Genomic DNA, 72089 nt, shown 5'->3' with positions numbered 1-72089 from the left:
CAATACATCAAAAGATTTTGGCATTTGGCCTTATTATACATATTGTAAAATAGAATCAAAATAAGACTCTTAAATTCATATTACATGTCCAAAATGAAGCAAGTCATGCTTCTAAACAAGTTAAACTTTAACAACATCAAAACTAATCAAAGCATGCTAACACTTGCATGTTAAAATTATACAAAAATATCCAAGTGAGTCAAGTCAAGCTATGGATGATGAGTATCCAAGAAAAGTGTTTCCTTGCCTGAAAAAAATAAAAAATAAAAAAATATCAACTAGGGTGAGTAAACAAATTACTCCGTATGATAATGCGTATGCGTATAACCTAAAGTTTCAACGATTTTGCAAGTGTAATATAAATGGTTACGCGTGGTTCATACCACCTAACGTCTATGTTCAATGTGGAGCTATGGGATCATCCTAAAGCTACCTTAGAACATTTTAAACATAAACCACAATAAGTGATGCAATTAAACAACATTGGAATAGCCAATACAAAATAACAAGTTACAATGACTTAATGTTATCAACTTGAAATGAAAATGCGAAATCAAACAAATGTGGATATACTTGGACATCACGCCGGATAAAACCAAACGTATTTAGCTATTTAGGGTTACTAGCCCGCCGGGAACTACCCTAGTGCGCACAATTTGGGAGGAACTCGTACCCTCCGCACTAGAACCTTATTCTAGCATTTCATACAATGGCGCCCCAAGTTTTCAAAATCAACAAATTATACACAATGTATACTAAGTATATAATGCACTTAACCACTTACCATGCACAAACAAGTTGGATTACACACAAATCATGCCCTAAGTCCTCAACTACAATGGCATTTACAACAACAATTTCACAAATTGAACCAAATTAAGCTACCACCTTAATGTCAACATATGAAATCAATTCATGTGAGTATACAACACAATGTCAAATACACAATTAAATCAATGGCAACAATTATATAGAATTTCTATATTTACACAATTAAAATCACTAGATTTTAAAACATCACCAAATGAGATAACATTAACACATTGTAAAGATTATGTATAAGCCTTAAATAATTCAAAGTCCTAAGTTAATTTCATATTATATACATCTATATACAACCTTAAAATCTTTTAAAAAAAAAAAAATTGTATACAATATATATCAACTCTAAGAACACACTAAAACATTAAGGGTATAAACCTAAGAGATTACCTACCTCACTAGAGAATTGAACCTCTAGAATCCAAAGCAAATGAAAGTAAAGGGGAAAATCGAGCAAAGTTGTTATAGAGATGGAAGAGATAGTGCTTTTGTCTTCAAGGTGAAAGACCAAAAGCTCAAACAAATGAGCTTGAAAAGGAGAAAGGCTAGGGTTCCAAGGTCGTCAATGGTGGTTCTTGTGAGGAAGACAACTTTTATCTAACTTTTCCAATAACTAAACCCTTTGATAGTCAAATACACTACACCAACAGTACCTCTCTCACACACACAGACATCCACCCTCCACTTGTCATGATCTTAGGCCTTCACACTGGGCTTAATCCAAGCCTTACACTTGTCACCATCCTAGGCTTCCAAGTGTATCAAATGGAAAGTCAACAAATAGCCAAATGAAAGTGTGACACTTGTCACTTTTTCTCAAATTTACAAGAAGGTCCCTCCTCTAAATATCTAGCAAAAATAATTACAAAGAGGTCCCTAAGACAAAATATCTTAATAACATAATTACGCAAGACACCCCGAAAAATGAAAATATTTCCAAAGAAACTATGCATCCATACTCCCAGAAAATAAAAATAAATGAGCATTTTTTTCAATAAAATTAAATCATGCTTCGACAGTAAAAGCTAAAATAATGTAATGCGAGTGGTGCTGGAAATCAGTTCCAAGCACCGAAGCCTACCTCGAGAGCAACAAAACCCTAAGGCAATGCGGAAAAAGAATAAATAAAATAAAAATGAATGTCGTAAAATTGAAAAAGGAAAAAGAAGACCCAGTCTTCACAGTGGCATCGATCATTGATAATGGTAGATGGTCTTTCCTATCTTCCTTCCTTCATGTGGTATGTAATACCATCCAAAGATTAGGAATGCAGACTGGGACTGATATAATCTCACGGAAACATGGTGTCTTTTCTCTAAAAGTAGGCCTTTACTTTTGTAAATCTACAAAAACGTGGACTGATTTTAACTCCCATTTGTCATAATTGTTTGGCCAATGTAGACACTAATGATCATATTTTATATGGTTGTGGATATGCTACTACTATATGGCAAGATATCTTCTGCCTGATCCACATGGAAATGCCCATCTTCACTTCTATTATGCAGCTTACAGATTGATTTATTCTACATATAACTATCAAATTTGCAAAGTCCAAGATCTTGAGTGCTTTGGTTTCAGTCACTGTATGGAAGATTTGGTCCAATAGAAATTCATCTCTTCACAATGGGATAAAAGACCCTCCTACTTATGCTGTCAAAACCATTATCTGGGCTGTGCTTGCATATCTCAATTTTAGGCTTGAAGATCTATTGATTGTCTTTGGTTCTTGAATGTGTATTTGTTTTGAGGCTTTATTTTGCATTTACTAGAAATAGACTTATTCTAGTCCTTCTTTGTAAAAAGAGTTATATCTCCGTATGATATTGTAATGTACATATTTTATTTTATAAATTACCCCATTCAGCAGAAGAAAAAAAAAAATATATATATATATATATATATATATAGTGTTGTATTGGCTAATTGGTTTTAACCACGTTAATGAGAATTCAAGATAGTGTTATATTAGCTAATTGTGTAGCTTACGTGTTACATACTACTACGTATAATGGACATAAATAAATGGCCAAATCAACTAAGTTGTTAGTGATAGTAATTATTATTGTGTTTTGTTGTGTGCATTATATGGTGTTAAATGGAATGACCATTAAATACAGTCATATTTATATTATATGGATGTGTGGCACAAGATATGGTTTGTGACTATCTTGGTATGAGATTAATGTATGTATGAGTGATGGAATCACGTGGACTGGCTAATAAGTTTAGACTCACTTTTACTTTTTGGATTCATCGCAATAGACATGATTCGTCTCTATCGGGGTATCTGGTTCAATGCTCAGGGATTCGTTGCCCAACATTTGTTATTTATATGACCTGATACGAGTAGATTTGTTACCTCATGATCAATGTTTAGGATAAAGACATATACTATCGAAGATGTGTAGCATGTATAGGAGTTAGATTTCACGGGTAGGACTTGGGACATCTAACCACCTCATGTGAGTATTGAATGGTCGTTATCTATTTCAGTTAAGATTCCCTATACATAGTGACTGTCTATTAGTGTGTGTATATATGTATGACTATATAGCTATTGCATGAGTTTTAGCTAGAGATGGATTGTTTATCGATTCTCTGATTGGGTCGTAGTAGAGATGTAATGACCCGAGTTATATTCAACCCGATGCATTAGCGGTGATACGAACGCAAATCCAATAATGAATCAGAATGCAGATGCAAATGGTAAAACAATGGGTTCTAAGGATACTACATGTCTATAAGACACCAAGGTGACCCTCAACGAGGTCACGAAACCCATAGGAAACAAGTGCGGAAGCGCCGTTTTAAAAATGGATAAGAACAAACCTAGGGATAAAATGGTCATTTCATAGATAAAAGGATGCTACCAAGCATACCATTGGAAAGAAAACAAAAAATAAATGAATTTAGACTCAAGAATCACCTAATTCGGAGTCCGGGTGGCAAAGATATCAAGTCCCGAAGTTGAAGGAAGGGAAACCCTATCCCGGTTCGAACCAAATTCTGATACTACTTCACTAAAACATGAATAACCTGAGCTACAAATGGAATCTAAAGCTCTAATTGGTACCATTGGAAATCTCATTTCGACGTGGTCAGTTTAGACTCAAGAACGGACCAATTCGGAGTTAAAACGAGTGAGATATGGCCCGTTGAAGAAGAGTGTCCAGTGCAGGAACAGTGTCCGCGGGGGCCCGCCAACCAGCTGCGGGGGCTCGCCAAACACGGCAGTAAGCCACAGGCACCCGCCAAATGGCTGCGGGGGCCCGCCGAATGGGACAGTGGCATGGCTTGGAACCTCAAAAATTGCAAGAACAGTGCTTTTAGCAGCAAATGAACTTGGAGTGCGGTTTATGAGGTCAAGATGACATTTTCTGGAAAAATGTTGTGAATAAACTCCCCCTAAAATCACATTTTCTACATGACCATGTTAATATTGGAATTAATTTGTCAAGGTAAAATCCCTAAAATGCCCTCACATCAGATTTGCAATTAAAATGTCAAAAAGTGTCCAAAGGAAGTTCATTTCATGAAATGGTGTGAATTTTGCCCAAGTGAGCATGCACGCAAATGTATTATGATGAAATAGACGTGCTACAATGGCCTACGGCCTCATGGGACATCATATGCAAAATATGACCCTTCAATGGATGAAATCCCTTAAGTTCCACATACAAACTATAAAGATAAAGTAGCATACATGGCATATATGTGTCCTTAGCCATTGGCTTCATTACATACATATTCTAAGAGTGTCAAAAGGTGCACTTAAGTGCACATTACGTAACTTAGACAATAAGTACAAGTTTTATCAAAGTAAGCAAAGTAGGACAAGATATGCTAACATATGCATATTCTATGTCATCAAAAATACTTCAAGAACTCTAGTAATTCTAAGAATGTTGTGCGTCCCACACTAAGGCTTCTTTACTTGCAAAACACCCATTAACTTAGGGGTGAGTAAACAAGTTTACTCGTAGGGAATGCATAGGTTTATCTTTGTACCAAGTTACAATCCAATACCATTTAATTCATGCTATCAAGTGACAATAGAACTTTCAACATAACACAATGAGATGTAATTTCACAAAGTTAACAACTTGGAATTTAAATGCGAAATCAAACCAAAGTGGATACTTGGACGTCACGCCGGATCAAACTGACAATGTGGTTATTTTAGGGTTACTAGCCCATGGGTAACCTCCCTATGTGCGCACTAAACTTGTAGAGGGACTTTCCCCCGTATTAGAACCATGCCCTAGCCATAGTCATAACAACGACATCCCCAAGTTTCCAAAATTAACATTTTTTGCACATTACATATATGTATCAACATAACATATATATATATATACAATGTAAAGCCATCAACATACACAAATCAATTTTGGAAACACAATACATGCCCTAAGTTCTCAACTAAAATGACATGAAGAATATTGAACAATCATTATACAAATAGCCACTAATTACAACAATATCGTTCAACAACAAGAACATAGCCTCCCAAGTATGATATAAGTGTAAAATCATAATTTAAACAATTAAATAAAACAACTAAATTCCCTAGATTTCACTTCTTATCCAAACATGCTCAATTTAATATATGTTGTAGTACATGTCATGGTTATTATATAAATCACTTCAAAACTTGATTTAAGTCATAGGAGCATATAAATAAAAATTAATTAAATTAATTTATTAATCCCTCTAGATTTTAAAACAACTCTAAATGACCTCAAAGTAACATAAGTTATGAGTCAAGCCATGGTCATGTCATTTATCAAGTCTAAAGTGAATTACATTCAAGTTACAATTAATCATTTATTTCTCATTTTAATACAAGACAAACATATAACTTAGATATCACTATAGGAACAAATAAAATCACTTAGAAGATAAATGATAACACCCCCTACCTCACAAGAGGATTGTTCCTCTTGAATCCAAGGCAACCGAGCTTAAAAATGAAAAACCAAACAAGGGTTTTGTAGAGGGGAGTGGGAGGAACCTAAAGTATTCCAAGTTCAAAGTTCTAAGGTGAGTGAAAGGGCTCCAAAAATGAAGTCAAAGCTACTAGTCAAGCTTTTCTCCAATGGTGGCTTCCTTAGGGTTCTTGAGAGGAAAGTGATGAATGAATTAAAATGTGTAAACCCTAAGCTAATTTGGTGGGCTTCTCCACTCACTAGGTGCTCTTGTACTACCTCTCTCACACACACTAATGTAAGACTAAAGGTGAGTCCTACACTTGTCATGAATCCAAGTAAGCTTCCAAGATAAAATATTAACCCTACACTTGTCAACCATCCATGCCAACAAGTGCACCAATCCTAGGACAACAAGTGGGTGAATCTCCACCCTCTATGTGTCATGAGATTAAGCCTCCAAGTGGTTTCACCACAAAATCAACAAGTGGCACCATAGGAATGTGACACTTGTCACATTTTTCAGAAATTGGAAAAAGGTCCTTTTTGAAAATATCTTCCAAATTAATTTGCAAAATGGACCCTAAGACGAAAAATAATTACTTTACTTAATTACCCAAAAACCCCTCAAGTTATGGATAATTACAAAAAGTCTTGTTTTCATGGCTTTTACAAAGAAAGTAAGCATTTAATATGCATTTCTTCAAAAGTAAAAATGTAGATGTCATGGAATTTAAATATCATGGATGTATGCAAAACTGAAATCAAATCCAAGCACAAAAAATGAGGTTATGCAAGTAAAAGTGAAAAATGAGAAGAGGACGAAATAAGGAAAAGACAAAAAAAGATAATTTTCGAAAAAAAGAAAGGACGTAAAATGACCGGGTCATTACAACCTACCCTCCTTAAAGGGATTTTGTCCCCGAAATCGAACCGTACCTGAAAGAGATAACAAATGGGGATACCGAGAGCGAACCTCCTGTTCGAGCTCCCAGGTAGCCTCCTCAATGCCATGGTGTCTCCACAAGACCTTGACCAATGGGATGGTCTTAGTCTGCAAGACCTGCTCCCGTGAATCAAGAATCTGGACTGGACCTTCCTCGTAGATCACGTCCTCATCAACAACCACATCAGTCCACCGCAAAACATGCGATGCGTCCGGCTCGTACTTCCTCAACATAGAGACATAAAAGACGTCGTGAACCCTATCTAGGTCTGGCGGCAATGCCAAATGATAAGCAACTTCACCAACGCGCTCCAAAATCTCAAATGGTCCGATGAACCTAGGTGACAACTTGCCAGTCTATTAAAATCTCAAGAGCCCCTTACGTGGAGAAATCTTAAGAAAGACAAGATCCCCTACCTCAAAAGACAATGATCGCCTCCTCCTGTCTGTGTAACTCTTCTGTTTACTCTATGCGGTAGCCAACCACTGCCAAATCAACTTGATCTTCTCTGTAGTCTCAATAACAATGTCGGGACCCAAGGCAATAGTATCACCGACCTCGGTCCAACAAACTGGAGATCTGCAAGGTCTGCCATACAACGCCTCAAAAGGTGTCATGCCAATACTGGCCTGGTAACTGTTGTTGTAGGCAAACTCAACCAAAGGCATGTAGTCCTCTCAACTACCCCCAAAATCCAAGATACAAGCCCGCAACATATCCTCCAATACCTGAATGGTGCGTTCCGACTGTCCATCAGTCTAATGATGGAATGCCATGCCAAAATGAAGCCCCATGTCAAGAGCCTCCTGAAAACTCTGCCAAAAGTGAGAGGTGAACCACGGATCCCTATCCGAAACAATGGATACAGGAACCCCGTGAAGCTTGACAATCTATCTTACATACAATCCACTCAGTCTCTCTGCACTATTTGTCATTGCCATAGGTAAGAAGTGAGCCGTCTTAGTCAACCTGTCAACTATGACCCAAACGGCATCATTCCCTGCCTGAGACCTCGGAAGTCCCATCACGAAATCCATAGTGATATGCTCCCATTTCCACTCAGCTACTGGTAATGGTTGCAACAGTCCTACCGGTCACTGATGCTCTGCCTTTACTTGTTGACAAGTAAGGCATCGAGCTACAAATTGTGAAACATCCCGTTTCATGCCCTGCCACCAAAACTGTCGTCACAGATTGTGATACATCTTTGTACCACCAGGATGAACTGCGAGCCTAGAGTAGTGGAAATCCCGAAGAACGTCTTCACGACAAGACAATGGAACAAACATCATCCCCTTGTACCTGAGACCACCATCTGAATGTAAGGTCCAACCCTCTACATTCTCGCCACCTAAAATCCGAACATGGATGGCCTTCATCTCCCCATCCTCCAACTGTGCCTCAATAACTCTGCTAACAAGTGCCGGTTGAGCCACAAGGCTAAACAAAATAGCCGGTGAAACATCCTCATAACATTGTAAACCAAGATCTGCAAGCTCTTCTAGCATCTTCCATCTGTGAATGGAAATGCTAGCAAGAGTTCCCCGTGACTTCCTACTCAATGCATCGGCCACCACATTGGCCTTACCTGGGTGATATTGTAATTCAAAATCGTAATCCTCCATGAACTCAACCCATCTGCGCTGTCTCAAGTTCAAATCCTTCTGAGAGAAGAGATACTTGAGACTCTTGTGGTCAGAGAAAACTTCAAACTTCTCCCCGTACAAATAGTGTCTCCACCCCTTCAGGGCAAAGATAACTGCTGCTAACTCTAAGTCATGTGTTGGATAGTTCAACTCGTGAGTCTTCAACTGTCAAGACCCATAAGCAACCACCCGCTCTGTCTGCTTCAAGACAAAACCTAAACCTTCTCGTGAAGCATCACAAAAGATCACATAACCTAAACCACGTTCAGGAATGATCAAAACTGGAGCTGATGTCAACCTAACCTTCAACTCCTGAAAAGCAAACTCACATGCCTCGTTCCATACTAACTTGACCCCCTTGCGGGTAAGTCGAGTCATAGGTGCTGCTAAACGAGAGAAATCCCGAACAAGTCTCCGGTAATAGCCAGCTAGGCCAAGAAAACTCCGAATCTCAAACACTGTCTTCGGACGCTCCCAATCCATCACTGACTCAATCTTCATTGGATCCACTGCAACACCGCCCCTTGACACAACATGTCCAAGGAACTTCACTTCTGGTAGCCAAAATTTGCATTTCTCGAATTTAGCGTATAACCGAATATCCCTAAGGATCTGCAACACTGTCCTCAAATGATACTCATGCTCCTCCACCGAAGCTGAGTATACAAGAATGTCATCAACAGAGACTACAATGAACTGATCAAGATGGTCACTAAATACACGGTTCATCAAGTCCATAAAAGCTGCTGGAGCATTGGTCAAACCAAATGGCATCACTAGAAACTCATAATGGCCATACTATGTGTGGAAAGCGGTCTTGGATCATCCTCATCCTTAACCCTCAACTGATAGTAACCCGATTTTAGATCAATCTTCGAAAAGCATGTCGCTCCTTTCAACTGATCAAACAAGTCATCAATCCTAGGCAAAGGATACATATTCTTGATTGTGACATGGTTCAGCTTGCGATAATCGATGCAAAGTCTCAAAGACCCATCTTTCTTCTTCACAAAAAGAACCAGTGCTCCTCAGGGTGAAGCACTAGGACGAATAAAGCCCTTAGCTTTCAAATCATCCAATTGAGCTTTCAGCTCATCAAGCTCTACCGGTGCCATATGGTATGGTGCCATAGAAATAGGCGCAGTACTGGGAATGACATCGATGGCAAAGATAACCTCCCGAAGAGGAGGGAGTTCTGTCAACTCCTCCGGGAAGACATCCAGAAACTCGTCTACAACTGTTGGAAAAACGCAGCCCAGACTGCTACCCTCGTCAACTAACAGGCTAGCCAAGTAGGACCTGTGGCGACTCCAGTCACCGATACTGAAAATCATCGTCCGGTGGGAATCGCTCTGATCTCTCACGAAGTGAAAACAATCCCCCGCGGGAGTGCAAACAGACACTCGCCCACAGAAGCAATCAATCGTGGAACGAAAGAAAGACAACCAGTCTATCCCAAGAATGACGTCAAAACCCGTCATGTCAAAAACAACAAAATCAAACTCCAACGTCCGTCCAGCTATCTCGATAGCAGAACCCCGACAAACACAGTCCAAAAACACTATATCACCAACTGGTGTGTCAACACAAAGGAAACCATCCCGCTGTATGACCTCCAGACCCAAAAACTGTGCAAATGATGCAGATATGAATGAATGTGATGCACCTATGTCAACAAGAACTCTAGCCCAAGAACTGAAAACTGCAAAGATACCTCGAACTGTAGAAGTCCCTACGGAGGTATCGGCCTGTGGCAGTGCGTAAGCTCGTCCCTGAGCCCCTGACTGTTGTAAACTGCCCTGCTGAGCTGAATGATGTCCGAAAGTAGTAGGTGTAGGGTTCCTACCCAGATACGAACTGACTGGTGCAACTGGCTGTGGTGCTTGAGGCACCCTGAAACCTGACTGTGCAACTGTCGACTGTGCCAGTGTGGCCTGTGGGCCTGTGCCACTCTGTGCCCTGTTCTGTAGGCACAGACACTCCCTCTTGAAATGTCCAGGCTGCTTGCAGTAATTGCAAACCCCCTGAAGTCCCTGCGTCGAAGCTGAAGACTTACTAGTCTAAGAACGACTGCCCTAAGACTGCAACTGTGGGCAACGAGGCTTGATGTGCCTCGGCTGCTGACAGTGGTGACAAATGACTCCCCGGGCTGACCCCGAAGATACTAGACCTGCAGATACAGACCAAGCCTGCTGTGACTATCCTTGAGTGCGTGAACTGTCCCAGGCCTTAGCCTTCTTCCACTGACCCCCAACGGATACTGACGAAGCCTCTCCACGTGGCTGCTTATATGAACCCTTGATCCTAAGTTGATCTCGGTCCTCTGCCTCAACTAGCATAGCCTTCTGTACTACCTCCCCATAAGTCCTCAGATCCAACAATGAAATTCGTGGCCTAATATCAAGATGTAACCCATCTTGAAACTTTTCGCCCTGAGCTCATCGGTGGCTACCATCTCTGGTGCATAGCGGGAAAGAGAAGTAAAGCGTGTCTCATACTCAATGACACTCATCCTGCCCTGATAGAGACCTGTAAACTGCACTCTCACATCATGCCTCATAGCCCTTGGAAAGAAGCGGTCAAAGAACAATGTCCTGAACTCCTCCCAAGTCATCACCTCCACATTGTGGATATTGGTCATGGACCTCCACCAGATATCGGTATCTCCCATGAACATAGAGGCTGTCAAGGAGATCCTCAATCGGTCTGTAGGTACTGCCATGCTATCGAGCTTGCGTACCATGAGATCAAACCATGCCTCTGAAGCAAGCGGATCCATACTCCCTGCAAACTGGTCGATCTTAACCCTCTGTAACTTTATGAAGTAGTCCAATGCCTCATTAGCAACTGGTGCCGGTACCGGAATCTGTATCCCCGCCATTTGCTGGCGAAACATCGCCTGAATGGACTCTGACATCCCCAGAGCCACTCCCTATGCAATCTGCTCCTCGTAAGTCGGAGCTCGTGGTGGATTTGGACCCGTGCCACGAACTGGAATCCTAGGCCTCCCTGGACCCCTCGTAAACTCGGTGTCATCCACCTGCTCCTCAACGCCCTGACGCAAAGACTTCCCACGTGTGACAACCATGATGCTAAGCATATGCAATAAAAGAGGTCAACAATAACACAAGTTATTATGACCAAATCCAACTCGTACTATGAAAGTAAGAAATACGAAGCAAGATGAGGTATGTAGCATACAGTCATGATAAAGCAGGCAAGGAAGGCTATTTAAACAGTTAAACACTTAAGCAATATGTCAAACAAGGATGCTTCTTAAACATATAAGCATACAAACATAGAGACATATCATAATAATAAGTATGTCACAAAGAAACATGTAATCATGTTATAATGCCAAAAATATGTTATCAAAGGTATGCTAATAAATCAAAGCACACTAACAAAAGCATGTTATGCACCCAAAACCCGTCGTCCTAAGGTTTTCGAACCTAGGAGCTCTGATACCACCTGTAACGACCCAAGTTATATTCAACCTGGTGCATTAGCGATGATCCGAACGTAAATCCAACAATGAATCGGAATGCGGATGCAAATGGTAAAACAATGGGTTCTAGGGATTCTACATGTCTATAAGACACCAAGGTGACCCTCAATGAGGTCACGGAACCCATAGGAAACAAGTGCGGAAGCGCCGTTTCAAAAACTGATAAGAACAAACCTAGGGATAAAATGGTCATTTTATAGAGAAATGGATGCTACCAAGTATACCATTGGAAAGACAACAAAAAATTAATGAATTTAGACTCAAGAATCACCTAATTCGGAGTCCGGATGGCAAAGATATCAAGTCCCAAAGTTGAAGGAAGGGAAACCCTATCCCGGTTCGAACCAAATTCTGACACTACTTCACTAAAACATGAATAACTTGAGCTAAAAATGGAATCTGAAGCTATAATTGGTACCATTGGAAATCTCATTTCGACGCGGTCAGTTTAGACTCAAGAACGGACCAATTCGGAGTTAAAACGAGTGAGATATGGCCCGTTGAAGAAGAGTGTCCAGTGCAGGAATAGTGTTCGCGGGGCCCACCAACCAGCTGCGGGGGCCCACCAAACACGGCAGTAAGCCACGGGGGCCCACCAAATGGCTGCGGGGGCCCGCCAAATGGGACAGTGGCATGGCCTGGAACCTCAAAAATTGCAAGAACAGTGCTTTTAGCAGCAAATGAACTTGGAGTGCGGTTTATGAGGTCAAGATGACATTTTCTGGGAAAATGTCGTGAATAAACTCCCCCTAAAATCACATTTTCTACATGACCATGTCAAGATCGGAATTAATTTGTCAAGGTAAAATCCCTAAAATGCCCTCACATCAGATTTGCAATTAAAATGTCAAAAAGTGTCCAAAGGAAGTTCATTTCATGAAATGGTGTGAATTTTGCCCAAGTGAGCACGCACGCAAATGTATTATGATGAAATAGACGTGCTACAATGGCCTACGGCCTCATGGGACGTCATATGCAAAATATGACCCTTTAATGGATGAAATCCCTTAAGTTCCACATACAAACTATAAAGATAAAGTAGCATACATGGCATATATCTGTCCTTGGCCATTGGCCTCATTACATACATATTCTAAGAGTATCAAAATGTGCACTTAAGTGCATATTACGTAACTTAGACAATAAGTACAAGTTTTATCAAAGTAAGCAAAGTAGGATAAGATATGCTAACATATGCATATTCTATGTCATCAAAAATACTTCAAGAACTCTAGTAAGTCTAAGAATGTTGTGCGTCCCACACTAAGGCTTCTTTATCTGCAAAACACCCATTAACTTAGGGGTGAGTAAACAAGTTTACTCGTAGGAAATGCATGGGTTTATCTTTGTACCAAGTTACAATCCAATACCATTTAATTCATTCTATCAAGTGACAATAGAACTTTCAACATAACACAATGAGATGTAATTTCACAAAGTTAACAACTTGGAATTTAAATGCGAAATCAAACCAAAGTGGATACTTGGACGTCACGCCGGATCAAACCAACAATGTGGTTACTTTAGGGTTACTAGCCCATGGGTAACCTCCCTATGTGCGCACTAGACTTGTAGAGGGACTTTCCTCCGTACTAGAACCATGCCCTAGCCGTAGTCATTACAAGAGAGGGCTTGCTCATGGGTTTAACCCACTCTTTGTTGATATTTTTTAGGTCCTTGTCAGTTCCAGTCTTAGAGTTGTGTTTGTTGTTGATCAGAGACAGTCTTCATCACTCTTCTGGACTTTTTGATGTAGGACATTACTTTATTTCTTTATTCATTAGACTTAAAGATTTATAATTTAAGTTTTGGGGATTATTTAGGGGTCCTTGATATATAGATTCCCGAATTGCATACGTTTAGAGGTTTATTTCTATTATATTTTTTTATTGAGGATTTATTAATTATTATTTAGAATTCCTTTCAGCATATTTTATTATTTATTTTTATTTATCATATTAAATTTTGCACTTGCTTATTATTAATTGTTTGATATCCCATAGTCTTCGGGTATGGACTTGATAAATCCGTGTTTAAAAATTGGGGGGTATCACAGAAGGTATCCAAGTTCCAGTTAATTAGCATGATTTTACTGTGGGTGTGTGGATTTTAGATTAAAGTGTATGGTTTGCAGATGTCATGGTGCATTACATGCATCCCATCATCTAAACTTCATGGTATTACCCCATTCTAATCTACTATGACTTGACGTGTTATGTTTCTACTTACACGACTTAAAGAAACACCATTTAGGCATTCTTTACTAAGCCGCCGTGCTCACCCCTTATCTAATATTTTCAGGACACAGGAAAGAAGTGGTGGAAGATGCACCCCCACAAGCCTAGACATGAAGTTGTTATATTTTGACCCCATTTTGTGACAAGCCTAGTGTAGGGGAAAGACCATACCATTAATGTTGACTACTTTGTATTTTGATGTAAATATGTTAGTACTTTGTCGTAGTAGTCTTAACCAATTAATTATATTCTCTTGTAGATCATATGTATCTTGAGCATGGATGTAATGACTTCCTTTTTATTTTGCTCATGTAATTTAAATGAACGGGTTAGAAGAATCCTATAATCACAGATGAATCATTTGGGCTAGTAAAACTTGATGTAAGTGGGACTTGGCAGTATTTCATTTTGGCCTACACCTTGGTTTCATGTTCTTATCTTGATGTATGGTATTTACATGAAGTTTTGAAGTAAGCCTGGTCGATAGCCAACTCCCTATGAGACTATAAATGATTTCTAAAGCATTTGGTGCCAAAACATTTCCATTTCTTCCTTCCCAAGTACTTTTAGATGACTGATTTAGGCCACCAGTTGACTAATGGTTTAAAATCAAGATTCAACTCTCAGGATCTCCCTTCCAGGAGTCTCAAGTAATAGATCCTAAGTTTCGGGCGCTTAATTTTGGAGTTTTAGGTAGTTGATCCTGAGTTTTGGGCGCTTGATTTTGGAGTTTCAGGTAGTTGATCTTGAGTTTCAGGCGCCTGATTCTGGAGTTTCAGGCGGCTGATCTTGAGTTTCAGGCGTTTGATTCTGCCTGTTCACTTGACAAAGTTAAGTTAACTTCAAATAACCATAATTACCTTAATTTAATTCCAAATTAAATCAAATTTGAATCCAATTTTAGGGATTTTGAGTTAGCTTTCCAATGGTGCCAACCACATTCTAAATGTAACGACCCAGATTTCTCAACCCGGTGCGTTAGTGATGAACCGGAAGTTGACCTGATAACGGACCCGAAATGCGGAAGTGAAAGAAGCCAAATGACCTCAAGAGATGTACGTCATCCCTAAGGCCCCAAAATGACTCTCCATGAAGCCACGGAACTCAAATGAGCTAAGCAAATGAAGCAAGAATGCCTAACCCGAAAAGAGATGAACTAAGGGCAAAATGGTCATTTCTCACTGAAAAGCCACCATGCACACCATTGGAAGGACAACGAAAAATGAACAAAATTAGACTCAAGAATCGTCTAATTCTGAGTCCGAGCAGAAAAGATATGAAATTCCAACACCCGATGCGAAAGTTATGAAGCAATGACTTAACATTTTCCAATATTTTCATAATAAACTTTGAAAACAAAAGTGCATAGAAAATGAGATACCTGTCATTGGCCTTCGGCCTCATCCCATACATGTTAAATACATTGAAAAGATTGCACTTACATACACTTTACATATACGAATCAACGAATACAAGTTTAAACAAATAGGGCTACAAAGAGGCATCTTATGCTAACACTTGCATAAAATAGAAACTTAAAAATTGTAAGCCATCCAAGGAGCAATGGAATCTTCAAATCCTGAGTCCTGTACCTGAAATATGCCCTAGTATCGTAGGGGTGAGTAACATAAAGCTACTCGTAGGAGATGAGCATGCATCGACCTAGCATTTTACAATTTTATCACCTTATGGTGAAACATGTTGAAGGGGCTTATGCCACCTAACGTCTATGTCAAGATGAGACCCAGGGAGCATCCTAAGCTACCTAGATCATTTTTATCATAATCACATTGTTCATGCAATTCAAACAACATGGAAACAAGTTATACAAGACAACAAGATATAGATTCTCAAAGTCTTCAACTTGAAATCCAAAATACAAAAACAACAAGTGTGGGTCATGCCACCTAACGTCTATGTTCAAAATGAATCTATAAGGTCATTCCTAAACTACATTTGAACATCAAAACAAAAATTATGATATCGATACAATTTAACCAACAATGGAACTTCCAATACAACGCATGAAGCATGCTTTCACAAAGCTACATCTTAAGCTTAAAATAGGAAATCAAATAAGGAACAACAAGTTACGATATCATCTAGTTATCAACTTGAAATAAAATATGAAATCAAACAAAGTGGATACTCGGACGTCACGCCGGATCAGATCGACAACATAGTTACCTTAGGGTTACTAGCCCATGGGTAACCTCCCTATGTGCGCACTAGACTATATAGAAGGACAATCCCACGTACTAGAACCAAGTCCTAGCCATTGCCAAACAACGACATCCCCAAGTTTCCAAAATCAACAAATTGTGCAACAACGTATATATATCAACATGTATATACCAGATATCAACTATTTACCAAACACAATCCAGATTTTGGAAACTTATACAATACATGCTCAAAATTCACAACTACTATGGCCTGTAAGATGTCAAATATAAAGTGTGCAATTCCTTACACATAGCAATAATATATTCAATAAGGAAAAACATATTCTCATGAATATAAAAGTAACAACTATGTTATCCAATGCTCAAAAGTAATCAAGTGAACAAACATCAAATCCAAATCCATGATTTAAATATAGAAACAACTTCCAAACTGCAATTAAATCCATGGAGTAATAAAGTAGAATTTAATTAAACATAAATAGTTAAATTCTCTAAATTCCAAGTTAATCCAAATAACCTCAATTTAATATATACTGAAAGACATGTCATAGTCATCATATATATAACATCAAATGACAAGTTAAGTGATTAAAACACTTAAAACAAAATTAATCAAGCTAATTAATTAATTTCCTCTAGATTTTTAAACAATTCCAAATGCCCTCAATTTAATCTATGTTAGAGAACATGCCAATGCCTATTTAAATACCACATTACAACTTGATTTAATGCTTGATACAACCATGTGAATTAAAATTTCACTAAAGATAAATATTAAATAAAAGTTGTAATTCTTAATCAAATGATTCAAATTTAATATATGTTAACCAACATATCTAAGCATAATTTCCTAACATGTTACAATTCAAATCAAAGTTATACATCATCATAAATTTTAAATCTTATACAAAGAAATAAAAATTACTAACTTTCTAGATTTGATACAAGGCATACATATATGTTGTATAATCATGGCAAACACACAATACAATACACAAATAATCCTAAAACATTCCCTACCTCAATTGGAATGAAAATCCCAATTACCACCGAAATGAAATCGCCCCAAATTTTCGATCCGCAAAACAGATTTTTCAGCTTGCTACATTCAACTTGTAAAATTCATAAAAAATTTAATTCTAACCCAAATTGAATGAATCCAAAGCCCAATGAAAGTTTAAACACTGTAATTTGATAATATCAATTTAGTTTAACAAAATATTTTCCCAATTGAAACAGTTTTGCCCCACAACTTTGAAACAATTTCTACCCAGAAAACACATTTTCAGCTTGTAGCTTCCAACTTTGAAAATTCATGAAAATTTCATTTAACATCCAAATTGGGCAAACCTAATTTATTTTGGAAGTAAACATATGAGAGTATAAAACTGGAAATTTAAGACATGATCCAATCTCAAAAGGTTAATGAAATAAATCATCTAAAAATATGTTTTCCAACTGCAATAAAAACATGGACAGCAGATAGTTTCGGATTTTTAAAAAAATTTAGAAATGCTCTAAAATTGTAAAAAAATTCTAAGTAGTGTAAAACCCATGGGGAAAGTTCCAGTAAAAATATCAAGGCAATTGAAGGACCACAGCTCCATATAAAAAATTCATTTCCGGACTGAAAAGGAAAAGCTTCAAATTTCCAGCAACTAGCTTGCAACTTCAAAAATTCATAACTAATTCATTTTAAATCCAAATTACATGAAACCAAAACTAAATGAAAGCTAATTGAGTATATTTTCATATTATATATTTAATTTGATAAGATTAATTTGAAGTTAAAACAATTTAAGGGAAAAATACAAGTCATTCTCTTCCATGCATGTAAAACACTCAATAATAAGATAAAAATACTTCAAAATAATAGATCAATACCTCACTAGAGAATTGAATCTCTAGATACCAAATCAAAAATAGGAGTTAGGCTAGATCCTTCAAGGGTTTTGAAGAGGAGGATGATTGGAATAAAAAGTATTCCAAGTTCAAAGTTCTAAGATGAGTGAAAAGGCACCAAAAATGAAGTCAAAGCTACTAGTCAAGCTTTTCTCCAATGGTGGCTTCCTTAGGGTTCTTGAGAGGAAAGTGATGAATGAATTAAAATGTGTAAACCCTAAGCTAAATTGGTGGGCTTCTCCACTCACTAGGTGCTCTTGCACTACCTCTCACACACACACTAATTAAGCTTCCAAGATTAAATATTAACCCTACACTTGTCAACCATCCATGCCAACAGGTGCACCAATCCTAAGACAACAAGTGGGTGAATCTCCAACCTCCATGTGTCATGAGATTAAGCCTCCAAGTGGTTCCACCACAAAATCAACAAGTGGCACCATAGGAATGTGACACTTGTCACATTTTTCAAAAATTGCAAAAAGGTCCTTTTTGAAAATATCTTCCAATTTAATTTGCAAAATGGTCCCTAAGAGGAAAAATAATTACTTTACTTAATTACCCAAAAATCCCTCAAGTTATGGATAATTGCAAAAAGTCTTGTTTTCATGGCTTTTACAAAGAAAGTAAGCATTTAATATGCATTTCTACAAAAGTAAAAATATAGATGTCATGGAATTTAAATATCATGAACGTATGCAAAACCGGAATCAAATCCGAGCATAAAAAATGAGGTTATGCAAGTAAAAGTGAAAAACGAGAAGAAGACGATATAAGGAAAAGATGAAAAATGAATAGTGTCAAAAAAACAAAAAAATGTGGAAATGACTCGGTTCTCAAAGGAAATTGTCAATCCAAAGGAAAGAGTTTCGGAAACCATTTCCGAGCACTCGAGACGACACTAAGAGGCGGGAAATTGAACCCAAAAAGGATAAGATAATGAAAAAAAAAATTATCCGCAAAATTTGAAGAAAAAAAAGGGAAAAGGAAGAAAATGACCGGGTCATTACACTAAAATTCCAACCGTAGAAGAAGTTATGACCATTTTAGTACGGACTACTCCGATGATCTTCTAAATCGAAAAAGGCCAATTGTGTGAAAACATTGTCCTTGCATCTAGAACCATACGAAACGGGTTTAAATGGCTATAATGGCTTAAATTGACTCCCTTTAACTCATTTAGAATCAACCCATTCCTCTCATTTACCTTGAAATAACCTTTTTGCCCTTAGTGTGTCCTCGGGTTCGGGTAAGTACCCGGATTCATATTACTGCTCTGTAGCGATTCAGATCCCCAGGATTTGGGTCGTTACATTAGAGTAAAAAATTAAGGAAGGATGGAAGATAGGAAGGATAAGAGAGGCTTGCTATGTTTGGTTAGAAGGAAGGGAAGGGAGGGAGGAAGTAAGGAGGGATATAACATCCCCTTACCGTCGATAATTGCTAAATTTTTATCTACCCTAAATTGAGCAGAAGAGAGGAAGGAAAGAATGAGCGATTAACTAATAAATTTATAATACCTATTTTAACCTTTATCTTTTTACAAAAAATGATTAATTTTAATGTTCATTAATTTTATATGTGTTTGGGTTGAAACTTACATACTGGTGGTTAAGCATCAATCATTCACAAGTCAATGTAGTTTTTATACATTCATTTTAACCGTCATCAATTTTATAAGCGTTTGGCTAAATTTTATTTGTTAATGACCCGTCTCAATGTAGTTTCTATTTGTTCATTTTAACCTTCATCAATTTCATAAGCAATTGTGCTAAATTTTATGCATTGATATACGCAACAGTTGATTTTGTAATGACTAACCCTTTATAAGTTAGCTTAGTTTTCATTTCCAACCCGCTTGAGTATTTTTTTGCCAAATTTTACCCTTTACTTTATCTAGATCTTTTCATTCTTAAAATCTATCATTGTTTGGCTAGATATTTTGAACATAGATTTTTTTAATTCCGAATCCAGATAGTTTATGTTATTTTGAACAAATATTGTTCCTGTTATTTTGAACACAAATTGTTCAACGAGGGAATTACATTCTTTTAGAGGTTACCTGTTTAGAAATACGTGAATAATGCATACTAACTTAATTAATAACGGTATATCGATAAAAGTATATAAAAACTCGTATTTCCTTCCTTCCAAACAAAGTTACTAATCAAAATAAAGTTGTCAGTCCAATAATTCTTTTTGTTATTCCTTTCATTCAACCAAATAAAAAGTGAGGAAAATATTTTTCCTTCCGTGAATCATCCATCTCTCCTCCTCTCCCTTCCATCTATTTTTTTTTAGGTAAATTGCATTGCACTAATACCTCTTGAGGTTTAGGTCAATGCCACTCAAATGCAGGTCAACGGGTTTTTTGATAATGACACCCCCTGAGGTTTAAAAAGCTTGCAAACACACCCCTCTACATAATAAAATGACCACTTAACCCTTTGACTATTCAACAATCACATAAGAAGTGTAAATTTACCAATATAACCCTTTTTAACTAATTTTAAAGGACCAAAATATCCTCTCCATCTCAAGCTAATTCCCATAATGTTGCTACCGCCGCCACTACCACCATTCTTCATGGGCAGCAAGGATGAGCCCAACAAACACCGCTCTTCTCCAAACCCCCTCACTCTATCCCTTCACCCATCGATGACCACTACCCACCACCACCTCCCAAATAGAAAATAAACATTGTCCTCCATATCTCATACAATTATGCCCAACGATATGATCGTATAGCCTCTCAATCTGATCATCAACACATTAAGGTTCTTCTTTGATTTAAAAGCCCTAATTTTATATGGCTTTTTTATGTTATACATGTGACGACCTTGGATTTTTCAACCTAGTGTGTCTTGTAATGACCCGAAACGGATCCAAAAATGCAGAAGCAAAACGAAGACAAGTCCTTAGAGATATACGTCATCCCTAAGACACAAGAATGATCCTTTGAGGAGTTTCGAGACTCAACAGAAGCAAAACGAAAACAAGGGTATCAAAACCCTACTAAATGAATGACCAAGGGTAAAATGGTCATTTTACCCTACGAGGAAGGAATTTAACTTTAACAAGTCAAATGAGGTCAAAAACATCCAAAAACATCCTTTGGTAACTTCACATGAAGTCCCAAGGGCAAAGGAAGAGAAATCCTATATGAACCCTATCCCGGTTCGAACTAAAAATGACACCCTCTCACTAAAACAAGTATATATAGAGTTAGGAGAAGAATATGAAACTAAAATTTATACCATTGGAAAGCTTACCTCAACACGGTCAATTTAGACTCAAGAATAAACTAATTCGGAGTTGAAACGAAAAAGTTATGACAGTTCGAAGTTGGAAGGCCAAAGTTGAACCTCAAAGTGGTTCTGGAAGACTTGAACCGATTCAACATTCTTAAACTGGTTCAACATGGAAAGAACATCCATGTTGGACCCAAATCACATCTTGAACCCGTTCAGAGGGGCTGAACCGGTTCAACCCACCCAGAATTGAACCTAAACACTAAAAATGCAGAAAAACCAGAAAAATGAGTTTGAAACGCGGTTTTCGATACCAAGACGACATTTTTCGGAAAAATACCGTTAAGAAACTCCCCCTGAAATCACATTTTCTATGTGATGGAGTTAAGACCGAAATTTATTTCCCAAAGAAAATCCCCAAAATGCCCTTAAGCTAAATTATGCAAGAAAATTGTGGAATGAGTCCATAGGAGGCTCATTTCACCAACAAAAGAGTTTTTCCTAGAAAAGATCATACAAGTAGACGTAACTTACTTATTGGGATGCGCTACAATGATTCACGGCTTAAAAATATCGTCGATACAAAATCTGACCCCCCGATGGACAAAAAGGCGAAAATACACATGAAAAGGAAATTTTGAAATCCAAAATTATGAAATGGTTTCAAATTACCGTTTGGCCCTTGGCCACACTTCATACATTATTAATGAGACCCTATGAAAGAATAAAAACGGAATTCCCACACCCGATGCAAACATGGTGAAACAATGACTTGACATTTTTCAATATTTTCATAAGATTTCATGAAGTCAAAAGTTACATAGGATACAAAATACATGTCATTGGCCTCCGGCCTCATATCATATATGTCGAATACATTGTGAAGAGTGTACTCATGTACACATTACATATTTAGAATCAAAAATACACATTTTGACAAAAAGGGTTACAAGTGGCATTTCAAGCTAACCTTTACAAGAATTAAAACCTTCAAGTCTACAATCATCCAAGCATAATGAGAATCTTGAACCTTGATTCATGTACCTAAAAAATGCCCCGGTAACTTTGGGGTGAGTAACATAAAGCTACTAGTAGGAAATGAGCATGCATAGACCAAGCATTTTACAAAGTTATCACCTTAAGGTGAAATAATTCGAGAGGGCTCATGCCACCTAATGTCTATGTCAAAGGAGAGACTCAGGGAGTATCATAAGCTACCTTAGATCATTTATAACATAATCACTTCATCATGCAATTCCAAATAACACAAGGACATGCTATACAAAGCAACAAGATATAGATTCTCAAAGCCATTAACTTGAAATCTAAAATACAAAAACGACAAAAGTGGGTTATGCCACCTAACGTCTATATTCCAAATAAATCTATAAGATCATTCTTAAGCTACATTTGAACATTTTAACATAAATATACTTAACAAAATCCAAGACATGCGATGATTCCTTATAAATCATAATGCATAAATATACTTAACAACATTAAAAACATAGATGATTCCTTAAAAATCATAATGCACAGATATACTTAACAACATTAAATCGCCAATAACCAAAACCACAAATCACAATTAAACATGATTGTCAACTTAGAATTGAATGCGAAATCAAGTAGTGGAAGACTTGGACATTATGTCTCGGAATGAACCAAGATCAAAACGGTTATTCCAGGCATTAACCCGTTGGGAAAACCACCCTAGTGCGCACTATCTCAATTGGGGAGAACTCATACCTCCTGCACTAGAGCCAAACTCTAGTCATATCTCTGTAACAATGTCACAAGTGACTCTAAAATAAATAAACAAGTTCACAACTTATACGTAATTTAAATAATACACGAAATCACCTTCCATGCATAAGTAGGTTGAAACCACACAATCCATGCCTTAGAGTTTCAATTCTAAAATGGCATATATAATGTCAAATACAAAGTGTGCAACTCATTACACAAATCAATCATATATTCAATAATGGAAACAAGTTCTAATGAATATAAATTTAACAACAATGTTATTCAATGTTTAAAACACAACCAAGTAAATACACAACAAGTCCAAAATCCATGATTTAAACATAGAAATAACTTCTACGATATAATTACATCCAGGAAACAATTAGATTTAATTTAATTAAATAAAAATAATTAAATTCTCTAGATTTCAAATTAATTCCAAATAACCTCAAATTAATTCCAAATAACCTCAAATTAATATATATTAAAGAACATAGCATAGTCATCACATATATCAAATCAAAAGTGTAAGATGAGCTAGACATCATCATATAGAATTTAATTAATTTAAATTAATTAAATCTCTAGATTTCAAAAGTTATTCAAATGATCCCAAAGTAATATATATAATTAGAATTAAGTCATGGTCATACCATATATCAAGTCTAATATGAAATATAAGCAAAATACAATTAAGTAGAATTTAAATCAAATTAAATTCATTGAATCTCTAGATTTGAAAATTCATTCAAATCATCCCAAATTAATATATAACAAGGATCAAGTCATAACCATGCTATATACCAAGTCTAAAATGAGTTATATGCAAGATATGATAAATTATTAATTTTTCAAATTAATAAAAGACATGCATACAACTTATATTTCATACAAAAACAAGTAAAACTCTAAGATAATAAACCATAACACCCCTTACCTCACAAGAGGATTGTTCCTCTTGAATCCAAGGCAAGCAAGCTCAAAATGGTAAACCCTTCTAGGGTTATAAAGAGGAAGGTAAGGCAAAACTTTTGCATTCCAAGCTTTTTGGTCTAAAGTGAGTGGAAGAAGGCCAAAATAAAAAAATAAGCTATTAACGAAGCTTTTCTCTAATGGTGGCTTGGTTAGGGTTTTGAAGAATAAAGAAATGAAAAATATGAAAGTAAAAAATGGTGAGTGGAGGATCTAGTAATCCTCCACTCACTATGTGCTCTTGCACTACCTCCACACACACACAATGTAAGACCAATTTGTGATCCTACACTTGTCACAAATCAATGGCTTCCTCTTAGGCTTAATCTTAAACCTACACTTGTCAACCATCCAAGCCAACAAGTGCACCAATCCTAGACCAACAAATGGGTGAATCTCCACCCTCCAAATGTCACAAGATAATGCATCTAAGTCTCTCCACCCCAATGCCAACAAGTGGCTCCATGAGAGTGTGATACTTGTCACACTTTTTAAAAATTGCAAAAAGGCCCTTTTCCAAAATATCTTCCAAATTCAATTACAAAATGGTCCTCAAGACGAAAAATAATTATCTTACATAATTACACTAAAACCTCAAAAATTAAGAATATTACCAAGAAAGTATGCATCCATGCTCTTTACGAAAAAGTAAGCAACTATAATGTATTTTCTACAAAAGTAAAAATACAATTAATATGGAATTTGAATATCGTGGATGCATGCAAAACCGGAATCAAATCCGAACACGAAAAGTGAGATTGTGCAAACAAAGTGACAAACGGGAAAAAGACGAAAAGTGAATAGTGTCCAAAAAATAAAAATGTGGAAATGACGCGGTCCTTAAAGAAAGTTGTCAACCAAAGGAAGGAGTCTCAGAAACCATTCCCAGTCACTCGAGGCGACACTAAGTGACGAGGAACCGAACTCAGAAAAGAAAAGATCAATGGAAAAAAAAATATCCGTGAAAATTTGAGAGAAAGGAAAAGAAGAAAAATGACCGGGTCATTACAACCTACCCTCTTTAAAGGGATTTTGTCCCCGAAATCCGGAACACATAAAAAGAACCGAACAAGATCGAAGTAAGGTCAAACTAGAGGATAGATCTTAAGGTGCTAAAGGACAACTCCAAAAGCCTGAAGATCATCCGAAGGAACGCAAAAACCAAGAACTGAGTGACACCTCCCAAACGAATCGGTATATTAACCGAATGTCAATCACCGAGGGAATCCTAAGACAACGACAAGTCGAATCAAGACAGATGACTAAGAATGACATGGCAGTATGAACAATGACCAAAACCCGCCCACACTTACTTATTAGTAAGGTAGCATGACAGCATAAGGTACTAGTTCATAACATGCCCCCAACAGGTCAACCTAGAAAGAAACTTTTCGATACAAATAACATCAATGTTGAAAATGATCATTACCAAAAGCACTACGGAAACAAGGAATCTGTGAGAGTTGGGGTAGCTAATCCTAAAACTTTAACAACAATGTCATTGGCACCGTTACGCTTAAGACCTTAAATCCCTAACGCTGGTGTAACTAACAACTCCCACATTTGAAAATGCAACAACAACAACACCAGTCCCGAATCCATAGCCTGATAAGTTTGTGCCCTCAAGCCAATGGATTGGGCCCACAAAACCGAAAACCTAAGCACAGATCTGAAGTAGGCCTACCATAAGGCTACATACAGAAGACAAAACGCTGGGTCAAAATCCCTATAGTGGACAACTAAAATCCCAAACACAAGTCTACTACGTAACTCACACATAACAATCCCGACAACCAAGATCACAAAACCTTAACATAAGTGTAGAAATGATGAAACAGTAAAAACCAGATACTCACATAGTGCATACTCACAAAATGAAATGACATAAACCAAAGAATACCTTAGTACTAAGCACACAGTACATATAAGGTAAACCAAATGAACCACCTATCACATAGGGGTCAAACAAACGATGACACGCTATACACCATTAATGGCACTAGCATATGAAAACGTATCACCTATATCCTTACACGGACTACCACATAGTCATTTATCCTAAACATGTTTTTAATGGGGCTCACAAACATGTAAAAGTGATCTTAAAAATGGAATTTTCACAAAATAAGAAGAAATGAATGGAATGCCTCTCAAAAGGACAACCTCTCAGAAAACGTAACACAAAACCTGGATGAATCCAATCTCTCATTACGAGGAAAGGAATCATTCCCCCAATGACCACTAAGGTCCTCGAGACATAGGGTCAGCAAGTCTTTCCCAAGACCAGCTCACATCCTAATGGAATCCCCACACTACACAAAACAAGACAATAATGAAATGGATAACCCTAATGCTAACCGTTACAAGACATTAACAAGTAAACCTCCAATCTAAGATGCCAACGAGTTCGATAGGAACTCTACAGGATTCTATCAGAACCTTAACACAATGCCCCAAGTCTCCAATGACAAGGGAGAGTAATTAATTGCGCCCACGCAATTAATCACACGAGACCGTTCACATCCCAACCGTAGCTCGTAAGAACTGTCCAAGGCAACATAAGAAGGATCCTACGTCAACACACCTATCCAAATCCTGAAACCATCATCCTAAGAAGGCAAGACACGAGAACTTCGCCCTGAGGCTCACAAAGCAACTTCCCAACTCCCAAAGGAAGGACTCAAGTCAGTCCAAACTCATCGTCTTATGACGCTAGAAGCCAAGACCTCAATGACATCATAATGTCAAGACCACTATGAAGTCTTAAGGGATGACATCACCATGACTACATCACGAAAGGATAAAAGAAAATGAGATGAAATGGTACCTCTGCGGCCTATGTTTCATCTCGTCAGACACTACGCTCACCTGAGCCCTAATGAGAAGACTCTCCGTGAGTCAAGACTGTGATGTTATGTGTGTGAAAAGGAAGCGAGATCAATAATAATATGAGTTATTATGATCGAATGCAACTCACACTATGAATGCATTAAATAAATAGCACGTCAATGTATGCAATATACGGTCATGCTAAAACAAATAAGCATACACAACATACTAAACAAATAATAAAAACTTCTAGGTACTTAAACACATAAGCATGTATCAAACCAGGATGCTTTTAAACACATAAGCATACAAGTACAGAAAACATGTCATCATATCGAGCATGTTATCAAGAAACACGTAAACATGTTACAACACCAAAACATGTTATCAAAAAGAATGTAAACATATCAAAGTAGATCAACAAAAACATAATATACACCCAAAACCTGTCATCCTAAGGTATTTAAACCTATGAGCTTTGATACCACCTGTGACGACCCAAGATTTTTCAACCCAGTGTGACCTGTGATGACCTGAAATGGATCCAAAAATGCGGAAGCAAAATGAAGACAAGCCCTTAGAGATGTACGTCACCCCTAGGACACAAGAATGACCCTTTAAGGAGTTTCGAGACTCAACGGAAGCAAAATGAAGACAAGGGTATCAAAACCTTACCAAACGAAGAACCAAGGGTAAAATGGTCATTTTACCCTAAGAGGAAGGAATTTAACTTTCAACAAGTCAAACGAGGTCAAAAACATCCTTTGGTAACTTCACATGAAGTCCCAAGGGCAAAGGAAGAGAAATCTTATATGAACCCTATTCTGGTTCAAACCAAATCTGACATCCTCTCACTAAAACAAGTATATCTCAAGTTAGGAGAAGAATCTGAAACTAAAATTTATACCATTGGAAAGCTTACTTCGACACAGTCAATTTAGACTCAAGAACAGACTAATTCAGAATTGAAATGAAAATGTTATGACAATTCGAAGTTGGAAGGCCAAAGCTGAACCTGCAAAGTGGTTCTGGAAGACTTGAACTAGTTCAACATTCTTGATCCAATTCAACATGGACAAAACATCCATGTTGGACCTAAAGCACATTTTGAACCAGTTCAGCCCCTCTGAACCGGTTCAACCCACCCAGAATTGAACCTAAATAGTAAAAATGCAAAAAAATGAGTTTGAAATGCGATTTTCGATACCAAGATGACATTTTTCAGAAAAATTCTGTGAAAAAACTCCCCCTGAAATCACATTTTCTATGTAACAAAGTTAAGACCAGAATTTATTTCTTAACAAAAATTCCCAAAATTATGCAAGAAAAATGTGGAATGAGTCCATATGAGGTTCATTTCACCAACGAAAGAGTTTTTCCCGAAAATGATCATGCACGTAAACGTAACTTACTTATTAGGATGGGCTACAATGATTCACGGCTTAAAAATACCGCCGATACAAAATCCAACCCCCCGACGGCCAAAAAGGCGAAAATGCATATGAAAAGGAAATTTTGAAATCCAAAATTATGAAATAGTTTCAAATTACCGTTTGGCCCTTAGTCACACTTCATATATGATTAATAAGACCGTATGAAAGAATAAAAATGGAATTCCCACACTCGATGCAAACATGGTAAAGTAATGACTTGACATTTTTCAATATTTCCATAAAATTTCATGAAGTCAAAAGTTACATAGGATATAAAATACATGTCATTGCCCTCTGGCCACATCTCATACATGTCGAATACATTGTGAAGTGTGTACTCATGTACACATTACATGTTTAGAATAAAAAATACACATTTTGAAAAAAAAGGCTACAATTGATATTTCAAGCCAACTTTTACAAGAATTAAAACATTCAAGTCTACAGTCATCCAAGCATAATGAGAATCTCGAACCTTGATTCTTGTACCTGAAAAATGCCACGGTAACTTTGGGATGAGTAACATACAGCTACTTGTAAGAGATGAGCATGCATAAACCTAGCATTTTACAAAGTTATTACCTTAAGGAGAAACAATTCAAGAGGGCTCATGCCACCTAACGTCTATGTCAAAGGTGAGACTCAGGGAGCATCCTAAGTTACCTTAAATCATTTCTAACATAATCACTTCATTTATGCAATTCCAAACAACACAAAGACATGTTATATAAAGCAACAAAATATAGATTCTCAAAGCCATTAGCTTAAAATCTAAAATACGAAATTGACAAAAGTGGGTCATGCCACCTAACGTCTATGTTCCAAATGAATCTATAGGATCATTCTTAAGCTACATTTGAACATTTGAACATAAATGTACTTAACAACATCCAAGACATGCAATAATTCCTTAAAAATCATAATGCATAAATGTACTTAACAACATTAAAAACATGCGATGATTCCTTAAAAATCATAATGCACAAATGTACTTAACAATATTAAATCGCCAATAACCAAAACCATAAGTTACAATTAAACATGATTGTCAACTTGGAATTGAATGAGAAATCAAATAGTGGAAGACTTGGACATCACGTCTCAGAATGAACTAAGATCAAAACAGTTATTCCGGGCATTAACCCGCTGGGAAGACCACCCTAGTGTGCACTATCTCAATTGGGGAGAACTCATACCTCCCGTACTAGAGCTAAATTGTAGCCATATCTCTGTAACATTGTCCCAAGTGACTCCAATATAAATAAACAAGTTCACAACTTATACGTAATTTAAATAATGCACGAAATCACCTTCCATGCACAAGTAGGTTGAAACCACACAATCCATGCCTTAGAGTTTCAATTGTAAAATGGCATATATAATGTCAAATACAAAGTGTGAAACTCATTACACAAGTCAATCATATATTCAATATTGGAAACAAGTTCTCATGACTATAAATTTAACAATAATGTTATTCAATGCTTAAAACACAACCAAGTGAATACACAACAAGTCCAAAATCCATGATTTAAACATAGAAACAACTTCTACGATATAATTAAATCCATGAAACAATTAGATATAATTTAATTAAACAAAAATAATTAAATTCTCTAGATTTCAAATTAATTCCAAATAACCTCAAATTAATATATATTAAAGGATATATCATAGTTATCACATATATCAAATCAAAAGTGCAAGAAGAGCAAGATATCATCATATAGAATTTAATTAATTTAAATTAATTAAATCTCTAGATTTCAAAAGTTATTCAAATGATCCCAAATTAATATATAACAAGGATTAAGTCATGGTTGTACCATATATCAAGTCTAAAATGAAATACAAACAAATACAATTAAGTAGAATTTAAATCAAATTAAATTCATTAAATCTCTATATTTGAAAACTCATTCAAATCATTCCAAATTAGTATATAATAAAGATTAAGTCATGGCCATGCCATATATCAAGTCTAAAATGAGTTATATGCAAACTATGATAAATTATTAATTTCTCAAATTAATAAAAGACATGCATACAACTTATATTTCATACAAAAACAAGTAAAACCCTTATATAATAAACTATAACACCCCTTGTCTCACAAAAGGACTGTTTCTCTTGAGTCCAAGGCAAGTAAGCTCAAAATGGTAAACCCTTCTAGGGTTATGAAGAGGAAGGTGAGGCAAAACTTTTACATTCCAAGCTTTATGGTCTAAGGTGAGTGGAAGGAGGCAAAAATAAAGAAATAAGCTATTAACCAAGCTTTTTCTCCAATGGTGGCTAGGTTAGGGTTTTGAAGAATAAGGAAATGAAAAAGATGAAAGTGAAAAATGGTGGGTGGAGGATCTAGTAATCATCCACTCACTGTGCTCTTGCACTACCTTGACCCATACGCACAATGCAAGACCAATTTGTGATCCTACACTTATCACAAATCAATGGCTTCCTCTTAGGCTTAATCTTAAACCTACACTTGTCAACCATCCAAGCCAACAAGTGCACCAATCCTAGGCCAACAATTGGGTGAATCTCCACATTCCAAATGTCACAAGATGATGCATCTGAGTCTCTCCACCCCAATGCCAACAAGTGGCTCTATGGGTGTGTGACACTTGTCACGCTTTTTCAAAAATTGTAAAAAGATCATTTTTCAAAATATCTTCCAAATTAAATTGCAAAATGATCCTCAAGACGAAAACTAATTATCTTATATAATTACACTAAAGCCCTAAAAATTAAGAATATTACCAAGAAAGTATGCATCCATGCCTTTTACGAAAAAGTAAGTAACTAAAATGTATTTTCTACAAAAGTTAAAATACAATTAGTATGGAATTTAAATATCGTGGATGCATGCAAAACCGAAATCAAATCCGAACACGAAAAGTGAGGTTGTGCAAACAAAGTGACAAACGAAAAAAAGACGAAAAATAAATAGTGTCCAAAAAATAAAAATGTGGAAATGACGCGGTCCTTAAAGGAAGTTGTCAATCCAAAGGAAGGAGTCTCGGAAACCATTCCCGAGCACTCGAGACGACACTAAGTGACGAGGAACTGAACTCAGAAAAGAAAAGATCATCGGGAAAAAAATATTCGTGAAAATCTGAGAAAAAGGAAAGGAAGGAAAATGACTGGGTCATTACAATACATATGGGTTTGGGTACACGACTCCTTATGTGTGTGTGTGTGTTGTGTGTGTGTGTGTGTGTGTGTGTGGATGTGTGTGTGGGACTAATGCTTTAACATCGAGACACCAATGAACTCGTTAATCAGCGATGATAAACGTCTAATTCAGGTCGCATCTATAACTGATTTAGGTACAAAAGCAAAACGCGATCTAGAGCCACTAATAATTGGTTCGAATCTTTCACAGGGCTTTTGAATTTGTTGTTTTTTACTCTGTTTGGGTACGATTGAGGTCATTGTGGGCTTCGTTGAGTGGCAGTGATGGCGGTGGAAGTGGTGGGTCGACGGCGATAGAAGATAGAGATGTATGATAGAGGATATAATGGATGTGGCGGGTGGCCGTGGTGGGAGGAGTAGTGGTGGTTTAATAGAGAGAAGTGGTAATCGAACCCCTTAAAGTAATTATAGTGAGGCGTACAAAGAGGGGATGATGGCGGATAGGTTTGATGGTGGATGACAGGGTAGGAGGAGGTGGCGCTGGCCATGGTGGGATGAGCGACGGTGAATGTGTAAAAAGTGGTAATTAAACTCACAAACCAATTCCGATGAGGTGTATAGATGGTGTGTTAGGTGGTGGATGAACTGATGGTGGCCGACTTGAGAAATGGGGTGTAGAGGTGGTGCGTGGAGAACGTCCAATTGGAGGTGGACAGTTTAAGTGGATCAGTGGTTATGATGGGTTGGATTGGTGAGTCGAGGAAAACGAAGCGAAGGAGTGAGGTTAGGCGCTGGGTCTAAGCAATAGTGACATTGGTAGAGTGAGATGATGGTTAGGTATTGCAATTGAGGCTTTATAATGAAGGGTATTTTCGTTAATTGACATAGCTGATATTTTGTAAATTAACTTAACTAAATAATTAGTGGCAAATATGAAATTTGAAACTTTATGGGTGCTATTGTTAAAAAATTCGTTAACCAAGTGGCAATGAGTGAAACCTTGTGGGGGTGAAACCTAGTGTGGGTGTCACTGCAATTTACCACAAGGTGGATGATGTGTCTCACTGACAAACCAGTAACATGCGCAAACGCTGTCGTTCCTGCCATCGCTAAAAGCAGTAGGGAAATATTTCCAGTTTAGAACACTCATTCTTCTCTCTTCCCTTCTCGTTAAACGGACGATTTCCATAACCCGAGAACACTGAATATCATTATTATTGCTATATCCTTTTCAATCAAACATTATTATATAGATTTATATATGTATATGTATATTTATATATACATATGATATATATATATATACACATTCATACCCTTAATTTTTTAAGCTGCAAACTCACTCCGATCTGAATCACACGCATGTATCGTTGGCCACATTCCTCACTGTCGAGACAAATCTCTTCTGTTAAGCTGAAAACTCACTCCGATCTGTATCTGCAAACGTAGGCTTCTTTGAAATCCACCATTTACAAATCCTGAAGATCAGATTTTCGGCTCTATCTTCGACCCCATCTCAAGGTCAGAACTCTCTGTCTATATGTTATTTTGATAAAGGCCACATTATTTATTTATTTATTATTTCTTCTTCCTCTACTATAATTATATGCCCTTAATTTGTTATTTCTCTGCTATGCATTGACATGTGTGTGTTATATATATATTTATATATATATATATATATATATGTATGTTAAGTAATACTTCTGTTTCAGATCACATTACAGAACACATCATACACTGACACTGAGTGGGCAATGAGATGACCTTATTATTTTCAATATTTAGATCTCAATGTCTCATTCTCCAATTTTCAGCTGGAGCCTCAACCTAGGGTTAATAATAATAAGAGTCATTCCATCGTGTGATGACTACTGATACACATCTTATCATACTGTGTCTCCTAGCATTTTGATTGCTGATAGCGAATGTCAATAGCATGTGTGTCTCCGCAAAATGCTTTCTTATTATGATTTTCCTTCAAAATAAACACCTATTCTATATTTGTATGCTTCTATTCTTTGCTCGGAATGGAAGCTTCTTTGTGCAAATTCAAATATTTCATTTCTGCTGAGCTGAACTTTTCCGTCTTTACCAAGGGTTGTAGCCCCGTGCTATTGGCTCACCTTCGAAATTAGGAGGTCAAAACAAAAATAAATAAATAACTAAAATATTTCCAACCTTTTTCTGGTAGTAACAATTTTCATGTCAATTTACAATAGCAAAGTTTGTATTATCAATTTGTAATGCTGATGATAATTGGTTAAGGAGATGAATACCTACATTTGACCTACAGGCTACATATCTGCACCTAATAGTCGGTTAAACTTTTTTGGAATCTTATTATGTTTTTATGATTTTAGGTGGGGGCCTTCTGAAGTAGTCTTTATTATTTATGATTTTACGTAGGGGCTTAATTTACAGAAGCCTGGCAAGCTAAAATTTGCCAACAAAAAGGGTGCCGATCAGAATACAACGAAGACACAATGATAAGCAAACAGCTCTTTTTGACCTATCTGTACCTCCTAGTTTATATATTGCTTTCATCAGGAGTTATTTTGTACAACAAGGTAAGGAAGTGACACTCTATTGCTATGCTTGGATTATTAATATAATATGTCGTTTAGGTTTGTATAAAGTGATTTCATTCTTTATTTATAAATTGTTTATTAACTTTTATGGGAAGATTGAACTGATACTCCTTATGAACAATCGATGCCACACTGTTGCATACAATGAGATTGAATCTAACAACTTTGCGATGGTAACTACTAGCCTTAGGTGATGGTCTGTTGATCTTCTTTTTTCATTATGGTTTTCGGATGCTTTATCCTTATGTTCTATGTACATAGATGCAAGGCATAGCTTTTTTTCTGAAGTTTTGGTATTGGCGGTCTTTCTCATTCACCAAATAACAATAAATGAGTAGGGGAATAATAAAAAAACCCTAGGTTATCTCTTGTTCTAAATATGACTGATTGGTCACTTTTGGCTTTGCTTTGTTGAAATCCTTTGGTTACATAATTTCTCCTTTGGATACAGTAGCCGAGCTTCAGCTTCTGTTCTTGTTATGACTTCTAATTTCTCAATCTTTCTATACTTCTTGCTTCTACCCTGGTTCTTGTTCGTATATCCGTTTTTTGGTCAAAAACCTTTTTGCCTCGCACATTTTTTATTTGATCTGTAATAATGTTTATTCTTCTCAATAAAACTTCACCAGCTCAAATTTTGTAAATTTGGCTAGGCAATTCTCATATTTATCCTTTGTTGATAGATGTGTCAGCTGAGACTCTTAGCTGTCAGTTTTTTTGTGTGGAATATTGGTATGCTTACTCATGAGTTATCTGTTTGGGGTTTTAGTTTTCAGCTTTCTGTTGCGAAAGCTATCGCTACTATGATGTTTACATGAGATCTCTCTAGTATTGAAGCCTTTTATGGATTTGTTTTGCTTCTTGCTCTGTTTTATCTTCTGGTAGCCTTAGGCCCTTAGTGTTTGGGTTTGATGCTTTTTGGTTATTTAGGCTATTGTGGTGGCACTATTTGGCAGCTTGAGTATTATATAGCTGCTTCTTTTGTTTTTAGTTGGTTTATGCTATTTTTTTCTGTCTTGGTTGCTGTTTTTGTTTTGGGCCCCCTTTTTGGTTCTTGCTTCTTTGGTGGTGTTGGGGCTTTCATGAGTTGTATTGGCCTAGGGGATACCCCTTGTACTTCTACTTTTGCCTTTTTGTTAATTGAGTGAAATCTTGCTTGCTTATAAAAAATAAAAAAATAAAAAATGTGTGAAATCTGTACTTCTGATTTGAAAATTGAAGCCACTTTTTCCATCCTTATTTTCTTATCCTTAAGGGCTAGTTTGGTGCGCTGGAATGGAATGACCATTTCAACTTCTGATTCCTTTTCCCTTGTTTGGTGTGCCATTTTAAAGTTGGAATGAGTGTTCTAACTCATTCCTTGAGAATGCTCATTCCATCAAAAAGTTGGAATGGCCATTCCATTCCCAACAAAAATTAAAATAAAATATAAGTAAAACAGAAAAAGAAAAAGAAAAAAAAACCTCTTAACCTAAAAACTTGTCTCACACTTGACTCATGAAACCTCTGAGACAACCTGCTACCGCCTCCCTCACCCGCCTTCCTCCACCATCTCCATCAGCCACCTTCCTCCACTGTCTCTCTCTTTTCCAATAAATGGCAGACACTCCTAAAAAACTTTCCTCTTCCTCCACTTCTCCCCTCACAGTTCCACACTTCCCTCTCTCCTCCTTCCTCTCTCACCAACCATATATGTCTTCCTTCTCTCTCACCATTGCCGGCGGGCAGCGGTGGCGGAGGGCTGTGATGCCTATGCTTTATTCAATCTCACTATTGTTTTCACCGGCAAAGAATTGAATTTGGATGAATTCGATTCTGCTGAAGAACACATCGATGAAATGATCAGAGAAAAAATTTCTAACTTTTTGAGATTTATAGAATAATTAAGGTATGTAGTATTCACAGTTGTAGCAATAGTGGAGAGGAGGTTTGATATCTCTATCGCTGTCTCAAACACTGCCGGTCAGATAAGGTGGTGATAGATCTGCGATTTGGGGATGGAAATTCAAATAGTAAGCACCAAAGAGATAGATGCATAAAATTTCATTAGAGATATCAAGCAGATTGATAAAACTCAAAGATATTACTGATGTTGGTGGATTCATACTACAAATTTAACTGTTGAGCAATTCTTATTCTTATTTATTTTTACTTTTTTTGAATTTTGAATTTTGATAGGAATATTTAAAAAAAAAAAAATCATTACATTCTAGTTTTAGGATGGTCCAGCCAAACATTGGAATGGAAATAAGCATTCCGTTCCTTATCATTTCAGGTTTGAAACCAAATAATGGAATGAGAATGACCATTCCATTCCTTTTCCATTCTCATTCCATTCCCACTTATATTCTCATTCCATTCCATTTTATTCCTGCACACCAAACTATCCCTAAATGAAGAATGAAATCTGATGCAAATAATTAATAGGGATTTGGAAAGTCTCTTAAAAAAAACGTGAAGGAGTCGTTCTTGTTTTTTGGGTACTAAGTAATTAAGCTTTGGAATTACTTAGTGGTTACTTAGGAAAGTGGTGACAAAGTTATTAATGCTGTGTGGGAATTCTAAAAGTCATTCTAGGAGAAATTAAGAGTAGATGGTAGTTATACTATATAAAGGACAACTCTTTCTCTGCTGTAACAAGTCTTAATCAATATAATTTTGAGATATTTTCATATTATGAACTTCTTTTAAGGCCTTTACCAGATTTTCCTTTAGAAATCTAGGCTCCAACAGTGATTGGAGTATTTCTAGTCTTTCTTACTGTTGTGAGAAGACTTTTTTTATATCTCTATTTGCTTCAAGTGATATCAGAGCCTTTCCAGTAAGATCTGTGATTATTGTGGATATATGGCTAGGCAAGGAAGTAAGATAGCCACAAAAGAGACTTTGTAAATCTGCAACATCAAATTTCTTGACTGAGCACTATATTAGAATAATATGAAATCATTTCTCCTTTTAATCTGGACATTGGGAAACAAGGAGGGCAGCAAACAAAGGAATATCAAGGTGAAAATTGGATAAGATAGTGCACTGAAGAAAGATTTTAGTGCCTTATGCAGTCTATAAGTGCAAAATGGAGTGCTGCCACGTCAGTTACACCTTCAGAAAGCACATGGACAGCAAAGGTGAAACGTACTATAGAACCTGAATTTTAGACCTATTCATGCGAACGTTCAGGATACAAGTCCGCCAAGTGCCCAAGAGTTGTAAACAGTCACATTATTGATCGAAACAATTCTTGATTGAGGAAGATCTTGGAAATTATGTGGATGCCAACTCAAAAGTGACATTCTAGAAAAAATTCAAGTCATGTAATTGAATCAAACAACTCAACTAAAGTTCAACCAAAGGAAGCTAAGATTGAAGAGGACAAAAAAGCAGGTAAGAGAACAGTGGAGAAATCTGACAAAGCAATCAACAACTTGTCTAAAGCTGAAGAAGCTGTCACTGATCAATCTGTGCCTCATGGATTTGTCAACAAATTCCTTGTTAACATCTTGCCTATAGCATACCCTTGCCAGAGCCATGCCCACATCTTATATTATCTTGATGATTTGCCCAATGCTCTAGTTGCAAATCAGAATCAGGTTTCTGCTATCAAGAGGATGTATTTCCATCCGGTGCAACAAACTCTACTTCTTGGTGGAACGAATATTGGTGATATTGCCTCATGGGAGGTTGATGGTGGGGAGAAGCTTGCTTCTAGAAATTTCAAGGTCTGCGACCTTGGATCATGTTCAATGACTGATGCAGAGCAAGTGGAGGACTATCTTCAAACTGTTGAACATCCTAAGAATACTAGACTGAGTTTGCATTAATAAGGGCAGCTGATGATGTGATCAGATTGTGTGATTGTTTAGGGGTCTTGAGTCATTTATATAAGTCTTAAAATCTGTCTTTTTTTCTACTTTAATTTTGCCTAAAGCTCTAGTTTGGATAATTTTGTCATTCTGGTTCTATCTTGTAAGTCGCGTGCCTTTTAAGTGAGTCATGTGCCATTTAAGCACTGTTTTGTCATTTTTAGCTTATTTTATTATGCTGGACAGAATTATAGCTCTTAGATTAATATTTACATGGACGGTTAGGATTGAATCTTTGCTAGGGCATCCCTTGTGGCTTATAAAACGGTTGTTCGAAGTTGTATTCAACGTTTTTTTTGATATTATCAATATATTCATTCTGCTATAGCGGCTTTCTATCTCTCCCTTTCTTTTGGGATTGAGTTGTGGGTGTTTAAGCTATTCTCTAGCTTGATCTAGCTCTCTGTTTTCCCTTCATACATAATTTCTTTTTCTTTCATAAGCTGATGAGTATGCTGCATCAGTGAACAGAGTGATATGGAATCTTGATTGCATCCCTTTTGGTGTCGCAAACTCCAAGCACAGTGTGCAGATATATCATTATCATGGCGGTGAGGATATATATATGTTGAAAAAGGTTATTGCTGTCAACTACAAAATAGTAAAGCTGACTTCTAACTGTAAATAGTTGAATGTTAGATTCAGCATTGTATAGTTAACATTGTCACCTTCTAGTAGCATGCTTTCTAGAAGCACACCAAGCTTGTGTTCACACCTTACCTTGTGTTCGCACTTCACCTAACCCATTAGGTTTTGCCTATATATACCTCTTGTATCATTCATTGTAATTCATTCAATACAATACATTTTACATGGTATCAGAGCAGGGACTTAATCTCTGACTCTTAAAGAAACTTTTTTTTGGAGCAGGGACTTAAATCTCTGACTCTTACAGACACTTTTTTTCTTCTTCCAGCAATCCACCATGTCAGAAATTTCATCTGATTCCACTTCTTCCACTGCCCCATCAAAAACTCCTGCAATCCATGCTTCCAACTCTGATTCACACTCTGTCCAAATCACCAATATTCGATTGAATGGTGATAACTTCTTGTGTTGGTCTCAGTCTGGCCGGATGCACATCCGTGGACGGGGAGGATTGGTTACCTGACAGGAGATAAGAAGGCACCAAAAAAAGAAGACTCGGCGTATTCAACCTGGGATGCGGAAAATTCCATGGTCATGACTTGGCTCGTAAATTCCATGGAGAAAGATATCAGTTGCAATTACATTTGCTATCCGACAGCCAAGGAACTTTGGGACAATGTTAATCAGATGTATTCTGATCTAGGAAATCAGTCCCAAATCTTTGAGTTGACACTAAAACTTGGTAAAATCTGACAAGGAGAGGACAACGTCACCAAGTATTTCAGTTCTTTGAAGCGGCTATGGCAAGATTTTGACCTGTTCAACGACTACAAGTGGAAATCGCCAAAAGATTGTGATCATAACAAAAGGATGGTGGAGAATAATCGAATTTACAAGTTTCTTGCAGGTCTAAACGTTGAATTCAACGAAGTTAGGGGGAGAATAATTGGCCGACAGCCTTTGCCCTCAATTGGTGAAGTCTTCGCTGAAGTTAGACGTGAAGAAAGCCGCAGAAATGTCATGCTCGGAGAAAAGGGAGCTGCTGCACCTGTCGAGAACTCAGCCTTGGTTGCATCCAATGCAAGTGCGAACAAGGTATTTGCCACCAATCAAAGAAGGCAGGATGAGAGGCTTCGGGTGTGGTGTGATTTCTGCAATAGGCCACGTCATACCCGAGAAACCTGCTGGAAAATCCATGGAAAGCCAGCAAACTGGAAAAGCAGCAAGCTGGGTGACAGATCTAATTGTTCATTCCCTTCGGCAAATAAAGTTGAAACAGGTCCCTTCTCCACGGAGCAGATGGATCATCTTCTCAAATTGCTAGTCCAATTCTTCACTAGGTACTCCTAGTGGTTTCCTTGCTGAAACAGGTAGAAATCCTAATGCTTTATCCTGTAGCCTAGACTTTGCACCATAAGATTATTGACTCTGGGACGTCTGATCATATGACGTCTCTTTCTCACCTTTTTGATACTTATTCACCTTGTTTTGGGAATGAAAAAATTAGGATTGCCGATGGTAGTTTTTCCCTTATTGCAGGAAAAGGCCAAATAAAAATCTCAGAAAATATAATTCTGAATTCTGTCCTTCATGTTCCAAATTTGGCCTGCCCTTTGTTATCTGTCAACAAATTATCGGAAGACTCTAATTGTCGTGTTATCTTATTTGATTCTTATTGTGAATTTTAGGACCAGAACTCGGGGAGGACGATTGGTATTGCTAAGATGATCAATGGTCTATACTACTTCAATGACAATTTTTCCAGTAATAAAATAGCTCATGGTTTTAATAGTATTATTAGTTCAATTTCTACTCGTAAATAAATAATGCTTTGGCATTTGAGACTAGGACATCCTAGTTTTCCTTATTTCTTTCAATGTGAGAATTGTCATTTATCTAAAAGTCATCGAACTACTTATTTTTCAAAACCATATCGTGCTTCAAAACCTTTCTACTTGATTCACAGTGATGTGTGGGGACCCTCTAAGGTTACCACGGGGTCTGGAAAAAAATGGTTTGTAACTTTCATAGATGATCACACTCGATTATGCTGGGTTTATTTGATGAATGTGAAATCTGAATTTGAAAAACTATTTAAAGATTTTTACAAAATGGTCGAAAACCAATTTCAGTCAAAAATAGTATACTACACTCCGATAATGGAACTGAGTATTTCAATGAACATTTGGGAAGTTTTTACAGGGAAAAGAGTATTTTACAACAATCTACTTGTCGGGATACTCCTCAACAAAACGGAATTGCAGAAAGAAAAAACAAACATTTACTTGAGGTAGCTCGTGCCATGATGTTTTCTATGCATGTGCCAAAATATTTATGGGGAGAGGCTGTTTTAACAGCATCCTATTTAATTAATAGTATGCCTACCCGTGTTCTTAAATATGTCACACCCTTAGATTATTTCAAATAAACCTTTCCCGAATGTAGAATTAACTCAGATTTACCATTGAAAATTTTTTGCTGCATTGTTTTTGTTCATATACCTAGCATGTTTCGCTCTAAACTTGACTCGAGAATTGAAAAATGTCTTTATAGGTTATGCTCCAAATAAAAGAGGATATAAGTGCTATAATCCACAAACAAAAAAAAATTCATGTGAGTATAGATGTCCAATTTCTTGAAAATCAATCCTTTTTTAGAAAAATTATCTTCAGGGGGAGAGAGAAAGGGAAGAAGACAATTTTTGGGAGACTATAGGCCCTTTACCGAATCCCATTCTCTCTGAAACTATTTTTCCTGACTTACAAAAACAACTTGTTAAAGATATTGAAAATGAAGTTCCAAGTCAAGGTTTGCCATATGCAGAAAAATTACAAACAGGGGGAGATATACTACAGGAAGATCAAACTAAACTTGAGCTACTGGTTTATACTCGGGAAAAAAATCAGCAAGGAAATAAAGACCAACAGATCATCCAAACACAAGGTCAATCAGAATCTCCAAGTGAAGGTCCTCTGGGTAGTTCAGGTAATTCTAATCCCATTCTCCTTCCAATTTCTATTCCTATCACAACTCCATCATCATTTTCATCTGATCCTACCTCCGATTATGTCCCTCCTGCTGCCTTACCAAAACTGATTCCCACATATCTTGACATTCCCAAAGCCATTAGAAAAAGAACCCGAGAATGCACCAAACACCGCATTTCCAACTATCTATCCTATCACAAACTCTCCAATAGCCATAAAGCATTTACTTCTAAAATATCTAACCTGCTTGTGCCAAGAACCATCAAGGAAGCTCTAGATGATCCGAATTGGAAGTTAGCAGTTATGGAAGAAAGGAATGCTTTAAGGAAAAATGGTACTTGGGAATTAGTTTCAATACCAAGGGATAAGAAGATTGTAGGGTGCAAATGGGTGTTTACAATAAAATGCAAGGTTGATGGTAGTGTAGAGAGGTATAAGGCAAGGCTGGTAGCGAAAGGGTTTACACAAACCTTTGGAATTGACTACCAAGAAACCTTTGCTCCAGTAGCCAAAATAAACCGTATACGAGTTTTGTTATCCTTGGCTGTAAATTTCAATTGGCCCCTACACCAGTTAGACATAAAAAATGCCTTATTGAACTGAGATTTAGAAGAAGAAGTCTACATGAACTCACCTCCAGGATTTGAACAGAGATTTGGAGAAGGCAAAGTTTGCAAGCTGAAGAAATCATTGTACGGTCTTAAACAGTCTCCAAGAGCATGGTTCGAAAGATTCAGGAAGGCTGTAAAGAACTATAGCTACTGTCAGAGTCAAGCAGATCATACCATGTTCTATAAGCACTCAAGAGAAGGTAAAATTGCTATCTTGATTGTTTATATAGATGACATAATCCTCGCAGGTGGTGACAGTATTGAACTGGAAAGATTAAAAGAGGGTCTTGCTAAAGATTTTGAAGTCAAGGATTTGGAAGCATTGAAATATTTCCCCGGCATAGAATTTGCCAGATCTAAGGAAGGTATTTTTGTCACTCAACGCAAATATGTATTTGATTTGTTAAGTGAAACAGGCTTACTTGGATGTAAAGCAGTTGAGACTCCAACCGAGCCCAACCAAAAACTACAGTTCGCAAGAAAGGAGGATGTGGTAAATATTGAACAGTTTCAGAGACTTGTTGGAAGACTTATCTACTTATCCTATACTTTTCCTGACATAGCTTTTGTAGTAAGCAGAGTGAGCCAATTCATGCACTCACCAGGACAAGAACACTTTGAGGCGGTATACAGAGTCCTGAGGTATCTAAAGGGAACTCCTGGTAAGGGCCTCCTATTCAGGAGACAGGGACGCTTACAAATTGAAGTCTACACTGATGTAGAGTGGGCTGGGAGCGTTACTGATCGAAAATCAACTTCTGGCTACTACACCTTTGTTAGGGGGAACTTGGTTACTTGGCGCAGTAAAAAACAAAACGTGGTGGCTAGAAGTAGTGCTGAAGTTGAGTTTAGATCAGTTGCCCATGGGATTTGTGAAGTTCTATGGATCAGGAGACTGCTAAATGACTTAAGAGTATCGAGCACCTCACATATGAGAGTATATTGCGACAACAAAGCAACAATCTCGATTGCCACAATCCCGTTCTTCATGATAGAACAAAACATGTGGAAGTTGATAAGCACTTTATTAAAGAAAAGATTGAGAATGGTTTGATCTACATGCCATATGTCCCAACTACGGAGCAAATTGTAGATATACTCACAAAAGGTCTACACAAAAGACAATTCAACTACTTGGTTGGCAAGCTGGCAATGGAAGACATCTTCAATCCAGCTTGAGGGGGAGTGTTGCAAAAGGTTATTGCTATCAACTACAAAATAGTAAAGCTGACTTGTAGCTGTAAATAGTTGAATGTTAGATTCAATATTGTATAGTCAACATTGTCACCGTCTAGTAGCATGCTTTCTAGAAGCACACCAAGCTTGTGTTCACACTTCACCTAACCCATTAGGTTTTGCCTATATACACCTCTTGTATCATTCATTGTAATTCATTCAATACAATACATTTTACAATATATAACCACTTAGAGATTTGTGCTTACGTTGGTAACATTAGTGATCTAGCTTTGTCTCATCCAAACCAATAGTTATGCTTCATAACTTGTGGAGAGGACAAGACAATTCAGGTTTGGAATGTTGCCATTGGTTCTAAGCAGTATACTTTTGAGGGTCATGAGGCTCCTGTTTATTCTGTATGCCAACACTATAAGGAAAACATATAGTTCATCTTTTCAATAGCTATTGAGAGTAAAAATAATAAATCTGATTTAGCAAAGTCTTCTAGAGTTGGGCAATCTGAGGATAGAAACACTGAACTTCCATTGGTATGTTATACAGGATTCATTACGTCAAATTTAATCCTCTTTAATAATTTGGTCAGAAATGAATCCTCTTCATTCATGGAGTTGACAAAAAATGGATTCAATATATATGACTTGATTTGGGATGGATTTTTTTATTTTTTTTATTTTTTTTATTTTTATAAATTAGCATTTCATTAAAAGCGTTCAAAAGAGGAATACATCCCGACAAAACAACAAGAAACCTGGGTACCATGGGAAGATAGAAACTCAATAGTCTCCTCAGCAGAGGAACATGGTCTACCCGAACCCCAAAAAAAGAGAGCTAATAATAGAAGATTTGAGAACAATGACCGAAGATTCCTCTCCTTCAAAAAAGATCTATTCCACTCCCTCCACAGACACCACCAAAGACACAGGGGCGCCATCCTCCAAAACCCTCAAGCCTGTGCTCCCACCCAACCCTCTCTCCAGGTGTCCATCAGACCTTTCTTAGATCTAGGCATGACCCAGTAAACTCCAAAGAGACCTAACAAGAGATTCCAATAGTCAACCGCTACTGGATAATGCAAAAGAAAATGGTTAACCGACTCTCTATTACACTAACACATGCAACAACAGTTCACCGTGATATGATTTCTCCTTCTCAAATTGTCCAGCATCAATATTTTGCTCCACACAACTGTCCAAGCAAAGAATGCCACTTTCAATTGCGCCTTAGTTCGCTACATTGCCTTCCCCTAGTTGGGTCCAAAAGGCATCCGAAGAAAGATCTCACACTAAACATTCCCCTAGAAGAAGGGATCCAAACAAGAGAATCCCTACCTCCTCCACGGATCACCTGGCTGTACAAAAACTCTAAAAAACTAAAGACATCATCCATCTCCTAATCTTGAAAGGATCATTGAAAAAGCACGTCCCAAACCGGTCTCCCGCTATCAAGGCGATAGCAATCAGCAACCAAGGCATGCCTATTAGCTGCAATCCTAAAAAGTCTTTGTATGGGTCAAAATAATCTCCCAGAGCTTGGTTTAGCTGCTTCAGTGATGTAATTCTATCCATGGAGGTTGTTAGATGCCATTTTGACCATACATGTTTTATCCGCCGTTTCTCCTGGTCGATGTATCATTCTTCTTGTCTATGTTGATGATATCATCATTACTTGCAATGACATCCCTGGGATTTCTCAAGTAAAGCTTCAATTGGCTAAAGCTTTTGAGGTGAAAGACCTTGGCAGCTCAGATCTTTCTTGGGAATTGAGGTTGCTACATTTAAGCAGGGTATCTCTTTATCGCAAAGGAAGTATGTCTTGGATCTTCTTCGAGACACGGGTATGCTTGGGTGTAAACCTGCTTCCACTCCTATGGATCTTGATTTGAAGATCTCAGCTGAGTCTGGAGATCTCCTTTCTGATCCCTCACAGTATCAATGCTTGGTAGGAAGATTGATTTATCCTACCGACACCCGTCCTGATTTGGCTTTTGCTGTTAGTGTTGTGAGTCAGTTTATGCATGCTTCTCGTACAACTCATATGGATGCAGTATATCATATTCTTCGCTATCCTAAGTCCTGTCCTGGACTTGGATTATTCTATTCTTCTAGTAAACAAGTTGGGCTATCCTATTTTAATGATGCAGACTAGGCTGGGTCCAAGCCTGATAGACGTTCCACATCTGGCTACTGTACTTTCTATGGAGATCATCTTATATCCTTAAAAAGTATGAAGCAACCTATAGTTTCGAGATCTTCAGCAGAGGTTGAGTATCGTGCCATGGGCCAGGGTACTTGTGAGATTCTTTGGCTTCGATCTTTCTTGGAGGAACTATGGGTAAGTGAAAAACAGTCCTCAGACTTGTTTTGTGATAATAGGTCAGCCATTATGTTTGCTTCAGATTCTGTTCTTCATGAGAGGACTAAACATATAGAGGTGGACATTCATTTTATCAGAGAGAAGGTTCGTTTGGGAATTATCAAGCCGTGCTTTGTTCGGTCCTCTAATCAGTCGATAGATGTGTTCACCAAATCCGTTGGTCCATCTTTGCTTTATTCCTCGATTACCAAGTTGGGTTTGATTGATATCTTCACTCCAGCTTGAGGGGGAGTGTTGAAATATGTGTATTATTTTAATTTTTTTTTATTATTTTTATTAGCTGTTTTTAGTTTTTTATTAGATGTTTTATCTAAGATCCCTATTATTATGGGATCACGTAGATAAGATTCCCGTAATCATGAGATCACGCAGATTTTGGCATATTTCCTGTTTTTCTTTGATTTGGTTTTCTTTCTTTGTACCATATTCTTGTGTATAAATATAGCTTCTAGCTCTCGGTTTGAGTAAGCCAAAACCCAAAACTTCTTCTTTTGAAGGTGAGGATAAAGTTGAAACCACCACAAGCTTTGCTTCTTTACTCCGAACAGACGACCTTAAGAGGAGTGAGAGTGCCAGAACATGACATGATTTGGTGTGGGAGGGTGTGGGTATGGATGTGATGTTGTGGGAGGGGTCATTGAGAGGGCTGTTTGAGGTTAGATCTTTCTACCAACGTCTTATGGAGACCCCTGACCTATCCTTCCCTTGGAGAGCTATTTGGAGGACTAAAGCCCCCTTGAAGGTGGCTTTCTTTGCATGGTCAGCCACTCTTGGAAGTATCCTCACTCTCGACAACCTCAGAAGAAGACGCCAGGTTGTAGTGAAGTGGTGTTGCATGTGTAAGAAGTCGGGAGAATTTGTGAACCACCTTCTGATTCATTGCCCTATGGTGAGGGACATTTGGGCTTTGTTCTTGGCTGCCTTTGGTGTGGCTTGGGTGTTCCTTGGAGTCCACGGTTGATTTGCTTGAGGCTTGGAAAGGGTGTATAGTGGAAAGTCGAGTCAGAGATGCTTGGAGGGTCACTCCCCTCTGTCTTTGGTGGGGCTTGTGGCACGAGAGAAATAGGAGATCCTTTGAGGGGGAGGAGTCTCCTATTTGGTCTCTCAAAGACAGTTGTTAAAGGCGCCGGAGGCGCGTACCTGAGGCGCAAGGCGCCTCCAGGTGCCATCTCATCGCCTTTAGTGACTTAAGGCGCATGGGTTAAAGAAGGCGTGCGCCTTTCCTACACAGGCGCCAGGCTACAGGCGCGCTAAAGGCGCGCTGATTGAAGTTGTAGTTTTTTAATTGTTTTGTTATATTGGTTTTGTAACTTTTGTTTGTTTATTCACTTTATTGTTTCTATTATATTATTTTATTAGTTAAAAACCTACAAGTTACATTGTTACAACATAAAAAAAAAACAAAGAACCAAAAAGCAAAGCAAAGAAGACAGAGGCAGTGACGACTTGGACAACAGTTGGACTCTCGGTCTCGGTCCTCTCGGATCTGTGTTGGATTTGCCGGATCTGCGTCGGCGACTCTACTGGTAAGTTCTCCAACTTCTCCTTCCCTCTCTTCTTCTCTCCTCCTCCTCTTCTCGGATCTGTCTCAGTTTTTTTTTTTCTCTTCTCTTCTTCTTCTCTCCTCCTCCTCCTCCTCTCTTCTTCTCTCCTCCTCCTCTTCTCGGACCTGTCTCAGTTTTTTTTTTTCTCTCCTCCTTCTCTTCTTCTGCTCTCCTCCTCCTTCTGTTCTTCTTCTTTTCTTCTTCTTCTTCTTCTTCTTCTTCTTCTTCTTCTTTTCTTCTCTCGGCCGAGTCGAGTTTGGTAGATTTTTTATTTTATTTTATTTTTCTTCTTCTTTTTATTTATATATTTATTTTTTATTTTATTTTTTTTTTCTCGAGTCTGGAGACTCTGGACTGTGACAGATTTATTATGTTGCTATTTTATTTTAATCTTAAAATAACAGTTGCTATTTTTTTCTTTTTCGGATTGCTGTATGTGACAGAATGTAATTCTTTTTCTTAGTCACCCAAAAAAAAAAAAATTATTGAAATCAGAAGGTATTTAATTGATTTTCTTGTAAAATTTGCAGAGGAATACAAAGCTTCTAATATATACAGAATTTACAAAACACCAAATAGAGAGAGATAGAGAGAAGAAGTTGTCCAGTTAACACCAAATTGAAGTCAAATTAACATCAAACTTAACACTGAAATACTGAATCCATAAAAATTAGCACCAAACCGATCTATCTCCACCCATCTATTTCCCAATTTGAGCCAACACATTCTGCAGTTACTTCGCTTAATCACAATTGCAGCCAAATTGTATGCCTGTATTTGTTCCATTCTAACGTGTTAAAATGAAATAATTAGTTAAGTCACAAGTGTACTCTAAATTATAGAAGTCAATCTCAAATTGTAAATAGCAACTGTTATATTATTTTCATATAATATAATTAGGTTCTATTATTGAAAGAATGTTTAGTTGTTAAATCACTTACCCAAAAATGACAAATAGAATGAATCATGGTGCTTATAGTTATAGAAAATTAGATTGATTTTTTATATATAGTATTGCATCTTTAATACTTTATTGGGTGGGTTTTGTTTTTTTTGTTTTTCAACGTGCGCCTTGCTTCAGTCGGGTACGCGTCTCGCCTTGCTACTTGCGCCTCAGGCTTCAAGAGTCATTTGCGCTTTTGTGCACCTTAAGCCTTTAACAACTATGACGAGTACAATATTTTGTCGTTTTTATTCTTTTGGGTTGATGGGCGAAATTGTATATCCTTGGATAGACTTTTGGATTTTGTTGATAGTTTAAAGATGTAATGTTGCTGGTAGCGGCTTTTTGTACTCTTGGGAGCGCTCCCCTTTTGAGTGCCTTTATTGAATTTTACTTATAAAAAAAAAATAAAAAAGCCTCTATTTTACATCTGGACAATCTTATTGGGAAAATAAATGGGCTCTCCAGAAATTTATTCCAAGAAGACCAAAACCAAATTAGAGCACACGGAGAAAACCCAAGCTTCAATTTGATCAAATACATTAAAAGTCATTAAATTAAACTAGAGAATAGAGATCAAGAACAAAATTATAACTCAACAATTGAAAACCTTGCTTCATCAATTTATTGAAAATAATTGAAATTCAAAGAAGTATAAAAAACCCATAAAAAAATCCAACAATCTCAATTCAAGTGTGAAAACTGAAACAAATTAAAGCAACCCGAGAAAGTAAAGTGAAAATCCCAAAAGTTCAATTTTTTGTTGGTCATGAAAAGTAATCACACAGCAACCATGACACTAGTGATAAGCAACCCGATGAACATTGAACAAATTGATGGACAACAATGGTTGTCTCTGCACTAACCGATCGAGATAAATGTATGCAACAACGAAGTATCAAACACTGTTATTACGAGTACTCTATGCGTTATTGTTCCATCTCTGAATTCCTCTCTATGTTAATCCACCGAAGTCCTCAACAGATCCTCCAAATCGAAACTGTAAACCCCACCATTGAAGAACACCAATTTGCTTTGCTTCAGTTGATCTGCCTGTGACGTCTTCCTTTGATGACGACGTTCCCATTTCTGTCGCCGCCACTATGGACCGCGCCATCGCCGGCTGCTTCAGGGCTTTTGAAGTCGTTTTGCCAATGTTGCTTCTTTCGCAAAGAGAGGATGGTATGCTGTAATTAGAAAATACTCCCTAATAAAAGTGTTCATACATTGGCTATTCGAGAAATGTATTTCCCCCTGTTCAATAATGGGTCTATTTTAGATAGAGAAGGATATGAGTTTTAGAAAGAGAGGGTGATGAGGATCAAGACTTGGGGTTATTTTTGTAATTTGAAAATAATATATATATATGCTTCTAATTTAATATTAAATCATAAGGTTAATTTTGTCATTTCACAACTTAATTAACGGTTATGGGGGCAGTGTGATACGAATTTTTAGTTCAGGGGGCTGTTTAATTTTAGTGGGTTTTTTTTGCACTAATTTGAAAGTAGAGGGGGGATATGTGATTTTACCCGATATTTATATGGATGACTGAATTCAAGAACCATGAAGAATATGTAAAACAAAAAAGCAATAATCCTGTGGATTTTAAACATAAATTATATTATCATAAAATTTCAGAATCACGCTTTAGACATAACTAATGCAACTGGTCAACGATAAGCTCATTAAATCCATCAAATATATGATAGGATTAAATAATATGATCCATTGAATATGACCATGATCTGATGTAAATTATGTAAATTCATGGTCATTTTTAAAAAGAAGGGAGAAAGAAAACTTAATAAATGAATAACTAAGAATAAGATATACATTTATATCTTGAAGCCTGCTAAAAAGCATGAGTTACGCATTCTCGACTGAAGGGACCTAGATTGTAGTAGTTTGAGGCGCTCCTCTTGAACCTTGACGAGCTTGGGGCTTTTTGTGAGCCTAGGCGTACATTTGACAATTAAGTCGTAACAGTTCCTTATTTATTTGTTTCCAAATATTTTATGATTAGATAAATCATGTAAGGAGGTTCCGACAAAGTGAATTGGAATGTTTTTTTTGTTATTTTGGCATTCATATATGACATCTATCTTATTGAATACTTTTACCATGTCTTTTTACTTATTTTATTTCTATTGATCTCCTTATGTCTACAATGCATATAGTTCAAATATTTTTGTTACTTACATGAACTATTTGTTTGAGCAAATACAAATCATGTTTATTTTTCCTCCTCCGCAGTGGGTCCTCTCTCCTAAATACTTCAATTTTCCGTTTCCAATAACACTTACTATGATTCATATGGGATTTTCTGGCATGGTGGCATTCCTTCTTATCCGTGTTCTGAAGGTATCATTGGAACTTGTATACTCTGTACAATGGAATCACAGATATTATGCTTTGTTTTTTTTTGGTTGGATTGAAGGGAGGGGGGGGGGGGGGGGGGGGGGGGGGTGGGGAATCTAGATAAACTCAGCAAGTAAAAAACATGCACAATTTTTTATTACTCTGAAAGTTATTATTAATTTATTATTATTATTATTAGTTTTATTGTAACAAGGAATGAACTTTTATCCATTGGCTGTGGCAGTGTGAGTTTATTGAAGTGCTACGTGTTGTGAAATTAAACATAAAACACAAGAAAGATATAAAACACACACACAACAAGAACACATATTTTACTTGGTTCACCCAAATTCAGGGCTACGTCCAAGGGTTGCAGGGATTTCACTATGATGATCAAAAACAGCCACGGATACAGAGAGTTCAGAATGAATATATACCCACACACTAGGGCAACATAACAAGTGCGGAAATTACCAAAATACCTCCAAAAAAGACGGGCCTTGGTGTATAGTATATATCAGGCTCCACACTTCGGATCAAAAGTTTCTATAATGTTCTTCTGTATACCTTAGGGGGGAAATTTATTGTAGCAGCAAATTACTGTGTTAGATTTGGTGATCAAACATGTAAAATTCTCTATTCAGTGTTGAATATTTGAGTTTATGTTTTGAATCCTCTGGGTTTGAAGTTGATAACTCAAATCTTGGCATACATCAGTATCTTGTGTGATAGTTTTGACAGACGTGTTTCTCTCTATTGATAGGGGAACAAAAATTCACCATTCAACTTCTAGCCTTTTTCTTCTTCTCTAGAAAAGCATGTACTAGGTCTCTAGAGCATTGGATGGTCTCCTTTTGCATGAACTCAATGAAATGATTTGCTTTTGCTCTTTGAATCTCATGCCTTGACATAGACATATCCTTTGCTATCAAGGTTCCTAACTTGCATCATGTAAGAAGCAAAAGTTATGCTCAAGTTCCTGGCGTATTACCTTCAAATTGCTCAATTGTGCCACATAGATATAAATCACTGTCACTTACAGCTTCACAACTTTTTTCAATATTTTGTTGTTTCTCCTGCCTTGATGAGTTCTGAATGATGCATTTTCTTTTTTATGTAAGTTGCCATGCTATGGGTCCCTAGCTGACGTCGTTTGATTTTCTTCCAATCTGTGCAGGTAGTATCACCTGTAAAAATGACATTTGACATGTAAGACAGTTGCATGCGCATTACTATTCCATTTTTTTCAAAATGGTCTTTCCTTAAATATTTTCCTTGGCTCTGCAGATATGTGACTTGTGTGATTCCCATAAGTGCCTTCTTTGCGTCAAGCCTATGGTAAGCTGTTGATATGGTAGACTTATAGTTTGACTCCTGAAATAATGTCTCATCAATCACATTTATTCTTTGAAAAGTTTGGTTTGATACCTCTGGATGCAATCTGAGCTTGACAGGGTTGACTTATCCAATAAGCCTGGTTTTAGAAATTCCACCTAGTCTATAAACATTTTTCAGACCTTGCTGCCATAATATGGCTTTCTGATAAACCAGGGCTGAATAATTTCTGAAGCCAATCAAACCATAAGGGACATTACCCAATGCAACTGTGGACATTGATTATTGTGCGATGGTATAAGCCTGATGTTAATTAGTTTCAAAGTGCATTCATGTTTAACTAAAGATAAACCTTTTGAATATTAGAAGCAGTATTTTAACCTTTGGTCATTCCTGTTCTGTAATTGCCAAACAACTCTCCCCCTTATTTATGTTAACAAAAAGTAAGGGAAAAAAATAGGGTAAAAGTAACCCTTTGCCCGCGACAATATTTTTTTTCAGGCATTCATGTAGTTCAGAGGTGGGAAGTGTGTTCTCATTCCATGCTACTTTTGACATTCTTCTATCTGGCAACTTACTTGGCTGATACGTTTCCTATCTTAGCTTTTAAATTTATTAATGGTAACTATGACAATCGCTATAAGGCTTCATAGATACGTCAAGCTTAGCTTTTCTATGATATTTAATTGTATTTATGGATTTTTTGGATCTCGTAAACGATTAAATCTGTCACTATACATACTATTGTATCTCGTTGTTTATTATCTAGGGGATGACATATCCATTGATCAGTTCATGATACTTCTCGGTTTCATATGACTGGGAATTGCGTGATTAGCTTGAGTGGTATCACCTCCATTGCTACGGATAGACATGTCTTGTTTGTTGACTGTTGTCGTCTTGATTACAGTAGGATGACCTGGGATGTGGAGTTTCTCAGACAGCTTCATGATTGGGAGCTTGCGGAGGTTGCAGAGCTTGTAGCTTTGTTGTATAGCCAGGTGGTGGAGGGAGGATGGATGACCTGGGGATTGCGGGCCCTCTTTCCCTTGGAAAGCTGTTTGGAGATTGAAGGTGTTGGGATTATGTTCCCTACATAGCTAATTTGGTGGGTTTTTTTTGTTTGGTTAGCAGCCCTCGGGAGGATTCTCACCTTTAGACAATCTTAGAAGTAGTCGTCAGATTGTGGTGAATTGGTGTTGCATGTGCAAGAAGGCGGAGTAGTCGGTGAATCACCTTCTCCTTCATTGCCCTGTGGCGAGGGATGTTTGGTCTATTTTTGGGCTATGTTTGGTGTGCATTGGGTATCCCCTGGATCCACGGTGGATGCAATTGAGGCTTGGAGAGGGTGTATAGGGGATCTTGTGGATTTTTTTGACAGCTTTAAATTATAGGTGGCCACCTTTGGCCTTTTGTGTATTCTCTTGGGAGCGTTCCCCTCTTGAGTGCCTTTATTGAAATCTTACTAATCAAGAGAGAGAGAGAGAGAGAGAGAAAGGCCGGCGGGTGTGTCTTACCTAACAAAAAGTGTATCTAATCTAATCTAATCTAATCTATCTAATACCTATATAAATTTACATAGAATTTTTATACATTTTTCATATTTTATAGTAGATAAATAGTAGTTATTAAATTTATATTATTTATAACTAATGGACTATTTTTTTTCTTTTTTTTTTTGATAAGTAAAGATATATTAGAAAAATGTTCAAAAGGGGAACGTGTCCTAATACAAGAAAAAAGGTCTAAGGACCAATGGAATCCAAGAGATCAAAGAAATCATCAATCGAGGAGCATGCACTTCCTCTACATAAGAGAACAAAGAACGAAGAATATGAATTTTTAAATTAGCTAAAGACGATTCTTTTCCTTCAAAGGATCTATTTTTCCTCTCACGCCACAGACACCACCAGACACAATGTGGAACAATCCTCCAATAATCCCGAGCTTGTTCTTTGACAGGACACCTTTTCCAAGCGTTAATCAATTGAAAAGAGTGCTTAGGCATTACCCAAAGAACGCTAAACATGCTAAAAATAAAACTCCAACAATTAAATGCCGCAAGACAATGCAAAAGAATGTGATCCACGGATTCACTAGCAGCTTTACATAAACAACACCAATTAACAATGATGTTGCCTCTCTTTCTCAAATTGTCCAATGTCAAAATCTTTCCCAAAGTGGCAGTCCAAACGAAGAATGCGATTCGAAGAGGAGCTTTAGAGCGCCAAACAAACTTCCAAGGGAACACAGGACTAACAAAATTGGACAAACAGATGAACATAGAGCGGACACCATACAGACCATGAGCCAAAGGAATCCACAAAATATCATCACACCCACTGCCAATATCCTTCTGTCTATATAACATATCCAAAAAAACACAAGCTTCCTCCTTTTCCTAATCCTGAAAGGGCCGCCTAAACCGCACATCCCACGTAACTCCATTGTTATCAAGTTGATAACAATCAATCACGTAAACATGCTTATTGGCTGCAATACTGTAGAGCTTAGGAAAAGAAAGAGACAGCAACTGATAGCTGCACCAAAGGTCCTCCCAAAAACGAACATGTCTGCCATCCCAAACTTTGAATCTAATATGAGTGGAAAAAACATCCCAACCCTTCCGAATGAATTTCCACACACCAACGCCTCCCGAAATAGTGACAGGAATAGATGACCAGCCCCCACTCTCCTCACCAAAATGACACGAGACAACTCTTCTCCACTGTCGATGGCATTCCCTTCCAAATCTCCATAACCACTTACCTAAGAGAGCACGATTAAAAGGGCTAGTTATTAAATTTATATTATTTATAACTAATGGACTATTAAAAGGGCTAGCACAGAGGGGCTGTTTCCAATTTTGAATTTGTGACCTCCAGTTCACAATGGAGCAACCTTACTGTTGCGCCAAGGCCCATCCTCAACTAATGGACTATTAAGAAGTCTATTTAAATTAAATAGCTAATGTTATTGATATCTTCATAAACAATCTCTGTAAGGGTCCTAGCTAGAGTATCTATCTAAAACCCCTTTCTCTTTCACTACCAAAAGATACAATCTCAAACTCTCTCTTCACACTAGAAGTTTGATCTCCTTTTTGACCTGCAAAAGGTACCAAGGAGCAATGTTCTGCAGTTATTGCAGAAAGATAGAACTGATACTGACACTTATCAAAAAAAAGATAGAACTGATACTGACATGCATGTATTTATTTATTTATTTTTCCCAATAAGGATACTCACATGTAGGTGACTGCGTTTTCTTTCTTTTAATCTTTTTCAATTGAGATTTTAAGGATTCAAATGGTTAATTTATAATTTTGTTCTATCTTGTTTCGGCTTTGCCCATTTTTTCAACCATGGGGAAGTGGTATTCCATCCGCAGGTTCAGGAGAAACCAATATGTTGTTTATATTTTTTTACAGTTCAGTGTCACATTGGTTTTACTGTATTTTCAGAAGATAAGAATCAGCTTCTTTTTTGTGCAAAGCATGTTAAGAAAAGGTAATGTTAGAACTCACTTTTTCCAAATTATAAATAAATTTTGGCTTCAAAAAAAAAAAAAATTGATTGGAGGTTCCCACGTGCATTGCACGTGCACTAAATATATGCATGTATGTATACTATGTAAAGTTAAACCAATTTTTCTTTCCCTACAGGTTTGGGAACACTGCTTATTTGTTCATTTCTGTGGCATTCATCCAGATGCTGAAAGCCCTAAGTAAGTTCAAACAGATCACCTCTACGTTTGTAATTAATGGCTATGCGCTGGAACTATATTAATCAGTTTTGTATTGTGGGATTTTACAGTGCCAGTGGCAACATTTCTAGTGGCTGTTTTTTGTGGCACTGACAAATTACGGTGTGATGTGTTCTTGAACATGGTGTTGGTCAGTGTTGGAGTTGTCATTTCCTCGTATGGGGAAATTCACTTCAATGTAGTGGGTACAGTCTACCAGGTTACTGGAATTTTTGCTGAAGCTCTTAGGCTGGTTTTAACTCAAATTCTTCTTCAGAAGAAGGGCCTAACGCTTAATCCTATCACCAGTTTATATTACATAGCACCATGCAGGTATTCTGTCTCAACCTTTTGAATTCATGTGTTTAGATCCTTCGAATAAGTTTTTACATGTGTAGAATGCATGTTACAATGCATATGCTCATGAGAGAGGAGAGAGATGATCTATTCTTGTCAAAAGCTTCTATAGGGTGATAAGATTTTTTTTTCTTTCTTTATTTATTTTTTTCCCTTGTGTGTGTGAGCATGTGGGGTGGTTTAGGGTTGTCTTTAAATTATTTGGTTGGTGGAAATGGAAGTACTTGTTGACACAATTAAGTACTTTTTGTTTTCGCTAAACCAAACTTATACTAAAAATGCAATCCTGTTGCTTTTCGACACGAACGATGGTAAAAAATGATCTATATAAAGTTTATACATTTGTGCACGAGTGCACTCACGCTACGAACTTGTTATTTATTCTCAGTGGATCTATATCATGTTGTTAGATTTCAAAGAGTATGTAATTCCTACATTCACTTACAATAAGGTTGGAAACATGCTCGAATCCCGGAACTGGAAATGCTTTTTGAAGAAAGGGTGGAAACATGGTTGAAATCCAGATTTGGATGTGTTTTTTCGCTGCAGCGTAAAGCTTTCATCAAACTTCCCATTAATATCAATTTTACTGATGGCAATCCATTGTTGGACTTCCAAAATATACAAAAACAATAATGGGAAATCCTGAATACTTTAGGTCATTAGGGAGCCCTTTAATCTATTAGTATAACACTGTGCAACTAGATTATAGTAGAAATATAAAAAGAAGAAAAAAGGAGAGAATTGTGTAAAGGCTTGAATGAGATAATCACTCATTCACAACTCAGGTATTTATAGATAAAAAGAACACATGCTCATATTACAAGAAAAGAAATTAAATCAAATCGAAATTAAATCATAGCATATTTTATTGCATATTCTATAGCATAATCAAATATTTGCTAATACGGTAAGTCATTCCATAAATCGTGACTATCATATCTATTAATTCTCCCCCTTAAGTTGGTGCGTGGATATCTGAAACGCCCAACTTGGACAATGCATTCTCAAGCACAATCTTACTAATGCCTTTTGTAAGAATGTCTGCAAGCTACTGAGAGCTTGTGACAAATGGAGTGCAAATTTGACTAGCGATGATTTTCTCTTAGATGAAGTGCCGATCAACAAATCAAAAATGTCTCCTCAGTCCATAAACAATTAACAATGTCTCCTCAGACCATAAACAACCAATCATGTCTTCTCAAACCGTAAATAACAAACAATGTCTCCTCAAACCATTTCTGTTCATACACATGTTTTAAACATGTAGATGGAAGAATCAACAATGTCTCCTCAGGCCATTCCCCTTCATACATGTGTTTAAACAATGTAGATGAAAAAATCAACAATGCCTCCTCAGACCATTTCTGAATAGGTGGTGCCAAATTCGCAACGCCCTCATTGAGATCGGAACTCCCTTCTTACCTACCCAACACCTTCCGGATGGGCGATGTCATCTTATACCATTCCGGAATGGGTGGTGCCGAACTCACAATGCCCTCATTGCAGTCGGACCACCCTGGCTCTGATACCAAGTAGAAATATAAAAAGAAGAAAAAATAAGATAATTGTGTAAAGGCTTGAATGAGATAATCACTCATTCACAGCTCTGGTATTTATAGATAGAAAGAGCACATACTCATATTACAAGAAAGGAAATTAAATCAAATCACAGCATATTTTATGGCATAATCAAATTTTTGCTAATACGGCAAGTCATTCCATCAATCGTGACTATTATATTTGCTAACAATTACTAATGGCAACATAGTTTACCATAACATTATTTTTTAAAATTTTTAATTATTTATTTTTGTTAATAGACAAACATCTTGCGTGCATACCAAGTTACTAACCATACTTATTTATTGACAAAATGGTGTTTCAAGAGGACATCATGGAGTATATCTTGCAATGAGGCAGGCATATAAACCATTATATGCTCATGGAAACATAGTACGCAGTGATGTACCTTGTTATAGTTAAGCATGAGGCACACAAATTATTTTATTTTCTTATTTTTGTCAGACACAAACACACAACTCGTCCCATTGGGAGTCAAACCCGAAACCTTCCATTTGGAAGGAGGAGATACCGTTTTGGCTAACCGTCAGAGGTATGCGCACACGATTTACTACGTGGAACATATGCAGCTGATGTATCTCGTTAATGGTAAGCACAGGGATATGATTTGGATTTACCACCAGCTATTCAAATAGTAAATCTAACCACAATAATGGAGGCTGTAACTATAAAAACTTGGGCTGTCAAGGTAAAGAGTTTAGGGGCAGCCACTTCTAGGAGATAATGCTGGAGGTGTGTTTGCACCCAGTTTACCCTCTCAGCACCTTGTATGACTGAGCAACACCTTACAATGGACTTTTTTATATAGATAATACTTGTGTTATAACTAATAGATAGACTAGGATACTGATTCCAGCGAAAACCAGCTGGGAAATTATTCGAGTGATGCTGATAAGTATTATTCTATGCATGTTAGGAATAGGTCTTATGTCAAACCAATAGTTTCCAATTTAAGTTACTTTAGCACATTGCTGCATCGTGCTTTATTGGAAAGTGGTGAAATATGTGGAAGTCAATAGTCAGAAAGAGGTAGAAATTGACACGTTAAGAGTGTGGACAACACTTTCATCTTTATTACACCAATTCAGTATGTTAGAATTTTTGAAGGAAAAGGAATACAATGGGCAGGGGATGCAATGAGGAAGGTGTTTGGTTGCCGAGCCTTTTCCATTAACTAATAAAAGATGGTTTATGGAAGCTCTTTTTTCTATCTATCAGTTGTGAGAATGACCCATTGTTTCTGCCTCTTCCGTGGACCTATCGGTTCTGTCTTCACAACGGCTCAACATATGGTGCTTTTTTCCTAGTTGACACACACTCCTCTTTTTCCCTATGATGCTTTAGTATGTGATACGATAACAATTATGCTGTTCAGCATGATGCTCATTGTTTTGTGTTGTCATGTGCTCATTTGCAGTTTCCTGTTTCTCTTTGTTCCTTGGTATCTACTGGAGAAGCCTGGAATGGAAGTTTCCCAGATCCAGTTCAATTTCTGGATATTTTTCTCGAATGCCCTTTGTGCTCTGGCATTGAATTTCTCAATTTTCTTAGTAATTGGTAGAACTGGAGCAGTGACGATTCGAGTTGCTGGTGTTTTAAAAGACTGGATACTCATTGCCCTTTCAACTGTTATATTTCCCGAGTCAACAATTACCGGGCTTAACATTATCGGCTATGCAATTGGTACACATTTCATTCCTTGTAAAATTTGGGAGCATTAATGATCTGAAGGCACATTCAAATTGATTATTATTTTGGCAGCTGTATGTGGTGTTGTCATGTACAACTACTTGAAGATCAAGGATGTGCGAGCATCCCAGCTTCCTGTGGAAAGTATTCCAGCAAAGGTCAATCTTCTAAATGACTTAGATATCTCTAGATAGATTGATTGTTGTTTTATACAAATTATTACTTTTAAATTCTCTTCTGAATATCTTCTATGAGTTTTATTTGAAAAATGCTTGCTACATTGATGATCCCCCCTTTTGGAGAAACCTTGTCCCTCTTTCAATGCAAACATGTAACACCAACTCCTGCAGCACATATATGCATTTTGGTAATACCGTTATGATGATTGTATTTAAGAACTAAAATTCCATTGCATTGATAAAAATGACTTTCCATTTCCTAATGTTCATAATTTTGATATGAATGACATGGTTCAGAGTCATTTCATAATGATATGCATGCAGTTTGTGAGTACCAACTAGGAAAAAATAAGGTTGCCTTTTCGCTTCATCAAATGTCAGTCAGCACAAAACAACCATGTAGTGCTATATATATTCTGGAATATTTTTAGTCTCTCTTGGATGAGCATAAGGTAAAACCAAATGGTGGTAAAAATTAGTCACTTTTTTATTGGTGGAGAGCTTGTTTTTCGTATGGGTTGTTAATCTATGTGCTGCTCTTGACAATATAATGCAGGATCTGAAGACAGAGAGGAAGTCATCCGATGTTTATGTACCAGAAGATTTCATGAATGGTGGAAAGAAAGGATGGAATGATTCTGCTCCTGATGTAATTGTAGATGAAGAAGCGCCTTTAATTCCTTCCTCAAGGGTGTCTTATCTTGGGCGAAGCCAGCTTAGCAGTCATTAAGAATGAATGATCAAGGATGATAGTTCAAACATAATCAATCTTTCTTAGCACATTCAGTTCGTTAACTATAGTTTTTATTCCATTTGTTGTAAGGAAAGAAATGACAGATGAAATCACTTAGTAACTACAAGATTGAAGTGTACACAATTGTTCTATTTGTGAAGAATTGACAGTTGTTTCAAGAGCATATATGTGATGTCATTATTTGTATTGTGATTCATTGGTAAAATTAAATTTTAGTTCCAGAATGCAATGGATGTGTAAGTTTATTCTCAATCAAGATTCTCTCCAGTACATAGTGCATTTAAATGTATATACAATACCATTACATAGAGGATTCAACAGTCAACACGGCCAATTAGGGTTGCAATAACTCGACTAGGCCCATTTAACTAAACGAGTTTTGTATTCGTGTTAGAAATAATCCGATTTGTTAAACTTTTCGTGTTCGTGTTAGAAATGACTAATAGTATAAAATTTTAAGTAAACTTGTTTTGTGTGTTCTACTTATTATTAAATTGATTAGGCGAGTGGTGTCATGATACCAGTGTCCTGGTCAAGTCAAGATTCTTTCTTGACACAAATAACAATGGTGTCAACTTATATAACAGGTTGTTGATGTACAATAGAACATGAGAGACATAAATTGCCATCCCTAAGCATCACTCACAAAAACTTTTACTTCAAGAACACACGCAACACATTATATTGATGTTTCGAGACCCATTTTTTTTTTCTTCTTTTCTTTTTTCTTTTTTTAACACATTATATTGATGTTTCAAGACCCATTTTTTTTTTTTTTTTATTAAAAAAAAAAGAAAAAAGAAAAGAAGGAGTATATTCAAATAAACAATATAGTACAAGAAATCAAGCAAGGGCATACCCTCACTAAAAAGAAAGTCCTAACCAAGGACCAAACATATAAAAAATTGCACTTAAAACGAATTACAAATGTCTTGAAGGTTAACCCCCAACACATCCAATACTTCCCAAAGAATACACTTAGCTAAATCCTTAGCCTCTCTAACACTCTTGTCATGTAATCTATTATTCCTCTCCCACCATAAAAAATATAGTGTAGTTGTAAAACAGACTTTAGCCATTTTCTTGACATCCTTCCTCTGATACTGTTGATCAAATTAAAGCAACAAATCTGCCAAAACAAATACCCTATGAAGGTTCCATGAACACACATCTGAAAGAAAACTCCAAACCTTCCAAGTATATTCACACCCACAAACCATATGATCCACAGTTTCAACTTCATTATAGCATAAACAACATCTAGAAGCTAAAGTAAACCCTCTCGTTTGCAAAAAATCCTGAGATATAACTGCCCGATGCATAATCAAAACAGAATGGACTGACCATCTTGGCCGTCCACCATTCTAGCACAAACTAGCCCAAGCCACTTATTGATTCTTCACTTTAGCAGCTTCCCAAGCTGATTTAAACCCAAAAGGAGGAGTATGCCATTGCAATTTATCCTCACCTGTAACAATCAATAGATTCTTGAATGACTGCATCAAAACTTTTCAAGACTTCATTTCAGTCAACACTAGTTTAAGTCTGTTCTGGAATCAATAAGTCTGTTTTGGAATCAATTGAACACGGCGTTTTAGTTATAATTTGATTTCACCAACCAGCAAATTGCTCCACTTTTGCTCCAACTTCTCTGCCTTGGCACTTCCAATCAAACTCATTCTTTCCTTCAACAACTTCCTCCCTCCCAGATTAATTCCTGAAAACAAAAAAGGAGAAAATATATATAATACCATAGGTACAAAAAGTCATTTTTTACACCACCCTACAATTTTCTTTCCTTTTTCTATTTATAGCTACTTTCCTTCTACCCTAATTTCCTTTCGTGATGTCCACGCACTGGATTATACATCAAATTGGGCCTACTTTCTTGTATTGTTGTTGTGAGTTTGGGCATGGCCTCTATTTTGAATTGAACTGACATAGAGGGCTTGTTGTTGGGCTTAGGCGAATCCTCTCATCTTGGCCTGATGGATCTGCCCCTTCATCTTGCCCCTACAACTGTTCCTCATGAATGTGGGACATCTGTATATGGACGTGCTCTTGGGCCTTGTGCACATTAATGATAGATACACATTAATGTGTGGAGGGGGCGGCGTGTATCCCTTAGGATTTGTACTGTCATTATTGCATGATCTTTGAGTATCCCGATCGAAGTTAAGTTCTGGCCTATATTTATATGTATCTTTTTCCTTTTTTGTCTTTTTTATTTACTCCTACTGTATTTTGCTTGACTGGAACTTACAAGTAAGCTTGACAACACTACTCCTTCATCTCTGGTGATTTCCTTCTCTTTGGGACAAACTTTTCCAGTGTAGTTCTGTTTCCCCCTTTAGCGAGATTAGTTGTGCCTTTTCTTTTGTTCCATTCCTTTTTCTCAGTTTTTGGGTTTTGGGATTTTCGTTGCCATGTCTGCAGATTTAGATGTCCTTCATGGTCGTTGTCAGATTCCAACTTGTTGGTCTCACCTTTGAATTAAGGTTTGTCCTTTTAAATGTTAAAAAGTCCACAACAGGTTCTTTACATTAAGTTCCAAGTATTTTCGACTTGAACAATGCATTCAATTGACCTATAGGGGTAGGTTGGTCATTTCACAGTGTTGAGAAGGCTATCCAAATGATCTAAGGAAGGTACATTGTCTTTGAAGACTATTTTGCAGACATCTTAAGGTTAACAACTGTAGCATATATAATGATATTTTGATACAGAGCTTCTCAAATGCAATTAGGTCTATTTCACACATGTATTATATCATAACACATTTGTGTATGATGGTATATTGTATTGAATTCGTTAATTTCACAGGTGTTCTAAGTATTCACTGGTTCAATTGCTGAATTCTCTATTGTTGAACCGAGAGGGGGGGGGGGGGGTGAATTGGTTAAATCTTTGCTTTTAAAAACTTTCACACACATCTGAGTAAGCATTCAAAGAACAGATAACGCAAGATTTACAAGGAAACCCTCTTAAATAGGAAAAACCTTGGTTCTTGGCCTCGGCTAATAAGTAATCCACTAGTTGTATGTATCTTGTTACACACTCAGCTGTCTCACTCTCTGTACACATTCATGCACCAGAATAGACACTAGTTTTCACAACCAATACACACACACTAGGACACTTTAGTGCATCCAAGCACTCCCCCTGTCCGAAGCAACCACGCTAGGACCCAACAAGCTCTCAATAGCTCACAAAATGGGGTGAGGATGTAAAGCCTCACTGCCACTCAACAATGGGGTGAGGGATCATGCCTCACTACCATTTACACAAAGTGTCAACACACCAAATACACTTCAAATAAGCTGCACAACACAGAATTCCAAATTACTGCCTTAAAACTGCAATCTGCTGCATTAAGTGTCCGAGGGGTAAAATAGGAAATTCTTTTTGAGATCAATTTACAAGCGCCTCATACAGTCTTCTTTCACTATTGTACTCATGTTCATAGCTTTATATAGTCAAACAAATCATGAGTATATCACAAGTTCAGTCCAAGTCCTGGGTTCAGCAAATACCAGCTTCAACACAAAAAGCTTCGGCACAGATAGCTTCTGCACAAACAACCTCAGCACAGGATAACCTCAGCACAGATACCCTTAGCACATAATAGCCTCAGCACAGATTACCTTCAGTACATAACAGCTTCGGCATAGAATACTCAAAATCACGACATACCATAGTTTTGCTACAAACTTAACTTTAATAATCTCGATTCATCAAAATATACTAGCTAGCAGCATAGATCAATAAAAAATAGCTAAGTATAATCAAATAACACTTGAATCCAAGATTTCTTCAGAAAACTAATCTTAACTGGTGACCACACTGTCCGAATTCATTTTCAGCATATTCTCAACACAAATGCAGTTCGAACAAGTGTAAGAAGATGAATTATACATGTGTCAACTCTCAGAATTGACCACAGAAGCTTGAAACACCAAGTCACTCTTCAAAACAGCCCTTGCATCAGCATATTTGATAGCAGCCTCATCTCAGCAAACAGAGCACGCCTCAGAGTTGATTCAATGAGTTTTTCTTGCATGGATCATTGTCAAATAGCAGAGAAAAACTTGTTTGACATAGTATTCTTGAGGGTTCTCACGAGCAGCTCAATGTGCAATGTGAATTTTAGAGGCTTAAACCCTAAGGAGCCTTATTGCAGCATATTTATAGTGACTCTGAATTACTCAAGGTCTCACACACCACGGATATACACCTGTCACCTTCCACCAATGATTGGGAGAGCACAATTCAGATATTTTCAGAGCAATGGACCAATGCAGGCCTGCCACCTCAGCTAAATTTGTCACCGTTCTATCAGCTGTAACAAGTTATAGGTTTGAGTACCGAATTCCATTTCTATCCAAACTTAGCCTCTAAAGATGGATCCAAGCTCTTTTGTCCTTATCCAAAGATCCCACCAAGTTCGATCGATCCAACTTTTTTCCGATCGATTAAAAAGATTCCATCTTATCCAGTTGTACCACCCTACCTACCACACTTGTCTTTTTCCCAAAAATATCTTCAAAATATCTTAGATTTGTCTTTATCCAAAAAGGCACCGCCATAGAGGATCGATCCAGCTTAAATTCGATAGATCTCAGCCATGTTCGATCGATCTCACCACAAGTTCGATCGATCGAACTTCCTTAAGCCCGAGAAAATCCAATTTCCAACTCATTAAAAGTTGTCTCATATCTAATCATTGGAAGGAATATTGGTGTACGAGCCCAGCTCATTGGGGGTGACATTTAACATACCTATATAAGGAATATGAGCCATTCTTGACATATAGTAAATAGATATACTAGAGACATAATTTTCATATTCTTAGTGAGGAAGAAAAGAAGAGAGGAGGCTAGAGACACAAGCTTGGAGTTCTTCCATCAACTAAGAAGAGGATTAATCTCTACCATGGAGTTAGCCCTTGAGGGTTGGAAGACACCATCCATGAGTGGCTAGACATCCTCTTGGGGCTAGAGTTAGCCCTAAGCATGCTTTCTACATCTTGATTTATGTATTTTTGAGGGGATTTGTATTGTGATACATGTTTTGACACTTTTATATATATAGATATTGTTTATTCAATGATTTGTGTGGTTTAATGCTTCCAATTGATCATTTCATTCTCTCCATATGTCTATATATGCTAGAATAGATGTTCATGTGTTTGTCTCTAGATTTTGTGTTATTGATGCATGTGTATGTGTATTAATGCTATAGATCTAGAGATTGTCAAGACATAGTGCTTAATGGAATGCTCTTGTGGTTTATTTGATGGTTCATACTCATTTCTTGATGGATTGTGCCTCTCCCTTAGTTTAATTAGTTTAATTCCATGTTATTAGCTTAATTGTAGTGTAGTTGTAGTTTAGATGGTAAATGGGAGGACAATTCATACTTGTTGTTTGATGTTTCATACTTATGAAAGCAAGCAACATATGTCTCTAACCTTGTGATGTGTTTGGATTGTGAGCTTAAAGAAAGGATTAATAGCTTAGTTTGATATATTGTGCTATCTACCATGTTGCTTAGACAATATATACTTAATTAGTCATCCATGCTTGTTGAAACAACCACACACACACACTAATGTTGCAATACATGTTTTCCCCCTCATTAATCATTCATTAAGGGTGTAGAAAAGCTATGCTTAGTGGTGATCTCTAAACCCCAAGATCTCTCTCTCTTATTTTCTCCCTATTGCATTTAATTATTTACTTTAGATTAAATTGCATCTTAGTATAATTCAATCACCAACCAATCTTTTGATCACTCTACCTACTAATCTTAATCTCGATTCCACAACCTAATACGACCCACTAATCCCTTGGGACGATACCTACACGCCCTAACTATATTTTTAGTGAAAGGTAATAGTGGAAAATTATAAATGTAAAACTTGACCATAGTCTAACAACACTCTCTTTTGCACAAACTTTGGGTTAAGTCATGACATAGTCATCACCAAGTTTTTGGCGCCGTTGCCGGGGATTGATTGAAGGCAACGTTGTATTTGTGGAATCAATTAGGAATTAGTACTCTTTTGATCGTGTTTCTACTTTGTTTTCATTTTCATTTTGGTTACTTATTGTGTTGGTTCTTGTTTGACTAGGTGCATTGAGCTAAAAGGTGAACAAAGGAGCATTTCAAGCAAAGAGCTAAGCAAAAGCAAGGCAAAAAGCTAAAATCTAAAAATTTTTGCAAGGCTAAAATTGAAAATTGAATTGAAGTGCTAAAGGACCCTTTGTGAGCTCTTTCTTAACACAATCTCTAGTAAATCGTCGGCCCGCGTGGAGGCTTGTATTTCAATTCTTAGATAAATTGTGAGCCCACGTGGAGGCAATTTTATTACTCTTTGCATATTGTTGATAGCATGGGAGTATATGAACATTGTATGTGGAGGAAGTTTGTTGATTGTTGATTTGTTGCGAAGGTGAAGTGATTGTTCATTACTTGTTGCTTGTTATGTTTTGTTGTGCATGCATGGTCGTAGATCATTGAAACTTACTCTTGTCCCCCTTAATTTTTATCTTAAATCCGTTGTTCGAAACCCTAGGGGAAGAGGAAGTTCTAGTTAATCCATTTCATCAATGGAAGGACATAATGAGGACCATGTGGAGGACCTTTGTCACATCGACCAACAAGGTATCCTCCACCCTAATGTGCATCATGATAACATGCAAGTACCATTAGGCATGCCGAGGCCATTCATTCACGCACCACAACAACAAGGCCAAGTTCCATTGGGAATGCCAAGGCCAATCTCCCATCATTCAAGGCAATCAAGATGCCCATGTTGTACCTCTAATTGCTAATCCTACCTTTGCTTTAAGAGATCACTATGTGCCTAATGAATACAATGCATCCACATGCATTCAATTGCCACCATTTAGAGCACACCACTATGAGATCAAACTACAAACCATTCAAATGCTTCTTAATTATCATGGACTTCCAAGTGAAGAACCTTACAAGCATTTGGATGAGTTTCTTGAAGTATGTTCCATCGTAAGATACACGGACATGCCGGAAGAGGTCTTAAGGCTTAAACTTTTTTCATTCACCCTTAAAGACAAGGCAAAATATTGGTTTAACAATCTTAGGCCTTTTTCAATAACTTCTTGGGTAGAAATGCAACAAAGCCAAGGTTTCCAAGGTTATAGATCATCATTTCAATCACAAGGAAATCAATTTTCTAATTCTCATTTTCCTAATCAACCATCATATTCTCAAGGAAATTCTAGGAGTCCCGCTTTTGAAGAGAAACTTTTGACCGCTCTAGGCACTTAAGAGGTGAACACTCAATTGCTTCATTCTCATTCTCAATCCATTGCTAAGCTAGAAACCTAAGTAGGGCAAATAACTAGTACTTTAAATGCTAGAGAGAAAAGGAAAATGCCTTTGAATGCCCCACCCAAGCAACAATGTGTTGTGGAGACTCATTCCTCATCGAAATTTCACATAATAGAGCATGTCAATACGGTGACTACCTTGAGAAGTGGGAAGATTGTGGACAACCAAGTAGGCATGTCCAAGGAAGAGAGTGAACCGGTGCAACCTAAAGTTGACACCCGTCCCGTTTCTTATCATATTCCTCCTTCATTGCATATGCATGATCTTTCAAATGAGAATGTGTTGAAAAGTGATTTGAAAACTGATTTGATGAAAAGTGATTTGCAAAATGATTTCAAAACTTCTTGTGTTGAAGAGACTTTAAAGAAAATTTCTGAATAAGTTTTTGAGCCAAAAGCTCTATTTCCGGATGCCTTAAAAGGATCCATTTCAGTTGACAAGCAAAAGGCCAAAACAAATGAAATTATGGATGTGTTTCGATCGGAGTTCATCTGAGATCGATCTTAGAGTGATCGATCTCTGTTCTTTGATTTACTATTTTAAGTTTGATTTTTTGTTTTGAATTTTAATTTTTTTAATAAATAATAATATAATAAAATAATAAATAATATATATTTTATTTTATATTCCAAAAAACATTTTATTTTATTTTTGTTTATTTTTATTTTATTTAGTTTTATTTTTCAAAAATCCAAAAACTATATTATTTATTTTTAAATTTTTGATTTTCAAAAAATTCAAAAGCTTCAAAAAAAAAAAAAAAAAAAAATTTTGTCTTTTAGTGAGGGGAGATAGATCACAGTTCGATCTATCTGAGATTTCAGTTCGATCGATCAAACTGGTAATGGAATATTTTTGAAAAACCAAACCTAGGGTTATTAGATCGATACCACAGATCGATCTAACACCCTCACCTTCGTCCCTCGCCGCTGCAACTCACTTCCCCACCTCCGGCGAGTCCATCTCATCTCGAATCTCTCCACTGCATCTCGGATCTCAGATTTCATCTCCTTCTCATCTCATCTCTCGATTTTGGGTAAGATCCGAGATCCCTCTTTTGATTTCAAGCTTTATCTTAATGAATCCATGCTTTCCATGTTAGATCTATGATGTTTTGATGATGAATCTTGCCATTGATGAAGCTTTGAAGCTATGTATATATGCGTATATATATGTATATATAGGTTTTATATTTTTTTGGTTTTAATTCTTGATTTTAGGGGTCACGGGCCAAGGAAAGTGACCAAAATTGTTGATTTGTTGTGTAGAGGGGCCCATAAGCTTGTTTGTGAGGCCCCCGTGCCATCCACATCACAGATCTGTGACTTTTCGAATTTCACCTCACAGTTCGATCGATCCAACTTTTTTTTTTCAGATCGATCTGTAACAGATCGATCTCACTTATTCAAGATCGATCGAATTTGCATCGATCTCACATTTTTGTGATCGATCGAACTTCACAGATTTGCATTACACATTTCACACACCATCTCTTGTGTTCCATGCTATCTCATACATGCCCAATGCCTATGTTTTCCACATTGGATGCATTCCATACTTATATTGTCTAGCATGCTTTACGTCATGTCACCTATTCTTTGTCACTTGCATAGATTCATGTTCCTTATCTGTTTTGTCTGTCCTATTTGATATACATGGTTCTATAAACTGTGCTTTAATTCTTTATACCAGCACTGACTTCCTTTTTGCAAGTTTTCCTTTTATTTTGCAGGCCATGGCTAGGGTTAAAACTGTTGCTTGTAGACACTATCACCGCAGGGCCAGGCAGAGATTAGACGACCAGGCAAGTCCATCTCACGTCCAGGACCCCATTCACGAGTCCAAGCCAGAGCCTTCTTAGATTCAGGAGGAGCCAGCAGACTCTACCTTAGTCTCCATCCGCTGACAGTAGACTACAGTCTTCAGCTGAGGCATCTTCTTCAGAGGCTGGTGCTGAGGCTGAGCACATACCATCTCCATCACCACCACCAGCTTAGCCTGCCCAGGACTTAGACCAGCCATTGCCGAGATACTTATGCCTTCAGGTGGCGCATGAGTCGGTCTTCGATATAAACTACTTCTCCCGATCTGTTCTTACCAGAGCAACATATGATGATATAGACCGGAGGGGCATCTTAGCCATACTAGCCTCTGTCATATACCCAGTGTACCCAAGGTTGGTCTGGATGTTCTTCTAGAACCTCTGACCTACCCCGAGTAACCTGGCGGAGCTGCGGACTACCATTGACGGACACCCCATCAGTATCACTGTGGACACCCTTTCCAGATCTTGCTGCTGTCCACAAGTCTGCCCTCCCAATCTCTAGGATACATATCCTACCTTATGGAGGCCCTCATATGCAGACATGGTTACTGCACTCACAGGTCATTATGCAGGTGGCGAGACTTTCACCACTCGGACTTATCTGCCAGACGACTTGTGGTTCTTTGATTGGGTGCTATTCTGAAATGTTTTTATGGCCGGCCACAAGATACAGAGGCTAGGCGACTATTTTACAGCTTTATACGCCTTCTGTATAGGGTACTGGCTATCCATTCCTGCGCTCATTTGGAGCACTATGATGAAGCTATATGTTAATCATATCAACAAGGCCAAGCCCAAACAGGCTAAGTATCTCCCATTCGGCCATCTCATCACACAGATTTTGAGAGACCAGCGCTATTCCTTCCAGCCATGGGAGCGCATTAAGTCTCGGGCTTGCTCATTCAAGAAGAAGGATTGGGATAAGAGCTACAAGGCTCTTATCAAGAGTCTACATGATGATGCTGTAGAGGTAGCTGAGGAGCTAGAGAGAGAGGAGTTAGAGTAGGTGGCGGACGATGTACCAATCGATCCGGCTACCATGCATATGGATATTGACTTGGAGTAGCCCGCAGAGGACCTTGAGCATCACTCTCCGGTTGGGTCACCCATTCATGATGAGGAGCAGGCTCAGGATCATCATTCTCCTGCTCCAGCAGCACCTGAAGCTCCAGTTTAGATACCCAGCTTCGGAGAGCGTCTTTAGACTCTGGATAATGGCATGGTTTCCATCCAGGCTGATATTGCTTCACTCCACACGGATGTCATAGCTGCATTACGTAATCTATCTAGAGACGTCCGTGGCGCACGACCTGCTCGTCCTACCTCCTCTTCATGATTTCCATATCTTCTTCTCCTATTATATATCTGTGATATCTGTTATATTTTTGCAACTGTTATATACTTGCGGCCAGTCTGTTGGCCTAGACACTGGATGTATTGTACTATTCTTTATTTCTCTTTTATGCATACTTTATTTTTGGATGTCATATATGCGTATTGATAGATCTGTCTGTGATTGACTCCATCAGGTGCATCCCAGTGACTTCAGTGAGAGAGAGTACTGCCTGAATTTTTTAGGACCACCCTTTTTCCTCTCTCCTTACTTCAATTTCTTATCCCATTTGCACTTGCATGTCCACTGTGCACCTGTTATTATCCCCCTTGTTATCTAATGAACTTTTATCCAGTGCCATCTTTTCAGGACCACAGTTAATCCCAAGTTTGGGGGGGCTATGCCACTTACTTTGGATACTTGTGTCCCGGCCGTTCTTTGCTTAGCTGCATTGGTATACTCTTTCCTTTGTTCTCTTTGCACATTGAGGACATTGTGCTAATTAAGTTTGGGGGGGGGGGGGTTAATAGTGTTAATTACAGTATTGGCTTTCAATTCAAAATTTTGAGCATGATTTGTGTATTTGAGGAATTTTCTATGATTTGTCCGTAACTAGCTATGATTTTGATCTTTTGAGAACTATATTGCTTAAAATTTAAAAATTGCTCGACTTGAGAGTCCAATACTCCTTGTATGCCTTGTGGATGCCATTTAGGAGTAAATTTTTTGAAAGATTGATATCATGATTGCACTTGTGGTCCACATTATCTTGATTTTGTGATTGTTTTGAGATTCACTCCAGTATTCTACACTGGCACAGGCGCACACTAGCATTCATTTATGGGGTACATGCTTTGTTGATTATTGAATTAGTTATATCCCAATTAAGCTAGTAGTGCATTGAAAGCTTTCATTTTAATAAAGGTAAATAACAAACCCTTTTCACTAAGTAGCCGGGATTTTAGCCTCATCAAGTACTGAATTTCTCGCGCTGAAAGGTTGGGGGCCCAAACTCTAGGTTAATAATTGAACTTGTTTATTCAAAAAAGAAAAAAAAAAGAAAAAAAAAATTTGCAAAAGCAATAAAAAGTGAGGACTTCTCCCAAAAGGTGAGAATTAGGAAATGATTAGATAGAGGTTATTTTGATTTGTAGCCTAGTTGATTTGAGCTTGTAAGTCCTTAGGGGTGTTTGAACACCTAGTGCCCTTAAGCCGTCTAGTTTGGAAGTCATTGACCTAACGTTTGACCTCATGGATCGCAAGAAAGCTTAATAGATCAACACATTACACCATGCTTCCATCTTTGATC

At 37.3% G+C, this 72089-nt stretch overlaps 1 protein-coding gene across 4 annotated transcripts; it reads left to right on the top strand.

Moving 5' to 3' along the window:
• The first annotated feature begins 32681 nt into the window (after positions 1-32681).
• LOC132306073 (probable sugar phosphate/phosphate translocator At3g17430) lies at positions 32682-60442 on the top strand. Of its 4 annotated transcripts, none has more exons than XM_059803274.1 (10): positions 32682-33069; positions 33958-34118; positions 50502-50609; positions 51784-51815; positions 51894-51944; positions 55606-55667; positions 55757-56018; positions 59044-59309; positions 59388-59473; positions 60051-60442. In XM_059803274.1, exons 2-10 carry the CDS (start codon positions 34035-34037, stop codon positions 60222-60224), a joined length of 1125 nt encoding a protein of 374 aa, XP_059659257.1. In that variant the 5' UTR covers positions 32682-33069; positions 33958-34034; the 3' UTR covers positions 60225-60442. The 4 variants fall into 4 exon arrangements, with proteins under 4 accessions (XP_059659257.1, XP_059659256.1, XP_059659259.1 ...); XM_059803273.1 differs by having other exon boundaries at positions 33912-34118; XM_059803276.1 differs by lacking the exon at positions 33958-34118.
• The last annotated feature ends 11647 nt before the right edge of the window (positions 60443-72089 follow it).

This window comes from Cornus florida, unplaced genomic scaffold, assembly GCF_030987335.1.
Source record: "Cornus florida cultivar Cherokee Brave unplaced genomic scaffold, ASM3098733v1 CherokeeBrave_3.0.0_Hap2_Chr05, whole genome shotgun sequence".
NCBI lineage: Eukaryota > Viridiplantae > Streptophyta > Magnoliopsida > Cornales > Cornaceae > Cornus > Cornus florida.
The sequence above is the reverse complement of the archived record's forward strand: the minus strand, read 5'-3'. Positions and strand labels throughout refer to the sequence as shown.

Excerpts from the sequence above, each read along its gene's own strand:
- LOC132306073 (XM_059803274.1), top strand. The coding sequence starts at position 34,035 with ATGATAAGCAAACAGCTCTTTTTGACCTATCTGTACCTCCTAGTTTAT. Across the intron at positions 55,668-55,756 it reads CCAGATGCTGAAAGCCCTAA|TGCCAGTGGCAACATTTCTA; the intron begins GTAAGTTCAAAC and ends GGGATTTTACAG. Across the intron at positions 59,310-59,387 it reads CATTATCGGCTATGCAATTG|CTGTATGTGGTGTTGTCATG; the intron begins GTACACATTTCA and ends TTATTTTGGCAG.